At 48.0% G+C, this 72,089-nt stretch overlaps 2 protein-coding genes across 2 annotated transcripts in view; both read left to right on the top strand.

Moving 5' to 3' along the window:
* Positions 1–12,997, top strand: part of HSD3B1 (hydroxy-delta-5-steroid dehydrogenase, 3 beta- and steroid delta-isomerase 1) — a 19,716-nt gene extending 6,719 nt beyond the window's left edge. Inside the window, exons 2-3 of the mRNA XM_073617519.1 lie at positions 1,168–1,332; positions 11,713–12,997. Coding sequence (XP_073473620.1) covers positions 1,168–1,332; positions 11,713–12,524 — 977 coding nt within the window. The 3' untranslated portion in view covers positions 12,525–12,997. The remainder of the gene's footprint in view (positions 1–1,167; positions 1,333–11,712) is intronic.
* Positions 12,998–37,604: 24,607 nt separating this feature from the next.
* Positions 37,605–68,637, top strand: PLA1A (phospholipase A1 member A). Its single transcript, XM_073617518.1, has 11 exons — positions 37,605–37,972; positions 43,452–43,668; positions 46,488–46,665; positions 48,746–48,854; positions 50,078–50,179; positions 51,254–51,343; positions 56,127–56,294; positions 61,961–62,116; positions 65,820–65,931; positions 66,116–66,274; positions 68,247–68,637. Exons 1-11 carry the CDS (start codon positions 37,906–37,908, stop codon positions 68,341–68,343), a joined length of 1,455 nt encoding a protein of 484 aa, XP_073473619.1. The 5' UTR covers positions 37,605–37,905; the 3' UTR covers positions 68,344–68,637.
* Positions 68,638–72,089: the final 3,452 nt, after the last annotated feature.

The raw sequence follows: 72,089 nt of genomic DNA, 5'->3' as shown, positions 1-72,089 counted from the left end.
CAGTACATGTTGGCATTCATGGTCCCCTCAATGATCTGTAGCTCCCCAGTGCCGGCAGCACTCATGCAGCCCCAGACCATGACACTCCCACCACCATGCTTCACTGTAGGCAAGACACACTTGTCTCTGTACTCCTCACCTGGTTGCCCCCACACACGCTTGTCACCATCTGAACCAAATAAGTTTATCTTGGTCTCATCAGACCACAAGACATGGTTCCAGTAATCCATGTCCTTAGTCTGCTTGTCTTCAGCAAACTGTTTGCGGTCTTTCTTGTGCATCATCTTTAGAAGAGGCTTCCTTCTGGGACGACAGCCATGCAGACCAATTTGATGCAGTGTGCAGCGTATGGTCTGAGCACTGACAGGCTGACCCCCCACCCCTACAACCTCTGCAGCAATGCTGGCAGCACTCATACGTCTATTTCCTAAAGACAACCTCTGGATATGACGCTGATCATGTGACCTCAACTTCTTTGGTCCACCATGACGAGGCCTGTTCTGAGTGGAACCTGTCCTGTTATACCACTGTATGGTCTTGGCCACCGTGCTGCAGCTCAGTTTCAGGGTCTTGGCAATCTTCTTATAGCCTAGGCCATCTTTATGTAGAGCAACAATTCTTTTCTTCAGATCCTCAGAGAGTTCTTTGCCATGAGGTGCCATGTTGAACTTCCAGTGACCAGTATGAGAGAGTGAGAGCGATAACACCAAATTTAACACACCTGCTCCCTATTCACACCTGAGACCTTGTAACACTAACGAGTCACATGACACCGGGGAGGGAAAATGGCTAACTGGGCCCAATTTGGACATTTTCACTTAGGGGTGTACTCACTTTTGTTGCCAGCGGTTTAGACATTAATGGCTGTGTTGAGTTATTTTGAGGGGACAGCAAATTTACACTGTTATACAAGCTGTACACTCACTACTTTACATTGTAGACAAGTGTCATTTCTTCAGTGTTGTCACATGAAAAGATAGAAGAATATTTACAGAAATGTGAGGGGTGTACTCACTTTTGTGAGATACTGTATATATATATATATATATATGTTGCAGTTTGCAACACCCACCATTTCATTCTCTAGGGCCTCTGCTTATATTTATACAGCAATGATTCGGCATTTAAAGACACTTGAACTGAGTTCCCTTTGTGATTCCTCCGCAGGGTTCCGGGATAGGACGTTGGTGAAGACGTTGCAAGGTGACATCCGAGACACCGACTTCCTGCACGGATCCTGCCGGGGGGTCAATCTGGTCTTTCACACGGCGGCCATTATCGACACGGTGGGCAAAGTGAGCAAAGACGTCGTCATGTCCATCAATGTGACCGGTGAGATTAGAAACCGCAGACAACATGATGTGAATAGTAAAAGGGAACTCTGACCAAAAAAAAAAAAAAGAAAGGCTCCTCCCACCATGACGAGCGCCTGCCTGTGAAATATTTTTGTATTCTGGTTGCTCTTTTTTCCCTCCAGCATGGACACGACTCCTCTACAGCGCCACCATCTGGAATCGTTTTCAGGTGAAGGCGCAGACATGCGCCGCAGGGATCTTTGCCCGGTGTAGGGGACCTGGAAGATCCTACACTGTGTTTACGCATGTGCCCGATGTACCCCTTGTGCATGCGCAGCCACACCACGAACCCCGACCGGCAGACATCCCACTCTGTTTCTGCGCATGCGCAAGATCCCGCAATCTGCCTCCTGAGAGGAGTGACATACAAGTCCCAGGAGGCAGCAAGGCCGCACACGTGCACAGAAGTGCAGCAATGGATCCCAGAGTCAGCTGTGGCATTCCTGCGCATGCGTGGGGTCCAGGTACCTCATCCTCACCTAGGTGAGACCGAGGAACCTCACCTTAAGGGGAAAAAAATATTTACTTAAAAACATTTTTTTTTTTTTTTTGCAATTATGTTATAGGGAGGGGGGAGAGCAACTTTAACCACTTGACCACTGGGCACTTAAACCCCCTTAATAACCAGACCAATTTTCAGCTTTTGGTGCTCTCACATTTTGAATGACAATTACTCAGTCATGCAACACTGTACCCATATGAAATTTTTGTCCTTTTTTTTCACACAGAGCTTTCTTTTGGTGGTATTTAATCACTGCTGGGTTCTTTATTTTTTGCGCTATAAAAGAAAAAAGACAGAAAATTCGGTAAAAAAATGCATTTTTCTTCGTTTCTGTTATAAAATTTTGCAAATTAGTAATTTTTTCTTGATATATTTTGGCCAAAATTTATACCGCTACATATCTTTGGTAAAAATAACCCAAATCGGTGTATATTATTTGGTCTTTGTGAAAGTTATAGAGTCCACAAGCTATGGTGCCAATCTCTGAAAATTGATCGCACCTGAAGTACTGACGGCCTATCTCATTTCTTGAGACCCTAACATGCCAGAAAAGTACAAATACCCCCCAAATGACCCCTTTTTGGAAAGAAGACATTCAAAGGTATTTAGAAAGATGCATGATGAGTTTTTTGAAGTTGTCATTTTTTCCCACAATTCTTTGCAAAATCAAGATTTTTTTTTCTTTTTTTTTTTCCACAAAATTGTCATATTAGCAGGTTATTTCTCACACACAGCATATGTATACCACAAATTACACCCCAAATCACATTCTGCTATTAATCCCGAGTATGGCGATACCACATGTGTGAGACTTTTACACAGTGTGGCCACATACAGAGGCCCAACATGCAGGGAGCACCTTCAGGCGTTCTGGAGCTCCCAGGCCAATTCTGACATTTCTCTCCTACATGTAAAAATCATAATTTATTTGCTAGAAAATTACATAGAACCCCAAAACATTATATATATTTTTTTAGCAAAGACCCTAGAGAATACAATGGCGGTCGTTGAAACTTTTTATCTCGTACGGTATTTGCGCAGCAATTTTTCAAACGCGTTTAAAAAAAAAAAAAAAACAGTTTTGTGCTTTAAAAAAAAAACAAAACAGTAAAGTTAGCCCAATGTTTTTGCATAACGTGAAAGATGAAGTTATGCCGAGTAAATAGATACCTAACATGTCACCCTTCAAAATTGCACACGCTCGTGGAATGGCGCCAAACTTCGCTACTTAAAAATCCTCATAGGAGACACTTTAACATTTTTTACTGGTTACATGTTGTGAGTTACAGAGGAGGTCTAGGGCCAAAATTATTGCTCTCGCTCTACCGATCGCAGCGATACCTCACATGTGTGGTTTGAACACCGTTTTCATATGTGGGCAGGACTGCATGCGAGCACACGGGGACAAAAAATATATATATTTTTTTTTATTGTTCATTTTACTTTATTTATTTTAGTTTGACGCTTTTTTCCAAAAAATACATTTTTTGATCACTTTTATTCCTATTACAAGGAATGTAAACATCCCCTGTAATAGGAATACGGCATGACAGGTCCTCTTTACAGTGAGATATGGGGTCAATAAAACCCCACATCTCACCTCTAGGCTGGGAAGCCTGGAATAAAAAAAAAGACCCTGGCTTCATACGTAGCGGTGAGTCGGTAGAAGCACCTGAGGGCGGCAGGAGGGGGGGGACGTCCCCTCTCGCCTCCCGTAAGAACGATCAAGCAGTGGAACAGCTGCTATGATCATTCTCATGGTGTAGGGAATCACCGGCTGAAAAAGTTGATATCTGATTGATGCCTGTAGCTGCACCCATCATTCAGATATCCCCGCTCAAATTCAAGGACGTCGTATGACAACCGGCGGGCAGGAAGTGGTTAAAACACATTTTTTTTTAACACAAAGTTGTCCATTTATACAATTTTTCTAACACATAGCATGTGTGTACCAAAAATGACACCCCAAAATAGATTCTCCTACTCCTCCTGAGTATGGCGATACCACATGTGTGAGACTTCCAAAGCCTGGCCACATACAGAGGCCGAGTACAGCCAAGTATGGCAGAGTATAGCCGAGTATGGCTGGGTATGGTTGAGCATGGCAAAGTATGGCTGGGTATCACCGAGTATTGCAGAGTATGGCTGGGTATGGCGGGGTATTGCGGGGTATTGCAGAGTATTGCGGGGTATTGCTGGGTATTGTGGGGTATTGCAGGGTATTGCAGGGCATTGCAGAGTATTGCGGGATATTGCAGAGTATTGCGGGGCATTGCAGAGTATTGCGGGGCATTGCAGAGTATTGCAGACTATTGCGGAGCATTGCAGAGTATTGCAGGGCATTGCAGAGTATTACGGGGTATTGCAGAGTATTGCGGGGCATTGCAGAGTATTGCGGGGCATTGCAGAGTATTTCAGACTATTGCGGAGCATTGCAGAGTATTGCAGAGTATTGCGGGGTATTGCAGAGTATTGCGGGGCATTGCAGAGTATTGTGGGGCATTGCAGAGTATTGTGGGGCATTGCAGAGTATTGCGGGGCATTGCAGAGTATTGCGGGGCATTGCAGAGTATTGCAGACTGTTGCGGAGCATTGCAGAGTATTGCAGGGCATTGCAGAGTATTGCGGGGCATTGCAGAGTATTGCAGACTATTGCGGAGCATTGCAGAGTATTGCGGGGCATTGCAGAGTATTGCAGACTATTGCGGAGCATTGCAGAGTATTGCGGGGCATTGCAGAGTATTGCAGGGCATTGCAGAGTATTGCGGGGTATTGCAGAGTATTGCGGGGCATTGCAGAGTATTGCGGGGTATTGCAGAGTATTGTGGGGCATTGCAGAGTATTGCGGGGTATTGCAGGGCATTGCAGAGTATTGCGGGGTATTGCAGAGTATTGCGGGGCATTGCAGAGTATTGCGGGGTATTGCAGGGCATTGCAGAGTATTGCGGGATATTGCAGAGTATTGCGGGGCATTGCAGAGTATTGCAGACTATTGCGGAGCATTGCAGAGTATTGCAAGGCATTGCAGAGTATTACGGGGTATTGCAGAGTATTGCGGGGCATTGCAGAGTATTGCGGGGCATTGCAGAGTATTTCAGACTATTGCGGAGCATTGCAGAGTATTGCAGAGTATTGCGGGGCATTGCAGAGTATTGTGGGGCATTTCAGAGTATTGCAGACTATTGCGGAGCATTGCAGAGTATTGTAGGGCATTGCAGAGTATTGCGGGGCATTGCAGAGTATTGCAGACTATTGCGGAGCATTGCAGAGTATTGCAGGGCATTGCAGAGTATTGCGGGGCATTGCAGAGTATTGCGGGGTATTGCAGAGTATTGCGGGGCATTGCAGAGTATTGCGGGGTATTGCAGAGTATTGCGGGGCATTGCAGAGTATTGCGGGGTATTGCGGGGCATTGCAGAGTATTGCACACGGTATTGCAGAGTATTGCACTGGGAATTGCAGAGTATTGCGGAGCATTGCAGAGTATTGCACAGGGTATTGCATAGTATTGCACAGGTTATTGCAGAGTAGTGCTGGGTATTGCTGAGCATGGGGGGGATGGCTGAGCATGGAGGGATGGATGGATGTGACTGCACATGTCACTGAGCAGCGCTGTGGGCACTACACATCCAGCCCACAGTGCGGCTCCCATCCGATCCCTCCCCCTCTGTACTGATCGGTACACAGAGGGGACGGAGGAACCAGCGTCATGACATGACGCTGGTTTGTTTACATGTGATCGCTCCGTCATTTGACAGAGCGATCGCATGGTAAACGGCCGCAATTAGCATGGTACTGGTAAACGGCCGCGGTCACGGATGTTCCCTTGTGCGCGCCCCAGGGGGCGCGTGGGAGCAGTTTTCTGGAATCACGTCATATGACGTGATCCCAGAGTTATCCAACTGCCCTGCAGCCGTCATTTGGCTATGGGCCGGTTGGCAACTGGTTAAGAAAGGGTGTAAAATTATTCATTTAGCTTTTACATTTTAGAAGGTTATGCCTCGGGATTTCAAACAATTTTAAAGAATGCCTTGACTGAAAAAAAAGGTTGAGAAACACTGTTATAAACTTTGTATTTCTCTATCTCCCATCTGATCAATGTTTATAAACAATGTTACTTTGTATCTCTCTATCTCCCGTCTGATCAATGTTTATAAACAATGTTACGTTGTATCTCTCTATCTCCCGTCTGATCAATGTTTATAAACAATGTTACTTTGTATCTCTCTATCTCCTGTCTGATCAATGTTTATAAACAATGTTACTTTGTATCTCTCTATCTCCCGTCTGATCAATGTTTATAAACAATGTTACGTTGTATCTCTCTATCTCCCGTCTGATCAATGTTTATAAACAATGTTACTTTGTATCTCTCTATCTCCTGCCTGATCAATGTTTATAAATAATGTTTCTTTGTATCTCTCTATCTCCTGCCTGATCAATGTTTAAAGTAATTTTCTAGCAAAAAAAAGCACAGATTTTTACATATATGAGAGAAGTCTCCGAATTTGTCTGGTAAGCAATAGGCAGCTGCAATGGCTTGAGGAATCGGACCCACCCACCTCACATGAAAGTAGCTCTGCAGAATTTAGCTGCAGCATTGAAAAAAAGAGTGGAGTTGGAGAGGAGTTTCTTGAAGGGAACATGTCTGGATAAAAACATTCCACCGATGTTCACTTGTATCCAGGCCTCTATAACTACTCGGTACCACACTGACCCTGAGAAAGCATGCATGGAAGATTCGGGACCGCAAATACTGAATTGTGTCAGTGACTGACCAAATAGATGATGGAAGCCGGGCCGTCTTTAACGCAGGGCAAATGGGGCATCTGCCCGGGGCCCATTCATAGTTGGAGGGCCCCAAACACTGTTAAGTCAAGTGCATTTGTTTTCTCCTTTCTATCCAGGTCGGCACGGGTTGCTGGGTGTTGTAGTGCAGAGCAGTGATTGACAGCTGTGGGCTCAACAATAACCCCCTCCCCCTTCTCCACCCTCAGCAATAACCCCCTCCCCCTTCTCCACCCTCAGCAATAACCCCCTCCCTGCTTCTCCACCCTCAGCAATAACCCCCTCCCTGCTTCTCCACCCTCAGCAATAACCCCCTCCCTGCTTCTCCACCCTCAACAATAACCCCCTCCTCACTTCTCCACCCTCAACAATAACCCCCTCCCCGCTTCTTCACCCTCAGCAAGAACCCCCCCTCCACTTCTCCACCCTCAACAATAACCCCCTCCCCGCTTCTCCACCCTCAGCAAGAACCCACCTCCCCCTTCTCCACCCTCAACATTAACCCCCTCCCCGCTTCTCCACCCTCAGCAAGAACCCCCCCCTCCGCTTCTCCACCCTCAGCAAGAACCCCCCTTTCCGCTTCTCCACCCTCAACAATAACCCCCTCCCCGCTTCTCCACCCTCAGCAAGAACCCACCTCCCTGCTTCTCCACCCTCAGCAAGAACCCCCCTCCCCACTTCTCCACCCTCAGCAAGAACCCCCCCTCCGCTTCTCCACCCTCAACATTAACCCCCTCCCCGCTTCTCCACCCTCAGCAAGAACCCCCCTCCTCGCTTCTCCACCCTCAACATTAACTCCCTCCCCCCTTCTCCACCCTCAACAATAACCCCTCCCCACTTCTCCACCCTCAGCAATAACCCCCTCCCCGCTTCTCCACCCTCAACAATAACCCCCTCTCCGCTTCTCCACCCTCAACAATAACCCCCTCTCCGCTTCTCCACCCTCAACAATAACCCCCTCCCCGATTCTCCACCCTCAACAATAACCCCCTCTCCGCTTCTCCACCCTCAACAATAACCCACCTCCCCCTTCTCCACCCTCAACAATAACCCCTCCCCGCTTCTCCACCCTCAACAATAACCCCCTTCCCGATTCTCCACCCTCAACAATAACCCCCTCCCCGCTTCTCCACTCTCAACAATAACCCCTCCCCGCTTCTCCACCCTCAACAATAACCGGCTCCCCGCTTCTCCACCCTCAACAATAACCTCCTCCCCGCTTCTCCACCCTCAGCAATAACCCCTCCCCACTTCTCCACCCTCAACAATAACCCCCTCCCCGCTTCTCCACCCTCAGCAATAACCCACCTCCCCCTTCTCCACCATCAACAAAAACCCCCTCCCCGCTTCTCCACCCTCAACAATAACCCCCTCCCCGCTTCTCCACTCTCAACAATAACCCCCTCCCCGCTTCTCCACCCTCAACAATAACCCCCTCCCTGCTTCTCCACCCTCAACAATAACCCCCTCCCCGCTTCTCCACCCTCAACAATAACCCCTCCCCACTTCTCCACCCTCAACAATAACCCCCTCCCCGCTTCTCCACCCTCAGCAATAACCCACCCCCCCCCTTCTCCACCATCAACAATAACCCCCTCCCCGCTTCTCCACCCTCAACAATAACCCCCTCCCCGCTTCTCCACCCTCAACAATAACCGGCTCCCCGCTTCTCCACCCTCAACAATAACCCCCTCCCCGCTTCTCCACCCTCAGCAATAACCCACCTCCCCGCTTCTCCACCCTCAGCAATAACTGGCTTCCCGCTTCTCCACTCTCAACAATAACACCCTCCCCGCTTCTCCACCCTCAACAATGACCCCCTCCCCGCTTCTCCACCCACAGCAATAACCCCCCCGCTTCTCCACCCTAAACAACAACCTCCCTCTCCGCTTCTCCACCCTCAACAATAACCCCCTCCCCGCTTCTCCACTCTCAACAATAACCCCCTCCCTCTTCTCCACCCTCAACAATAACCCCCTCCCCGCTTCTCCACCCTCAACAATAACCCCCTCCCCGCTTCTCCACCCTCAGCAATAACCCCCTCCCCGCTTCTCCACCCTCAGCAATAACACACCTCCCCGCTTCTCCACCCTCAGCAATAACCCCCTCCCCGTTTCTCCACCCTAAACAACAATCTCCCTCTCTGCTTCTCCACCCTAAACAATAATCCCCCTCTCCTCTTCTCTACCCTCAGCAATAAACCCACCTCCCCAGTTCTACACCCTCAACAATAACCCCCTCCCCGCTTCTCCACCCTCAGTAAGAACCCCCCCGCTTCTCCACCCTCAGCAATAACCCCCTCCCCGCTTCTCCACCCTAAACAATAACCCCCCTCTCCACTTCTCCACCCTAAACAATAACCCCCTCTCCGCTTCTCCACCTTAAACAATAACCCAACTCCCCACATCTCCACCCTCAGCAATAACCTCTCCCCGCTTCTTCACCCTAAATAATAACCCCCTCACCGCTTCTCCACCCTCAACAATAACCCCCTCCCCGCTTCTCCACCTTAAACAATAACCCCCCTCTCCACTTCTCCACCCTAAACAATAACCCCCTCTCCGCTTCTCCACCTTACACAATAACCCAACTCCCCACATCTCCACCCTCAGCAATAACCTCTCCCCGCTTCTTCACCCTAAATAATAACCCCCTCACCGCTTCTCCACCCTCAGCAATAACCCCCCTCCCCGCTTCTCCACCCTAAATAATAACCCCCCTCTCCGCTTCTCCACCCTAAACAATAACCCCCCTCCCCGCTTCTCCAACCTAAACAATAACCCCCTCCCTGCTTCCCCACCCTCAGCAATAACCCCCCTCTCCGCTTCTCCACCCTTAACAATAACCCCCCTCTCCACTTCTCCACCCTCAGCAATAACTCCCCTTCCCCTTCTCCACCCTCAACAATAACTCCTCCCACTTCTTCACCCTCAACAATAACCCCCCTCCCCACTTCCCCACCCTCAATAATAACCCCCCTCCCACTTCTCCACCCTCAACAATAACCCCCCTCCCTGCTTCTCCACCCTCAATAATAACCCCCCTCCCCGCTTCTCTACCCTCAGCAATAACCCCCCTCCCTGCTTCTCCACTCTCAGCAATAACCCCCCTCCCCGCTTCTCCACCCTCAATAATAACCCCCCTCCCACTTCTCCACCCTCAACAATAACCCCCCTCCCTGCTTCTCCACCCTCAATAATAACCCCCCTCCCCGCTTCTCTACCCTCAGCAATAACCCCCTCCCCGCTTCTCCACCCTCAGCAATAACCCCCCTCCCCGCTTCTCCACCCTCAACAATAACCTCCCTCTCCGCTTCTCCACCCTCAGCAAAAACCCCTCCCCACTTCTCCACCCTCAACAATAACCCCCCTCCCTGCTTCTCCACCCTCAATAATAACCCCCCTCCCCGCTTCTCTACCCTCAGCAATAACCCCCTCCCCGCTTCTCCACCCTCAGCAATAACCCCCCTCCCCGCTTCTCCACCCTCAACAATAACCTCCCTCTCCGCTTCTCCACCCTCAGCAAAAACCCCCTCCCTCTTCTCCACCCTCAACAATAACCCACCTCCCTGCTTCTCCACCCTCAACAATAAACCCAATCCCTTCCTCTCCACCACCAACAATAGCCCCTCCCCCTGCCTCCCCACCCTCAGCAATACCCCTTCTTTCTGGAGAAACAGCAGCACGCTGATGGTTAATGAGTGGCAATGTAGTATGCTACTGTGTAATGATGGAGGTATTATGGGGGAGGGATCCGGTGACAGACTCACCCGGGACAGAGTCTTTTGGAGGGGACTGAATGCCAGCCTCTTGCCTACCGATTATGGGCCCTGGCATTTGGGGGAACAGTGCGCTTTGTGAGCTGCATGCCTGGGGACCCTTGAGGTGGTGTTACTTTGGATTCGGGTCCATGTCCCCCAGGACACACAGACTCTGGGAACCCTGTGTATGCCATATGGGAAATGGTGACTGGGAGGGTATAGCTTGGATTGCTTAAAATGGGACAATAATATGGGACAGTAATATTTATCCACAATATCTCCCAGGATATATGTAAAGACTATTCTTGGTTTGTTTGATTCTGAACTCCACATGTTAGTTGAGAGAGCTGATCACATTGGCCTCTAGAACTGGGTAGGAGCTAGACAGTCTACTCCTACTATAGTTTGTTGCCTACTAGGCTGAGGAGGGGGGGGGGGGGAGATCACGGTTTGTATTGTTAATTGTAATTAGCTCCTGCTATTGTGTTTATACTACTGTGTGAAGCTCAGTGACCACAAGTCTGCCCCAAAGGTCATGTCTCTGAGTCACCTAGTCTGGGTAAATGATTTAGTAAACTAGCTCATGTTAATTAGGTTAATTAGGTTACAGTTGTATTGTTAGAGTAATATGAACAGGAGGGGGGAACCTCCTCTTTAACGGTATATAAAGACTTGTAATTTTGGTTTCTAATAAATGAGTCCATGTTAGCAGCTAAGCAAGTCTCATCTTGTTTTGTGCTTGTGAGCGGTTGGAATATCTGATATCTGTATTCAGACTGGGAGGAAGTGGTATATGATGAAAGCATTTAAGAGGAGTGTGGGATAGGATCCGTTACAGATCCTGTGTAATAATGGGGGGGTAGTATGGGGGAGGGGGCCTGTGTAGTGATGGGCGTAGTATGGGGAGGGGGTCCTGTGTAATAATGTGGGAGGAGGGTCCTGTAAGGCTGTAATTATGGGGGTAGTATAAGGAATGATGATCCTATGTAGTGATTTGGTTAGTATGGGGGAGGGAGTCCTGTGTAAAGATGGGGGGGGGGCAAAATTGCATGGGGGGGCCCCAAGAAAATGTTTTTCCAGGGTCCAATCAATATTAAAGACGGCCCTGGATGGAAGGCCATGGACGACAGTCCTGGAGCCCAAAAACAAGTCAGCACTGGCAGCTCCCGTGATCCTTTAACATGGCTGCAGGATTTCAGTTCCCCTTAACATGACTATAGGATTTCATGCATAGCATTTGCCATTCGCTTGTTGGTTTCCCTTTTTATCTGGAATTGGCCTTTAATGCTTTGTGCTTGGTTTTGCAGGGACAGAGCAGCTGTTGGCGGCGTGCCTACAGAACAATGTGCAGTACTTCATCTACACCAGCAGTATAGAGGTGTATGGACCAAACGCCCAAGGGGACCCTATTATTAATGGCACAGAGGAAACGGTGTACGACAAAAAGTCGGCCTTCTGCTATGGAGAGAGCAAGAGCTTGGCGGAAAAAAAGGTCTTGAGGGCTAACGGTCAGGAGCTCCAGAATGGAGGAACTCTAATCACCTGTTCGCTCCGTCCTGCATACATCTTCGGTGAAGGGTCTCAGTTCCTCCAAATTCATTTAGACCAAGCTCTACTGAACGGTGATGTCTTTCATAGGCTCTCCAGGAAAGAGGCCTTGGTCAACCCAGTGTATGTCGGTAACGTTGCCTGGGCCCATCTATTGGCGGCTCGGGCCATAAGGGACCCAGAAGGAACCAAGAAGATAGCCGGGAACTTTTACTTCATTACCGATGACACCCCCCACATGAGCTACTCAGACATGAACCATGCTCTGGGAAAGGAGCTGGGCCTAAAGGTGGAGAGCAAGTTGGCCATGCCTCTCCCCATCCTCTATATCGTGGCTTCCTTAATGGAGATGGTCAGCTTTGTTCTTCGGCCGTTTGTAAGGTTTGTGCCGCCCTTTACCAGGCACCTGCTGACTATCCTGAACACCCCCTTCACCTTCACTTACAGGAAGCTGCAGAGCGACACGGGGTACAAGCCGCGATACAGCTGGGAGGAGGCCAGGCAGATGACAAGTGATTGGATGGTGTCGGTGATACCCCAACGTAGGGAGCACCTCAGAAAGAACAAATAAGAATTTAGGGTCAACTCCAACCAAAACATTGTGCCTCATTTTTGATATAGTGGAAGGGTTATAGCGCTGGTGGTCACCTAAACCACATCAAGACTGCAATACGTATATATACGTTGTGGCTTTGACGTGGTTTACCGGGGTTATTGCTTAAGCTATCAGCCATGACCCCGCTATCATTTTTATTTCAGCCGGGGGTTGGCTTTTTCATGAAAGCCTTCTGAGCGGCTCATGAGCCGCTGGAACGCCTTCAGAAGCAGAGGGAGGGGACGTTTCCCCACCCACCCGCCGCTCGCCGGTATTCCTCGGGCTGGCCGTTTTTTTACCGACGTGCCAGGCAAAAGATCCGAAGGTGTGGCCGGCTGGTCCCAGAAGCGATTGAAGACTAGATCATCTTTAAACGCCTCTATGGCCTTGGAGGACCAACTCCAGGGTGGAAGGTTGGAAGGTCCAGGGTGGAAGGTTGGAAGGTCCAGGGAGGAAGGTTGGAAGGTCCAGGGTGGAAGTAAACTTTTTTTTCTTTTTTTTTTTTTAAAGCAAAAGATAATTATTTTTACTTTTTATTTATTTATTTATTTTTTTGATCTTTTGCTTTTAAAGGTAAAGGAGAGATTTTGGGTCCTTTTGACCCCAGATCTCTCCATAAAGAGGACCTGTCATCCTTATTTCTATTACAAGGGATGTTTACATCCTTTGTAATAGGAATAAAAGTGATAAAAAAAATAGATTAAAAAGGGACAGTGTAAAAATAAATAAATAAATAAATAGGAAAAATGTTTTTTTAAAGTGCCCCCATCCCCCCATGTTCACGCCCAGGAGCGTACGTATACGTAAGTCCCACCCACATATGTAAACGGTGGTCGCACCACACATGTGAGGTATCGCCACGAACGTTAGAGCGAGAGCAATAATTCTAGCGCTAGACCTCTTCTGTAACTCTCTAATGATAACCTGTAGAAAATGTTAAAGCGTCGCCTGTGGAGATTTTTAAGTATTGTAGTTTGTTGCCATTCCACGAGTGTGTGCAATTTTAAAGTGTGGCATGTTAGGTATCTATTTACTCGGCGTAACATCGTCTTTCACATTGGCATTTCCTCAGTCTTCCCTCCCTCAGTGATCACACTGCAAGATGGTAAACCTTGGTGAGAGGCTGCAGCAGGGGCTGATCTGTGTCAGTCATTTGTGAGCACAGCCAAGAACTGCACAGAAGTCAGGATTTACAATGTATCACTGTGTCATCTCAGCATCTCGCTGCAGAAAGTAGATGGTGACCCTGGTTAATGCCTAAACAAAGATGGTGCTGTACTTCTGGAGAAAAAAAAAAGTGGATGAAGGCATTATCAGTACTTTGGTCTCCGTGAGAGTAAATAAATGCCTGGAAGTGTTATTTGGAATGCTGCGCTTAATATGAAAATAATTCTGATGAGAGGTCCACTCTAATTATATATTGTTACATTAAAAATCTTTTGTCAGTAGATAATAAAAGGAATAAAACAAAGAGTCAGCTTTGGATTTCAGTGTGTAGATAACATTGTATGTCACCAAGAGGAACAAGAAAATAAAACACCCAATTATATCCAATCCCATATTTATATATTATATATGTTCTATTTCACTTTGTCACTTTAAACCACAGCCCTGTCCTCCAGTACATACTCCGCCCATCCTACCTCCAACACATACCCCACCCATCCTACCTCCGACACATACCCCGCCCATCCTACCTCCGAAACATACTCCGCCCATCCTACCTCCGAAACATACTCCGCCCATCCTACCTCCGGCACATACCCCACCCATCCTACCTCCAGCACATACTCCGCCCATCCTGCACATTCCTTGTCCATCCTACCTCTGACACATACTCCGCCCATCCTACCTCCCACACATACTCCTCCCATCCTACCTCCAACACATACTGCGCCCATCCTACCTCCAGTACATACTCCGCCCATCCTGCACATTCCTTGCCCATCCTACCTCTGGCACATACTCTGGCCATCTCAACTCCGGCACATACTCCGCCCATCCTACCTCCAGCACATACTCCGCCCATCCTACCTCCAGCACATACTCCGCCCATCCTACCTCTGACACATACTCCGCCCATCCTACCTCCGGAACATACTCCGCCCATCCTACCTCCGGAACATACCCCGCCCATCCTACCTCCAGCACATATCCCGACCATCCTACCTCTGGAACATACTCCGCCCATCCTACCTCCAGAACATTCCCCGCCCATCCTACCTCCGGAACATACTCTGTCCATCCTACCTCCAGAACATACTCCGCCCATCCTGTCTCCAGGAAATACCCCGCCCATCCTACCTCCAGCACATACCCCGCCCATCCTGCACATTCCTTGCCCATCCTACCTCCGACACATACCCCGCCCATCCTGCACATTCCTTGCCCATCCTACCTCCGGCACATACTCTGGCCATCTCAACACTGGCACATACTCCGCCCATCCTACCTCCGGCACATACTCCGCCCATCCTACCTCCAGCACATATCCCGCCCATCCTACCTCTGGAACATACTCCGCCCATCCTACCTCCAGAACATACTCTGCCCATCCTACCTCCAGCACATTCCCCGCCCATCCTACCTCCGGAACATACCCCGCCCATCCTACCTCCAGCACATATCCCACCCATCCTACCTCTGGAACATACTCCGCCCATCCTACCTCCAGAACATTCCCCGCCCATCCTACCTCCGGAACATACTCTGTCCATCCTACCTCCAGAACATACTCCGCCCATCCTGTCTCCAGGAAATACCCCGCCCATCCTACCTCCAGCACATACCCCGCCCATCCTGCACATTCCTTGCCCATCCTACCTCCGACACATACCCCGCCCATCCTGCACATTCCTTGCCCATCCTACCTCCGGCACATACTCTGGCCATCTCAACTCTGGCACATACTCCGCCCATCCTACCTCCGGCACATACTCCGCCCATCCTACCTCCAGCACATATCCCGCCCATCCTACCTCTGGAACATACTCCGCCCATCCTACCTCCAGAACATACTCTGCCCATCCTACCTCCAGCACATTCCCCGCCCATCCTACCTCCGGAACATACTCTGCCCATCCTGTCTCCAGGAAATACCCCACCCATCCTACCTCCAGCACATACCCCGCCCATCCTACTCCTGACACATACTCCGCCCATCATACCCCGCCCGTCCTACCTCCAGCACATACATCCTACCTCTGGAACATATTCTGCCCATCCTACCTACGGAACATACTCCGCCCATCCTACCCCTGACACATACCCTGCCCATCCTACCTCCAGCACATACTCCGCCCATCCTGCACATTCCTTGCCCATCCTACCTCCGGCACATACTCTGGCCATCTCAACTCCGGTACATACTCCGCCCATCCTACCTCCGGTACATACTCCGCCCATCCTACCTCCGGCACATACTCCGCCCATCCTACCTCCGACACATACTCCGCCCATCCTACCTCCGGCACATACTCCGCCCATCTTACCTCCATCACATACGCCGCCCATCCTACCTCCAGAACATACTCCGCCCATCCTACCTCCAGCACATACTCTGCCCATCCTACCTCCAGAACATACTCCGCCCATCCTACCTCCAGCACATTCTCCGCCCATCCTACCTCCGGAACATACTCTGTCCATCCTACCTCCAGAACATACTCTGCCCATCCTGTCTCCAGGAAATACCCCACCCATCCTACCTCCAGCACATACCCCGCCCATCCTACTCCTGACACATACTCCGCCCATCATACCCCGCCCGTCCTACCTCCAGCACATACATCCTACCTCTGGAACATATTCTGCCCATCCTACCTACGGAACATACTCCGCCCATCCTACCCCTGACACATACCCTGCCCATCCTACCTCCAGCACATACTCCGCCCATCCTGCACATTCCTTGCCCATCCTACCTCCGGCACATACTCTGGCCATCTCAACTCCGGTACATACTCCGCCCATCCTACCTCCGGTACATACTCCGCCCATCCTACCTCCGGCACATACTCCGCCCATCCTACCTCCGACACATACTCCGCCCATCCTACCTCCGGCACATACTCCGCCCATCTTACCTCCATCACTTACGCCGCCCATCCTACCTCCAGAACATACTCCGCCCATCCTACCTCCAGCACATACTCTGCCCATCCTACCTCCAGAACATACTCCGCCCATCCTACCTCCAGCACATTTTCCGCCCATCCTACCTCCGGCACATACTCTGCCCATCCTACCTCCAGCACATAATCCGCCCATCCTACCTCCGGCACATTCTCCGCCCATCCTACCTCCGGCACATTCTCCGCCCATCCAGGGCAAGTGTAACTCATCATCCTGATTTCTGCCCCACTCCTGCTGACCTTGGACTTGCTGCCAATTCTCAAATGTAAAGATTACAGCCTGGAGTCTCCATGTAAATATACAGTATATCTGTAGCAGCTGCTGCTGTCAAAAATGAACCATTTGATACAGTGTTTATAAATGTTTAGACTGCGGGGCAGATACTAAAGTCACATTATTTATAAGCATCGATCAGACGGGAGATAGAGCAATATAAAGTAACAATGTTTATAAACATTGATCAGACAGGAGATATAGAGATACAAAGTAGCATTGTTTATAAACATTGATCAGACAGGAGATATAGAGATACAAAGTAGCATTGTTTATAAACATTGATCAGACAGGAGATAGAGAGATACAAAGTAACATTGTTTATAAACATTGATCAGAAATACAAACCATAAACATCACAATAAACATAATACATAACACATACCATTCCTAAAGTATATAAATCATACAGTATTGCCATTTCCTATAGATGAACATATCATTCTTATTCCGAGGTTCCCCCTTCTGTATTATGAGATTTTTGATTGTTATATACTAAGTTTGTCTACTTTTTTTTTTTTTTTTTTTTTATTAATAAAAAATATTGTAAACAATAAACATTGATCAGATAGGAGATAGAGATACAAAGTAACATTGTTTATAAACATTGATCAGATGGGAGATAGAGAGATACAAAGTAACATTGTTTATAATCATTGATCAAATAGGAGATAGAGATACAAAGTAGCATTGTTTATAAACATTGATCAAATAGGAGATAAAGAGATACAAAGTAACATTATTACTTTTATAAAAGGATAACCTACCATGCAAACCAACCTGATGAACTTAATTGGTAAATGACTGGATAGATGCTGACATTGACATGTGTCCCCACACCTAATTAACCACTTCCCGCCCGCCGGCCGTCAAATGACAGCTGGGCGGCACGGCTCTCGTTCTGGGTGGACGTCATATGACGGCCCTCCAGAATGACCGCTCTTGTGCACCCGTGGGGGCGCGCATCGTGGCGATCGTTGGTGTGTCAGTCTGACACACCACTACACTGATCTCGGTAAAGAGTCTCTGACGGAGGCTCTTTACCACGTGATCAGCCTTGTCCAATCACGGCTGACTACGATTTAAAGCGGAAGAACTGTTGATCGGCTTTTCCTCACTCGTGTCTGACAGACGCGAGTAGAGGAGAGCCAATCGGCTGCTCTCCTGACAGGGGGGGGGGTCTGTGCTGATTGTTTATCAGCACAGCCCCCCCTCAAATGCCCACGCAGGACCACCAGGGATGGCCACCATACTGGACCACCAGGTATGTTAGCCTAGACAACCAGGGAAATGCCAATCAGTGTCCAGGCAGCTGCCAATTAGTGCCCATCCCCAATGCATGCCAGTGCCATCAGTGATGCCTATCAATGCCATCTATTAGTACCACATATCAGTGCCACGTATCAGTTCCCATCAGTGCCCAGCAGTGCCGCCTATCAGTGCCCATCAGTACCCAGCAGTGCTGCCTATCAGTGCCACCCATAAGTACCCATTAGTGCAGCCTTTCCGTGTCCATCAGTGTGGCCTATCAGTTCCCACCAGTGCCACCCATCAGTGCCGCCTACCAGCGCCCATCAGTGCCACCTATCATTGACCATCGTCAGTGCCCATCAGTGCCACCTCATCTGTGCCACCTTATCAGTGCCCGTCAGTGAAGGAGAAAACTTACTTATTTACAAAATTTTATAACAGAAATACAAGAAGAATTTTTTTTTTTTCAAAATTTTAAGTCTTTTTTTATTTGTTTAGCAAAAAATAAAAAATGCAGAGGTGATCAAATACCACCAAAAGAAAGCTCTATTTGTGAGAAAAAAATGATAAAAATTCTGTTTGGGTACAGTATAGCATGACCGCGCAATTGTCATTGAAACAGCGACAGCGCTGAAAGCTGAAAATTGGCCTGGGCAGGAAGGGGGTGTAAGTGCCCCCTGGTATTGAAGTAGTTAAAGAAAAAAAAAATGCAGCACTACCTGTACTATAATAATACAAAAATAGAAGAGCGATGGTGACACCCTCCCTGCCAAAATGTCTACAATTATCTCCAGTGGTGTACTATTAAACAATTAACAAAAAATAAATAAAAATTCAATGAAATTATATTAAAACTTATATTCAACAAAAGTGGTGTCACACCCTGGAGAAAGTCACATGACACTGGTGAAACGGGTCGAGGCAGAGACAATAGCGCTACCCACTATTTCGAAAAGTGAAGCCGATATTATGTGCTCCTTAAGGGGCCAGTGTCTACTTACACTCACCAGCCACTTTTATTAGGTACACCTTGCTAGTGCCGGAGTTCCTTCATTCTTGGTGGCATAGATACAACAAGGCATTGGAAACGTTCCTCGGAGATTTTGCTCCATAGTGACATGATAACATCCACCACAGTTCCACCACAACCCAAAGGTTGAGATGTGGTGAGTGGGAAGGCCATTGGAGTACAGTGACCTCATTGTCCAGTGGTGAGATGATTGGAGCTTTGTGACATGGTGCATTATCCTGCTGGAAGGAGCCATCAGAAGATGGGGACACTGTAGTCATAAAGGGATGGACATGGTCAGCAACAATACTCAGGGAGGCTCTGGGGTTTAAACCATGCTCAATTGGTACCAAGGGGCCCAAGTGTGCCAAGAAAATATCCCCTACACCATTACACCCCCACCACCAGCCTGAACCGGTGATACCCCATCCCCCACGCCATTACACCCCCACCACCAGCCTGAACTGGTGATACAAGGCAGGATGGATCCATGCGCCAAATTCGAGGTTGGATGTGTTGTGTGTTCGGAGATGGTATTCTGCATACCTTGGGTGTAACGAGTGGGTGTTTGAGTTACTGTTGCCTTTCTATGTTCCTTTGAGCAACCTGCACCCGCAATACAAGGAAAGGATCCAGGATTAAATAGAATGGGTTACTATAACGTAACCCTTTATTAACCCTTAGGTGTGTATTTATAAAATGTAAGTATAAAATTGTGCCAGTCTTACTGTGAAACTGCATCTACATTTGTTTTTTTTAAACATACCGATTGTTATGCCGCGTACACACAATTGGATTTTCCGACAACAAAATGTTCGTTGGGAGCTTGTTGTCGGAAATTCCGACCGTGTGTAGGCTCCATCGGACATTTGTTGTTGGAATTTCCGACAACAAAAGTTTGAGAGCTGGTTCTCAAATTTTCCGACAGCAAAATTCGTTAGCGCAAATTCCAATCGTGTGTAGACAATTCTGACGCGCAAAGTTCCACGCATGCTCGGAATCCAGCGCAAGAGTCGCACTGGCTATTGAACTTCATTTTTCTCGGCTCGTCGTGCGTGTTGTACGTCACCGCGTTGTTGACGTTCGGAATTTCCGACATTTGTGCGACCGTGTGTATGCAAGGCAAGTTTGAGCCAACCTCCGTCGGAAATAATCCAAGGATTTTGTTGTCGGAATGTGCGATCGTGTGTACAGGGCATTAGAGTCAGGGGAAAAAAAAACACATTATGGCCACTGGATGGAGCTGATGATTATGGCAAATAGGTATTTATTCCATAGGATCGTCATCTCCAGCTAGTGGCTGTAATGTTGTATCTGTAATGTTGTTTCCTAAATCACAAATTTAGCCTGTAAAGAAAATACCCGAATAAAATTCCACATTTCCCACATAAGGAATGTACACGCAGTTTCACATGATGAAAACCTCTGCAATTTCTTTTTTTTTATATAAATACACCTAAATAATTCTTCCCTTTGTCCACTCAAATATTATTTTCCTGATTTTTTTTTTTTTATTTCTATTTTTGTAACCATTTTTTTAAGTATTGCATTAAAAAAATGCAAAATTGGAAAGAAAATAGAGCCTTTGTTTCATTTGTGAGTTGTCTTTGCAATACTTTGTACCAGAATACATATTGTTTCCCAATAAACAGGCGCATGGTAGAAATGTAAAAACGACTCTGGGTTGCTGGTGTGAGAGCTGAATTTTTTTTTTTTTTTTTTTACAGGGGGTAACTTTATTGTACACAAAAGAAAGAGTAGAGAAATCAATTTGGTCAAGAGGGAGTGAAGAAGAATCCACAATAGATCCTTATCCCTGGGCAGTAAGTTAGGTAGCAGGTTGTATAGTGCGATCCAAACTCACCCATAGGTCCCAGATTTTATGGAATCTACAAGGGAAACCTCATACGTTAATTTGTATAGTGGAAGTGCCCAGTGGCGTCACTAGCGTTGGTGTCAACTGGTGTGGTGAAACCGCCCCCCCCCCCACCCCCCACACACACACACACACACTAAGTAGGCTAGTGCATCAGTGTGGCTCTCCCCCTTAACCTGGCATAAGGTTAATGGTTAGGATGAAGCCGGGATGGGATCGGGGTGGTGGATGGATGGAGCCGAGATGGGATCGGGGTGGTGGATGGATGGAGCCGAGATGGGATCGGGGTGGTGGATGGATGGAGCCGAGATGGGATCGAGGTGGTGGATGGATGGAGCCAGGATGGGATTGGGGTGGTGGATGGAGCTGGGATGGGAATGGAGTGGTCAATGGAGCTGGCATGGGATCAGGGTGGTGGATGGAGCCCGGATGGGATCAAGGTAGTGGATGGAGCCCTATGGGAATTGGGGTGGTGGATGGAGCCCGGATGGGATGGTGTGCTGGATGGAGCCCGGATGGGATGGGGTGCACGCCTGGGCTGCATGCTCATATAAAGGTCTGTTATGGATCTTGGGGGGGACCCCACGCCGTTTTTTTTTTACATTTTCCTATTGCATTCTTTTCTTTGCATTCATCTGTCAGTGGGGAAGCCCGTTGACAGCTGATGAGTCATCGGGTGTTCAGGACGCGGGAGGCCAGCCTCTTGGCCCGCTGCTTAACAACCAGCTGCTCTTTACACAGAACTCGAATCGGTTGATTGTTTTTTGACCAATCCGAATTCCAATCGTTCTGAAAACATGGAATTCATTAGAAAGCGAAATTTAACGGAATTCAACTAATCTCCAAATAAGCAAAATGTGTACGCGGGATAGAAGGGGGCTCCCCTGGTGCCTGGCGCCGCGGCTTCTGTGTTGACCTGATCTTCGGCCTTCTGTCCTGATTGGCTGGGGCAGAAAGCCGGAAGCGGATTCGCTGGTATCGCAGCAGGGTGGGAGGGCTCAGGGATGCAGCGCTCTGCGCCCCGAGGACAACATAAAACTGGCCAATTGGGGCCTCGGGCTGTGGTCATGTGCTTGTGAGGGGGTGACGGACCAGGTAGAGGCCTGTTGGTCCAGCGCCCTGCACAGTGCACGGCCACACAGATGGTGCGGAGCTGGGAGGGTGCGGTGCCCCTGCGCCCCTTGTGGTCCGGCCGCCACTGATTTTGAATATATTTATTCTACCTACAGTAGAAGGGTTATGGGGAGAAAAGACCGAATCTTTAAGGTGCGTTTAAGTTTACTAATGAGAGGGTCTAAATTATTCCTAATATATAAGGAAATGGGCTGCTGAACTAGAATACCCAGATAGCGGAAACCCGTAACGATGTTTAATGGGCGGTAGGGAGATTAAGAGCTGAACTGGTTAATAAGGTTGGATTTCATTGGCTGAGAATTGGCGGTTTTCCAGCACGCTTCCGCACTGGATTTGGATTCCCGCTACTATGAGTGGTTTCTTACAATGAAATAATTGGAAGCTGTTGCACTGCACTCAGCCCGCTGCTCCCATCTTCGGCGGTCATGCAATACGCTATTAGCCGTAATTTGTTATAAAGAGGCCGGCAGATTATTCCATCGGCATGGTAAGTGGCCGCGGCTTTTAAAGGGATTCAATGTTCCAAAGTGTGCAGGCACTGGAGCTGAAGTGCTTGAACTAAATGGCTTGAAAACTGCTCAGCAATTAGGTTACATTAAGGCGACTGGGGGGACACCGGAGGGGGGATGCAGGAGGGGGGGACACTGGAGGGGGGACACAGGAGGGGGGACACAGGAGGGGGGGCACAGGTGGACACAGGAGGGGGGGCACAGGGGGACACAGGAGGAGGGGACACGGGGGTATCTTCTTTATTAAATCTGAATTCAAGCATAATTGACAAGCAAATAGGGCAGTTGTCTTACCCGACGAAGGATTTTCACATCCGTCCATCCAGTCCTGAGATTTTACACAGCTCTGGCACACAGTACATCCAGATTGATGACCTGACTTTTTCCTTACTGTAGTAAAGCAACACAGCGAGGTCACCTCCCCACCCCCTGCCTGTGATTGGACAATGACGAGTTCCTCTCTTTGCTCACTCTGATTTGTCCTCTTGTTGTCATATTCCTTGTCAGCATGTGACCACTGCAGCATACCTGATGCCGGTGCTCCCTCTCCCAGTCTGAGAGCTGCTGTACAGGGATTACAGTGGCTGGTATCAAATCAAACTGAGGCACACCACCAAATATACTTCATAATCAGCACAGCGTAATGCCAATCAGCAATTAGGTGATATGTACAAAATGAACAGCCTGCTCTTAATTAGGCCACCCAACACCCCAACCTGCGACCGGAGCCTGGAAAAAATGTCATGAAAGAATGGGAATTCTGTTGCCAGTATTCTGAAAATGCTATTTGTCTGGCTGTGTCTGCGCAGGAGAGGAAATCCCAGACACACCCACAGGAGAGGAAATCCAAGACACACCCTCATGGGAGGGATTCCCAGACACACCCACAGGAGAGGAAATCCAAGACACACCCTCATGGGAGGGATTCCCAGACACACCCACAGGAGAGGAAATCCAAGACACACCCTCATGGGAGGGATTCCCAGACACACCCACAGGAGAGGAAATCCAAGACACACCCTCATGGGAGGGATTCCCAGACACACCCACAGGACAGGAAATCCAAGACACACCCACATGGGAGGAAATCCAAGACACACCCACAGGAGAGGAAATCCAAGACACACCCACAGGAGAGGAAATCCAAGACACACCCACAGGAGAGGAAATTCAAGACACACCCACAGTAGAGGAAATCCAAGACACACCCACATGGGAGGGATTCCCAGATACACCCACATAGGAGGGATTCCCAGACACACCCATATGGGAGGGATTCCCAGTAACACCCACAGGAGAGGGACTCCAAGACACACCCACAGGAGAGGAACTCCCAGACACACCCACAGATGAGGAAATCCAAGACACACCCACATGGGAGGGATTCCCAGACACAACCACATGAGAGGAATTCAAAGACACACCCACAGGAGAGGAACTCCCAGACACACCCACAGGAGAGAAAATTCAAGACACACCCACAGGGAAGGAAATCTGAGACACACCCACAGGGGAGGGACTCCAAGACACACCCACAGGGGAGGGATTCCCAGACACACCCACAGGAAAGAAACTCTCAGACACACCCACAGGAGAGGGATTCCCAGACACACCCACAAGAGAGGGATTCTCAGACACACCCACAGGAGAGGAAATCCAACACACACCCACAGGAGAGGAAATCCAAGACACACCCACAGGAGAGGAAATCCGAGACACACCCACAAGAGAGGAAATCCCAGACCTACCCACAGGGGAGGAAATCCGAGACACACCCACAGGAGGGTAAATCCCAGACACACCCACAGGAGAGGAAATCCGAGACACACCCACAAGAGAGGAAATCCCAGACACACCCACAGGGGAGGGATTGCCAGACACACCTACAGGAGAGGGATTCCCAGACACACCCACAGGGGAGGAAATCCGAGACACACCCACAGGGGAGGAAATCTGAAACACACCCACAGGAGAGGAAATCCCAGACACACCCACAGGGCAGGAAATGCGAGACACACCCACAGGAGAGGGATTCCCAGACACACCCACAGGAGAGGAAATCCAAGACACACCCACATGGGAGGGATACCCAGACACACCCACAGGAGAGGGATTCCCAGACACACCCACAGGAGAGGAAATCCAAGACACACCCACAGGAGAGGGTATCCAAGACACACCCACAGGGGAGAAACTCCCAGACACACCCACAGGAGAGGAAATCCAAGACACACCCACAGGGGAGGGACTCCAAGACACACCCACAGGGGAGGAACTCCCAGACACACCCACAGGAGAGGGACTCCAAGACACACCCACAGGAGAGGAACTCCCAGACACACCCACAGGAGAGGAAATCCAAGCCACACCCACATGGGAGGGATTCCCAGACACACCCACAGGAAAGAAACTCTCAGACACACCCACAGGAGAGGGATTCCCAGACACACCCACAGGAGAGGAAATCCAAGACACACCCACATGGGAGGGATTCCCAGACACACCCACAGGAAAGGAACTCTCAGACACACCCACAGGAGAGGGATTCCCAGACACACCCACAGGAGAGGAACTCCCAGACACACCCACAAGAGAGGGATTCTCAGACACACCCACAGGAGAGGAAATCCAACACACACCCACAGGAGAGGAAATCCAAGACACACCCACAGGGGAAGAAACCCGAGACACACCCACAGGAGAGGAAATCCCAGACTTACCCACAGGGGAGGAAATCCGAGACACACCCACAGGAGGGTAAATCCCAGACACACCCACAGGAGAGGAAATCCGAGACACACCCACAAGAGAGGAAATCCCAGACACACCCACAGGGGAGGGATTGCCAGACACACCTACAGGAGAGGGATTCCCAGACACACCCACAGGGGAGGAAATCCGAGACACACCCACAGGGGAGGAAATCTGAAACACACCTACAGGAGAGGGATTCCCAGACACACCCACAGGAGAGGAAATCCAAGACACACCCACATGGAAGGGATTCCCAGACACACCCACAGGAGGGGGATTCCCAGACACACCCACAGGAGAGGAAATCCAAGACACACCCACATGGGAGAGATTCCCAGACACACCCACAGGAGATGGTATCCAAGACACACCCACAGGGGAGGAACTCCCAGACACATCCACAGGAGAGGAAATCCAAGACACACCCACATGGGAGGGATCCCAGACACACCCACAGGAGAGGAACTCCCAGACACACCTACAGGAGAGGGATTCCCAGACACACCCACAGGAGAGGAACTCCCAGACACACCCACAGGAGAGGGATTCCCAGACACACCCACAGGAGAGGAAATCCGAGACACACCCACAGGAGAGGAAATCCCAGACACACCCACATGGGAGGGATTCCCAGACACACCCACAGGGGAGGAAATCTGAGACACATCCACAGGAGAGGAAATCCCAGACACACCCACAGGGGAGGAAATCTGAGACACATCCACAGGAGAGGGATTCCCAGACACACCCACAGGAGAGGGACTCCAAGACACACCCACAGGGGAGGAACTCCCAGACACACCCACAGGGGAGGAAATCCAAGACACACCCACATGGGAGGGATTCTCAGACACACCCACAGGAAAGGAACTCTCAGACACACCCACAGGAGAGGGATTCCCAGACACACTCACAGGAGAGGAACTCTCAGACACACCCACAGGAGAGGGATTCCCAGACACACTCACAGGAGAGGGATCCCCAGACACACCCACATGGGAGGGATTCCCAGACACACCCACAGGAGAGGAAATCTGAGACATACCCACAGGAGAGGAAATCCAAGACACACCCACAGGAGAGGAAATCCAAGACACACCCACAGGAGAGGAAATCTGAGACACACCCACAGGAGAGGAAATCCCAGACACACCCACAGGGGAGGAAATCCGAGACACACCCACAGGAGGGTAAATCCGAGACACACCCACAGGAGAGGAAATCCAAGACACACCCACATGGGAGGGATTCCCAGACACACCCACAGGAGAGGGATTCCCAGACACACCCACAGGAGAGGAAATCCAAGACACACCCACATGGGAGAGATTCCCAGACACACCCACAGGAGAGGGTATCCAAGACACACCCACAGGGGAGAAACTCCCAGACACACCCACAGGAGAGGAAATCCAAGACACACCCACAGGGGAGGGACTCCAAGACACACCCACAGGGGAGGAACTCCCAGACACACCCACAGGAGAGGGACTCCAAGACACACCCACAGGAGAGGAACTCCCAGACACACCCACAGGAGAGGAAATCCAAGCCACACCCACATGGGAGGGATTCCCAGACACACCCACAGGAAAGAAACTCTCAGACACACCCACAGGAGAGGGATTCCCAGACACACCCACAGGAGAGGAAATCCAAGACACACCCACATGGGAGGGATTCCCAGACACACCCACAGGAAAGGAACTCTCAGACACACCCACAGGAGAGGGATTCCCAGACACACCCACAGGAGAGGAACTCCCAGACACACCCACAAGAGAGGGATTCTCAGACACACCCACAGGAGAGGAAATCCAACACACACCCACAGGAGAGGAAATCCAAGACACACCCACAGGGGAAGAAACCCGAGACACACCCACAGGAGAGGAAATCCCAGACACACCAACAGGAGAGGAAATCCAAGACACACCCACATGAGAGGGATTCCCAGACACACCCACAGGAGAGGGACTCCAAGACACACCCACAGGGGAGGAACTCCCAGACACACCCACAGGGGAGGAAATCCAAGACACACCCACATGGGAGGGATTCTCAGACACACCCACAGGAAAAGAATTCTCAGACACACCCACAGGAGAGGGATTCCCAGACACACCCACAGGAGAGGAACTCCCAGACACACCCACAGGAGAGGGATTCCCAGACACACCCACATGGGAGGGATTCCCAGACACACCCACAGGAGAGGAAATCTGAGACATACCCACAGGAGAGGAAATCCAAGACACACCCACAGGAGAGGAAATCCAAGACACACCCACAGGAGAGGAAATCCCAGACACACCCACAGGAGAGGAAATCCCAGACACACCCACAGGGGAGGAAATCCGAGACACACCCACAGGAGGGTAAATCCCAGACACACCCACAGGAGAGGGATTCCCAGACCCACCACAGGAGAGGGATTCCCAGACACACCCACAAGAGAGGGATTCCCAGACACACCCACAGGAGAGGAAATCCAAGACACACCCACAGGAGAGGGATTCCCAGACACACCCACAAGAGAGGGATTCCCAGACACACCCGCAGGAGAGGAAATCCAAGACACACCCACAGGAGAGGAAATCCCAGACATACCCACATTGGAGGGATTCCCAGACACACCCACAGGAGAGTTAATCACAACCACAGGGGAGGGATTCCCAGACACACCCACAGGGGAGGGAAAGAGTACAGAGTAGATATTCCCAGACATTTTAACAGGGCAGAGATTCCTAGACACACCCATAGGAGGGACATGTCCACAGGTGATGGATTCTCAGACACACCCACATGGGAGGTATTCCCAGACACACCCCCTGCAGGCTGCCTACTATCTCTCATATACAGAGAACATTGTGAATCTCAGTAGTGTCAGGACTAAGGAGTGCCTTACACCCAATAATCACATTTACCCACCTGAGGACCCATTCAGACCAGCTTGTGGTAGCACAAAACACTGCACTAAATGAACCCATCTCCAATGCAAGTGGTAGAGGGCCTCACAATGACACCGTACAGTGCTTGTGGTGCACTGAATGAGAAAAAAAGGTACTGGTGTGATTTAAGGTCCCTTGTGGTGTGTTGGCAGCCCATTCAGATGAATGTCACAATAATGTGCAACAAACATGTTCACAGGTATGTGGTAATGTACTGCATCAGACAGGACAGGTGTACAGGGACTGATAGAAGTTTAAAAAAGACACAATTTATCAAGCAGAGAGAGTTACACAGCAAAAGGTTCAAGAGGTAGAATTATCCTTCAGCACAGGGATTGTGGGAACCCCTCATAATGGGCACAGCAGGTGTACAGACCCTGGAACTCAGCACGGAGATGGTGGGAACCCCTCATACTGGGCACAGCAGGTGTACAGACCCGGGAACTCAGCACAGGGATGGTGGGAACCCCTCATAATGGGCACAGTAGGTGTACAGACCCTGGAACTCAGCACAGGGATGGTGGGAAACTGCCATTCCGCTCCTTGACAGCGAGGTGTGAGGTTGCTGGTTCCTTTGCTCCTGTGCTTCCAGAGACCAGGGGCTAGAGTTGCTCCTCTGCCCCAGGAGTGATGCAGGATCCTGGGGAGGACCCTGGTGGAGGCCCCCTGGATAGGCCTCAGCCTGTGGACGACACTGGGCCTGGCCCAAGGAAAGATGAGTCCCTGTCTGCCTTTAGAAGGAGGGTTGTTGAAACACTGAAGCGGATTGAGAAGGAAGAGGAGAAATTGGTAGCTTTAAAAAATGAATTTAAAAAGAAAAAACAGATTTGTGCCAAAGTGTTCAGCAAGAAAAGACCGGCTCTGAGGCCTAAATTGATAGACCTGGAACAAGCTCTGCGGAAACAGAAAGAACTGGTGAGTTCTCTGAAGGAGAATAGTGGAGCATTTAAAGAAAAATATAAGAATGAAGAAAGATTCAGCCAAATGAGAAGAGGAGCCGCTTCCTGCATGGAGGGTGAGGAGACCAGTGAGGAGATGCAGGTACATACAGCAGTGAGTGAGAAAGTGGGCCCGGAGGATGAGCCCAGCTCTTCAACACCTCAGACATCTGCTGAGTCCTCAATGGTGGAGGCCTCTGTCCCCTTCACTCCCCAGCAATGTGAAACATCTGAGCAGGAGGTTGAAGGTTCTGGCATGCTGGATTTTATCAATAAGCTTGAATCACCTCCGGATGTGGCTTCCCAGGATGATGAGGAGAAGATGGACACCGTTCCTAGCCCTGTGGAAGAAAGACCTGTGGAGAGAGCAAGTGCAGGTACAGTCTGTGTGCAGGATGGTGTGAACTTTAATGATAATGTGCTTGCTGAGGGTTGTAGTGCTGCAGGCAGTCAGCCCAGACCCATAGACAATACACAGCATGCAATAACATTTGCTAATAACTGTCAGCTTCAGTCTGTAGAGAGGTCCATGGACAATACAGAGACTTTGCCTGGACCAGGCACAGCGGCTGTTCCTGTGAATGGTGGAGGAGATGCTGGGTGAAGTAGTGTTACAACTTTCCAGGAGTCTGCAGCAGCCATGACTGTGATTGATCCCAGAAAAGAAGCTGTGTGTTTAGAGCTGGCTGATTCAGACTCTCTGCCAGCAGGTTTGATTGTGTCTAAGGACAAGACTGCAAATGCTGCTGGTGTAAAAAAAAACATATGCTGGTGTTGCTGTTACAGGATCTGGGAAGGGGCAGCAAGCAGGGAAGGAGCATAAAAATGTTTTATCTTCCTCCCTGTTTAAAAGGAGGAATGTTGTTCAGTTAAAATGGGAAGGCGGTGGAATCCCCCCACATAGGAGGACAGTGGTGGATAAAATCCTGCAGATGGGGTTTACACCCACAGATATCTTCGCCCTGATCAGTCCGGCAGGTTTCTATGAATATGATTTGTCCTTTATCCGTCCGGAGTCTTTGGACATATTTTGGGAGAAGTATGAACACGTGTGTAGGGGCCTGCCGGACTGGAAAGGGCTCATCCCCAACTTGTATCACGCCAACCCCTCATTAAAATGGTGACAATTCTTGTCCGCAATGAGTCCATACCGCAAGGAGATTTAACTGTTTGATTGAGGAGGTATGGAGAAGTCCTGAGCCCCCTAAAAAAGATTGTGGACGATCGAGGAATATGGACGGGGGGATGGTCTGTGCAGCTAAAATTAAAGGTTGTTAACAATGTCATCCAGCATCTGCCATCCTCAGCTTTCCTGGGGAGGGACAGGCTGACCATCTTCTATCCAGGCCAGCCAAAGCTCTGCAATAAGTGTGGTGATAAGGGGCTTGCATCCTCCTGTCCAGTGATGAAGTGCTTTCTGTGTCAGGGTATAGAACATTTGGCGAAGGATTGTAATATTATCAGGTGCAATCTGTGCAATGCGGTGGGACATCCTTATAGTCAGTGTCCTGAGGCAATGCACAACAATCCTGAGCTCATGAGAGTGTTCTTCCGCCTGGACATGAAGGATGCTCAGAGCTCAGCCTGTGAGTCCATCTGAGTCTGTGCCAATACCCAATGTGTCTCCCCAGTCTGTGGTGCCCCAGTCTGTGCCAATACCCAATATGTCTGTGTCTCCCCAGTCTGTGCATTTACCTAGTGTGCCCGTGTCTTCTGTAGGTAAGGTATCAGTTGCCGAAAATGTATCCAATCCTTCTGTGTCTTCTAAAATTGCAGAGGCAGCAAGAGGTGCTGAGGCAGGTGCATCAGGTGTGGTGCCAATCCCCCTCCCCCGACGCTGCAGGGTTTCTATTGAGGATCGTGGGGTGCAGAGGAGTGGGGAAAATGGTGGAGAGGCTGGTCTGGTGGTAGATAAGGGAAGGGGGAGTGGGGGGGAGGGGGGTAATGGGGAGGATAGGTGTGGGGAGGCTGTTGAGTCTGGTTTATCTAAGGATGATATGGAGTGGTTGGAAGATAGGGGGAGGAAGGGCAAAAGAAAGAAAAAAAGGGGTTCAGTTACCTTAAATCCTAAAGTTTTTCCTTTGGAAAATAAGTTTAAGGTCCTGTCTGATGATGATGATGAGTGGGACTCGTTCAGTTCAGCATCCTCTATGGATGATGAGTGCCAGGGTGCAACGAAGCGCGCTGGTTCTCCAGGGAGAGGGAGTAGTCAGGCTAAGAAACGGCTGCCTCAACTACCCTAATGGCAGTTCCCACTCCGTTAAAAGTGGCAACCATTAATGTTGCCAGCTTAAGATCAGTAAGTGCTCGTCATATGGCCTTATTTTTGTTCAGCGAGTTTGATGCTGACATTTTGTTTTTGCAAGAGACCCATCTGAGTAGTCTGGCTGATATACATCTGGCAAAGAAGGAGTGGAGACGCGGTCCCTCATTTTGGTCTCTTGCGGCTGAGCCTTACAGCGGAGTTGCAGTCCTTTTTTCTGGTATGGTAACGTGCCGGCGGGTAATTGAGGTAGAGATAGGGAGATGCATGGTCTTGGTCGTCTCTGTGAAGGGGCAGGACTTGCGCCTGATTACCATCTATGGTTCCCAGATGAAGTGGGACAGGAAATGCCTCTTTACAAAGATTAAGCCTTTTCTTTGTATGGCTCAGCAGGTTATCTTTGGAGGTGATTTCAACACCATTACTAGGTCTAAAGACAGGAGAGGTTTCAGAGATAAGCTGGGCTATGACACCCTTTTTCTTAATGCGATAGTTAAGGAAGCAGGTCTGGTAGATGTGCACATTAAGCGGTGCCCAGACAGCACAGGGTTCACTTTTCAGCAAGGTAATAGTCAGAGTAGGATAGAAAGGTTTCTTTTTTATATGGAGACTCTGCTTTTTCGGCACCTGTATGTCGGGCAGTAGAGTTTTCTGATCACTGTATTCTATCTGTGGCTCTGAATGCCCCAGACATGCCACCTAGGGGAAGGGGTATCTGGAGATTGAATTCGGCCCTCCTGGAAGACGCAAGAGTAAGACAATCCTTTGAGGATTTTGTATAAACACAGGTAACGATCTTAGACTTTTGCAACAGCAAGTCAGAATGATGGGAGCTTGTTAACCACTTCCCGCCCGGCCCATAGCAGATGATGGCCGGGCGGTGGTTCAGTTATCCTGACTGGGCGTCATATGAGGTCCAGCAGGATAACATGCCGCTGCGCGCCCGCATCGCGGTGATCGGTGGAGCGGTGTGTCAGTCTGACACACCGCTACACTGATCTTGGTAAAGAGCCTCCGGCGGAGACTCTTTACCACGTGATCAGCCGTGTCCAATCACGGCTGATCACGATGTCAATAGGAAGAGCCGTTGATCGGCTTTTCCTCACTCGCGTCTGTCAGACGACCTCAGATGACCACACTGGACCACCAGGGATCGCCACTAGGACCACCAGAGAGAGGGGCAACATGTGGATGGCCAGGTATGTACCCCATGACCATCCACATGTGCCCAGTCAGTGCCCAATCTGTGCCAATCAGTGCCCACAAATGGGCACTGATTGGCACCAGTATATTGCAGTGATGCCCAGCAATGCCATCCTTAGGGGCATCAGTGCCACCAATCAGTGTAATCAGTGCCACCCATCAGTGTCCATCGGTGCCCATCTGTGCCACCCATCAGTGCCACCCATGAGTACCCATCAGTGCCACCTATCAGTGCCGCCTATCAGTGCCCATCATCAGTGCCCGTCAGTGCCACCTCATCAGTGCCACCTCATTGGTGCCACCTCATCAGTGCCCATCAGTGCCCCCGTATCAGTGCCCATCATTGAAGAAGAAAACGTACTTATTTACAAAAAATTTCAACAGAAACAAATAAAAACGTGTTTTTTTTTTTCAAAATTTTCAGTCTTTTTTTATTTGTTGCGCAAAAAATAACGCAGAGGTGATCAAATACCACCAAAAGAAAGCTCTATTTGTGGGGAACAAAATAATAAAAAAATTGTTTGAGTACAGTGTAGCATGAGCACAATTGTCATTCAAAATGCGACAGAGCTGAAAGCTGAAAATTGGTCTGAAGGTGTCTACCCTGTTTCCCCGAAAATAAGACCTAGCGTGATTGTCAGTGATGGCTGCAATATAAGCTCTACCCCCTCCAAATAAGTCCTACCCTGTTTCCCCGAAAATAAGCCCTACCCTGAAAATAAGACCTACAAGGACTTTAACTAGGGCTTATTTGGGGGGTAGGGCTTATATTGCAGCCATCACCGACAGTCACGCTAGGTCTTGTTTTCGGGGAAACAGGGTAAGTGCCTGGTATTGAAGTGATTAAACAGCAGACTGTTGGGCTTTTCAAGGCCAAAGGAAGAAAGAAGCAGCAAGATAAGTATATCACCTACCAGCGTTTGCGGAGGAAACTTGACCGCCCTGTTTCGAATGGAGGAGATTTTGGGGCGATCTCTGAGGTGAAGCTCCTCCTTAGGAGACATCAATATGACCGGAGCTTCCTGATCACGCAATTACTATTGCGAAACGCATAGAGGCCGCTGGGAATTCACACGTGGCGCCACAACGTCATCTCCCATCAGGCGAAAGCAAGGCTTGTGGACCGCAAGCCGGAACACGAGCGGAAACGAGGAGTATTCTGCAAGCCGGTGAACGAGATAGACGGCGACCCTTACCATCCATACAAACTGCTGGATAAGCTTGGTGCCGGCACATGGGCACCGGCAACATGTGAGTTGTATAGCCTTTTGTTTTTACTTAATCTTTAATAAATGGTTTTAGCATATTGTACTATGTATGGCATTTGTTTCCTATGAGGACGGATTGACGTGTTAAACGGCATCGGTGACAGCTTAAAGCGGATTGGTTATCCCTTAATGAACCGAGGGCTTGTATGTATTTGTATCTGGTGAGTGGCCAATCTATATGCGGTGGTGGTGTTGGCACTGAAAAGCACTTTAAGCACTAGGGAGAAAATAGAGCACCACAACAACACAACGGCAGTGGAGAACCAACGTTTTTATTACCACAAGTGTATTTAAGTTGGACTTTACACAATTTAATTTATATATGTTTTATAGAATGATAAATTTGAGTGCTGATATTAAAACCACTGATGTATACGTAGATTGGTTTAGATGGTAGCGCAGTCAACACCAGATATACAAATATGACCGGCACGCCTCTTTGGTTCAGGAGAGGGATTACGGGAAAGACCATTCGCTTGACCCTTACCAGAATTGTAAACAGAGCGTAGCAGTTAAGACGGTCAATAGCCTGAGGGACAGTACGGGCTCTCTGACGAAGTCTAGGCCAGGGATCCTGGAGGTTGTCAGGTCATACTATGCCGATCTCTTGGGAGGAAGGAACCTTGATCGGACAAGGATGTTGGCTTTTTTGGACTCTACACCAGGACTGGAAAGTAATGTTCCTTTGATGAATTTGACAGATGAAATCACTGCAGATGAGGTAATTCAGGCTATTGATAAACTAACCATCAAGAAAACTCCATGGCCAGATGGTTTGAAAGCCGAGTTCTATAAATGTTTTAAGACGATCCTGGCTCCCTACCTTGCGTAGGTTTTTAATGGCTGTTTGAATGAGGGTTCTCTCCCTCCCTCCATGAGGCAATCTGCAATGATCCTTCTGTCAAAGGGTAAAGATCCTTCGATGATTGGGAATTGGCGCCCCATTAGCCTTCTTAATGTCGATAGAAAGATACTGGCAAAGATTTTCTTCTGCCGATTATCACCAGTTGCAGGCAGTTTGTTATCCCACCACCAGCACTGTTCGATCCAAGGTAGAAGCACTTTCTCAGCGGTGTTAGCTGTCCAGGAGGCCTTGGAGCGTTGTAGGGCTGCTGGTTGGGGTAAATTTTTGCTGACATTGGATCAGGCTAAGGCCTTTGATAGGGTTAATCATGAGTACTTGTGGCTCCTTCTTGACAAATATGGCCTGGAGGGGGGTTTCAATGATTGGCTCAAAATTTTGTACAAAGGGGCTGAAAGCTTTCCTCTGGTTAATGGTTGGGTCGGGCAGCCCTTTGCGGTCGGCTCGGGTGTGCATCAGGGGTGTCCATTGAGTCCTCTGCTATATGTGTTTGCAATCGACCCCTTCATTAGAAGGCTAGAGAGTGGACCATTGTGTGGGGTACCTTTGGGCATCGCTGGTGAGCCTCCTTTGAAGGTTGTGGCCTATGCTGATGATGTTTCTGTTTTTATCTCTGGGACTGCGGAGGCGCAGGAGGTGGTCTCAGTGATAAGGCAGTATGCAGAGGCATCAGGTTCAAAGGTCAACCAGGAAGTGAAGAGCTTTCTGGATGGGCATGGAAGGTGAGAGCTTTGTTCTCCCGGATGACTTTCTGGAGCCCCAACAAAAAATTTGAGTTCTAGGCATTGATTTCAGCCCAGGTGACTATGATCATGCAAACTGGGTGAACAGGCTGGAGAATGCCGATGCCAAGGTGGCAAGCTGGAAAGGTTGGCAGCTTTCCTTGAGGGAAAAGGTTGATCTGATCAAGACTTACCTGATTCCGATTTTTCTGTTTGTCATTTTTGCTTGAGTTTTGCCAGTTTCTCTCTATACCAGGATCTATAGTTGTTTCTTCCAGCTGTTGGGGGAATAGAATAAACCTTGTCAAAAGGAATGTGACTTACCTTCCTAGGGATCGTCAACCCTGTAGTCTTTTTCTCTCTGATGTTTGTGAAGTACAATCTTGGTAACATGTTGGCAGAGAGACCGCCTGGGTGGGTTGGTATTTTCCAGTCCTGGTTTAGGCCCTTTCTGCGAGACTGGGAAAATGGTGGGCCAGTGAAAAGCCTGAGGGTCAAGCATGAACAGCTCCCGGCTTATGTTGCCCCGTGTTTGAAAATGCTTCAGCAGTGGCAAGTAACAGCAGGAGAAGTCAAATCTCTTCCAAGGAAACTTCTTGAGAAGCGGATCATGAGCTCTGCTTTTTGTGAGCCACTGGCCTCGAGGGATTGGCCAAGCCTGGTTTTGGGGGTGGGTTTGCGATTGATTAATTTGGAGCGAATCCCAATGAAGTTTAGGGATCAGGCTTGGCTTGCCTTTCATGGAAACTATATGTGAAGGGCAACTTGAAGTTTCTTTCCATGAGTGATGGGGGCTGCCCGAGAGTGGAGTGTGGAGGAGTGGTGGAGTCCATGGATCACTTTCTACTTCAGTGCCCTTTTAATATAGAGGTGTACAAGAGGGTGGGGAGGGCTCTGAGTATACCCTTCCTCCTCCATATGAGTTATGCAGAGTGGGTGTATGGGTCATTCCAGACTCGTTGGGATTATGATTTGGAAACACTTTTTTTAGTTAGTCTAGTAGTCCGTTATTTCACGTGGAGTGCACGGTGTCAGGTATCCTTACGGAGTAAAATCCTCCCTGTGGAAGTGGTGGTGCAGGACATTCTGGGTGAGGTTGGGAAGATTCGGGGTCTTGAGAAAGGCAGGTGGCAGCGGGAGGCCTGGATAAGGGCGTGGAGGAATATCAGGACTCTGTAGCTGCTGCCTGTTGATCTCGGGATGTGCGGCTTTTCTTTGTATTCTTGATTCACTCCCCTAGATTTTCAAGATGAAATCTATTTTTGATAAAAGGCTACATGCATGGTGACGGTGATGTTCCTTAGTCTGGCTCTCCCGTAGGGATTGTGTTGTGCGCAATTTGGTTTGTACCATTTATTATGTTCTTGTTTTGTATAATCATATTAAATTATTTTGTAAATATGTTTTATTTATTTATTATGGTTTTATTGTATATAAGTTGTTGTTTGTAAGATTTTCAATAAACAAAATTAACCCCTCATAATGGGCTTAGCGGGTGTACAGACCTGAGTACTCAGTACAGGGATCTATACAGTCCCTAAGAAATAGAAGAAACAGGGAGATAGGAATGTAACTCTCCAGCATCCACTAAACACTGAATTAGCAGTTCTGAACGGACTGACCCTTTATGTTTCTATACCCTCATGTAGCACATTATTATAGAAGATAATGAAAGCTGAAAAATCAGATTTTGGTGGGTTGTCTCCGCTGTGCGCTGACCGCGTTGCGTCATCTTTCAGGTTGATTTTGATACATTTTGTGGATTTCTCTCTGTTCCTCAAACTGGCACATTTGGTCCAAGCCGCAGAGAACAGGCGGGCATTGTATCTGGCCGTGCCATTCCAGCATAGGCAGCCAATTGTTGGGGGGGGGCATCAGACTGGCAAAACAAGACATCCGCCCCCCCCCCCCCTCAAAGCACTGAAAGGACAGCGAACGTCCTGCAACCGGGTGACACAGCGCCTAGAGGACAACACTCGCCCTTTGTCAGGAGGGCAGAGCTCAGGCTTGCTAAACAACGCCAGGGTCCAAACACACACACGGGGTCCTAGCTAATCATTCATCGCATTAACCTTGCCAGCGCCGGAGCCAGGCGTGCAGGACCTGACCCCGCTCACCCACAGCCTCTGCGCCTGCAAACCTTAATACCGGCTCACCTCCTATAATCTGTTTATCTCCACGTGAGAGGGTCACCAGGAGAACCTCGGGACATGAGCATGGCCGGGCGAAGGATGGCGGTCCTCATCGCCAGCCTACTTACCTCCGTCACATCGACAGGTGAGTTGTTTGTTTATTACAGGTATTAATACAGCATCATCGCTTTACATAGCACTTTCAGTTCTGCACATTGACGTCAGTCCCTGCACCCAAGGAGCTTACAATCTAAAGTCCCTATCTCACATACATACACACACATACCAGGACAGGAGGCAGTAAACCTACCAACATGTATTTAGAGTGTTGGAGGAAACTGGAGTATTTAGAGGGAAACCCATGCAAGCAAGATGCAAACTCCATGCAGACAGTGCCCTTGGTGGGATTCAAACCAAGGACCCCAGTGCTGCAAGGCAGAAGTGCTAAGCCACTGTGCTGCCCGTATTTTACTAGACACACCCCCTTTTTACAGTTCCATATATATCCTAAACAGAAGCACTTTACAAATGACCTCTAATAGTCGTGTGACTCCCCCCCACCCTGGGGACCGGGTGTACCTAGTTAATGCAAAAATAACAAAACTCAGGGGGTCTAGATAAGGTGCGATTGAGGATTCTGATGTTCTATAGTAATACTGGAAGCAGAATGGATGCACAGAACTGGTTGGACCCAAGCTGTACTTTGAGGAAAGGCTGAACAGGCTCCAGCCTAGGGCTGCAAAGTTTCCGGGGCATATTGACTAGAGCATAGCAAAGTGCAAAGGGCAGTAACCCAGGACTTGGGCACTACAGTCATATAAGCGCAAAGGCTAAATGTTCAGTTCAGAAAGCTTTAACACCAGCCGAAGGCGCTCGATTATCATACATGCACCTGTCGTTTTCAGATTTCATTGGATGCGACTGAAAATAGCTGTCACTTTTGCTTTATTTTTCCAAAATAAGGAGAATGTATCCTGAAGGGTTTGCTTTGTAAAACTGAGACTCAGTTGAGGTCACTATGCTGTTAAAGATTTGCTAAATTGATTTATGAATTAAACGGATTAGGCGAATCGCGCCTTTTTTTGGAGAATTGCAAATTTTCGATAACCTGCATATGTGAGCAGAGATTCATCTGACCTTATTCATAATTCAAGGAGACATTCATTGAGTACAGCAGATGATCAGAGACTGCAGACATGATACAGGAGATGGTCAGAGACTGCAGACATAATACAGGAGATGATCAGAGACTGCAGACATGATACAGGAGATGATCAGAGACTGCAGACATAATACAGGAGATGATCAGAGACTGCAGACATAGTACAGGAGATGATCAGAGACTGCAGACATAGTACAGGAGATGATCAGAGACTGCAGACATAGTACAGGAGATGATCAAAGACTGCAGACATGATACAGGAGATGATCAGAGACTGCAGACATAATACAGGAGATGATCAGAGACTGCAGACATAGTACAGGAGATGATCAGAGACTGCAGACATAGTACAGGAGATGATCAAAGACTGCAGACATGATACAGGAGATGATCAGAGACTGCAGACATGATACAGGAGATGGTCAGAGACTGCAGACATAGTACAGGAGATGGTCAGAGACTGCAGACATAATACAGGAGATGATCAGAGACTGCAGACATAGTACAGGAGATGATCAGAGACTGCAGACATAGTACAGGAGATGATCAGAGACTGCAGACATGATACAGGAGATGATCAGAGACTGCAGACATGATACAGGAGATGATCAGAGACTGCAGACATAGTACAGGAGATGATCAGAGACTGCAGACATAGTACAGGAGATGATCAGAGACTGCAGACATGATACAGGAGATGATCAGAGACTGCAATCATAGTACAGGAGATGGTCAGAGACTGCAGACATAGTACAGGAGATGATCAGAGACTGCAGACATAGTACAGGAGATGATCAGAGACTGCAGACATGATACAGGAGATGATCAGAGACTGCAGACATAGTACAGGAGATGATCAGAGACTGCAGACATAGTACAGGAGATGATCAGAGACTGCAGACATGATACAGGAGATGATCAGAGACTGCAGACATGATACAGGAGATGATCAGAGACTGCAGACATAGTACAGGAGATGATCAGAGACTGCAGACATAGTACAGGAGATGATCAGAGACTGCAGACATGATACAGGAGATGATCAGAGACTGCAGACATGATACAGGAGATGATCAGAGACTGCAGACACAGGCCCGGATTTACTCCCTTTGCCGCCCCAAGGCCGGGCCCTTCAATGCCGCGCCCCCCCACACACACACACACACACACACACACACACCACCAGAAAGAGCCCCCAGACATGATACGGTCAAAGACTACAGACATGATACAAGAGATGGTCAGAGACTGCAATCATAGTACAGGAGATGGTCAGAGATTGCAGACATGATACAGGAGACGGTCAGAGACTGCAGTTCCTATGGACATTAGTAGATAATGGCCGATAGGCCCTCTCACCTGACCCAGCGATACAGCAACGGTTCCCTCTGATCAGGAGTCAGCTCACTCTGAATTGCCCGTGGCGACTCCGTTGGGTAGCACCCAGATCTGTATTCCTGCAATGACTCCATTCCTTTCTCCACCAGGGATGGCGCCAGGCTGTGTGGCTTTCCCTCTGGTGGCGCAGGGCAGCGGGGTTCTCTCTCTGATGGTGTTCCCTCAGCACTGCCCTCTCCCTCTAGAGTCCTGGGTGTACTTTCCTGGGTGTAGACCCCCCCAGGACAAACCACCCCCCTCCATTAGTACAGACCCCCCCCAGGACAAACCCCCATCCATTAGTATAGACCCCCACCAGGACAAACCCCCCTCCCTTCATTAGTACAGATCCCCCCAGGACAAACCCCCCTCCCTTAGTACAGACCCCCCTAGGACAAACCCCCCTCCCTTCATTAGTACAGACCCCCCCCAGGACAAACCCCCCTCCCTTTATTAGTACAGATCCCCCCCAGGACAAACCCCCCTCCCTTAGTACAGACCCCCCTAGGACAAACCCCCCTCCCTTCATTAGTACAGACCCCCCAGGACAAACGCCCCTCCATTAGTACAAACCCCCCAGGACAACCCCCCTCCATTAGTACATACCCCCCAGGACAACCCCCCCTCCATTAGTACATACCCCCCAGGACAACCCCCCAGGACAACCCCCCTCCATTAGTACATACCCCCCAGGACAACCCCCCCTCTATTAGTACAAACCCCCCCCAGGACAACCCCCTCTCCATTAGTACAAACCCCCCCAGGTCAACCCCCACCCCCTCCATTAGCACAGACCCCCCCAGGACAAACCCCCCTCCCTTCATTAGTACAGACCCCCCCAGGACAAACCCCCCTCCCTTCATTAGTACAGACCCCCCAGGACAAACGCCCCTCCATTAGTACAAACCCCCCAGGACAACCCCCCTCCATTAGTACAAACCCCCCTCAGGACAACCCCCCCCGAGGTCAACCCCCACCCCCTCCATTAGCACAGACCCCCCCAGGACAAACCACCCCTCCCTTCATTAGTACAGACCCCCCCAGGACAAACCCCCCCCTCCATTAGTACAGACCCCCAGGACAACCCCCCCCCTTCATTAGTACAACCCCCCCCAGACAAACCCCCCCTTCACTAGTACAGAGCCCCAGGACAACCCCCCCCCTTCACTAGTACAGAGCCCCAGGACAACCCCCCCTCCCAGGACAACTCCCCCTCCATAAGTGAACAGATGGAACAGATGGAGACAGGCTTGGGCGGGAGTGAGAGACACAAGAGAACACGCGCCCCCCCGCCCCCCGCACAGAGACCAGCCGCTCCGATCTCCGGCGGCTGCTCTCCTTCTCTGACAGGAGGAGGGAGGGGGGACAGGCTGAAGCCTCGAAAAAAACAGCAGCGGCGGCGGTGGGAGCGGAGGGAGCCGCGTCTGGACACAGAGAGTAGGAGGAGGGAGAGGAGCACTCTAGCGCTTCAGCGCCCCCACCTCTCTGGTGCCCAGGTGCGCTGCATGCTGCTAGGTTAGTGTAGGGGGCGGCCGAGAAGTCATTGCAGGAGCGGCGCCGGGCCGCCCCTGTACCACTGCTGCCCCGAGGCCTGGCCTCGGTGGCCTTGTGGGAAATCCGGCCCTGTGCAGACATAGTACAGGAGATGATCAGAGACTGCAGACATAATACAGGAGATGGTCAGAGACTGCAGACATAGTACAGGAGGTGATTAGAGACTGCAGACATAGTACAGGAGATGATCAGAGACTGCAGACATAGTACAGGAGATGATCAGAGACTGCAGACATGGTACAGGAGATGGTCAGAGACTGCAGACATAGTACAGGAGGTGATTAGAGACTGCAGACATAGTACAGGAGATGATCAGAGACTGCAGACATAGTACAGGAGATGATCAGAGACTGCAGACATAGTACAGGAGATGGTCACAGACTGCAGACATAGTACAGGAGATGATCAGAGACTGCAGACATGGTACAGGAGATGGTCAGAGACTGCAGACATAGTACAGGAGATGATCAGAGACTGCAGACATAATACAGGAGATGATCAGAGACTGCAGACATAGTACAGGAGATGATCAGAGACTGCAGACATAGTACAGGAGATGGTCAGAGACTGCAGACATAGTACAGGAGATGATCAGAGACTGCAGATATAGTACAGGAGATGGTCAGGGACTGCAGACATAGTACAGGAGATGATCAGAGACTGCAGACATAGTACAGGAGATGATCAGAGACTGCAGACATAGTACAGGAGATGGTCAGAGACTGCAGACATAGTACAGGAGATGATGAGAGACTGCAGACATAGTACAGGAGATGATCAGAGACTGCAGACATAATACAGGAGATGATCAGAGACTGCAGACATAGTACAGGAGGTGATTAGAGACTGCAGACATAGTACAGGAGATGGTCAGAGACTGCAGACATAGTACACTAGATGATCAGAGACCGCAGACATAGTACAGGAGATGATCAGAGACTGCAGACATAGTACAGGAGATGGTCAGAGACTGCAGACATAGTACACTAGATGATCAGAGACTGCAGACATAATACAGGAGATGATCAGAGACTGCAGACATAGTACAGGAGATGATCAGAGACTGCAGACATAGTACAGGAGATGATCAGAGACTGCAGACATAACACAGGAGATGGTCAGAGACTGCAGACATAGTACAGGAGATGATCAGAGACTGCAGACATAGTACAGGAGATGGTCAGAGACTGCAGATATATTACATGGAAAAAATCATTGCTATAACAGGAAAACACAGATTAGTTTCTGTAGGGGCCCTACAATAAGTGCCAAAAGGGCCACAGACTGGGAACCAGGGATTTAATGGGACACAACAGTTTTGTTCCTTGCGGGAAAATTCCCGGAATTATCGCTGCTCTTCCAATGAATCCACTAGGTAACAGCAGGGGCCAAGAGGACTAGAACATAAATGGATGAGGTAGACCATGACGCTGCATTGTGGTTGGTCTTCCTCTTGTCTGTGCTCGCTCTAAGTCACCTTAAAGATGTATTGCAGTCATATGAAAAGTGATCATAATACTTCTTTTCTCAGCGTTGTCGCAGCAGGTGGAGCCTCCCACTCTCGCTCCCTGTGGAGCTTTCCAGACGTCAGGATTTTTCCAGGACCACAGACTCGAGGTCCAGTTCCTGCTTTACACCCCCCGCAACCCCACCTGCGCACAGTCCATCCATATCAACCAATCTGGCAGCATCGAGAGCTCCATGTTCAACGCCTCTCTGGATACCAAAATCATCATACATGGATTCAGGTGAGACCAGAGATCGAGACTCTAAGGGGTCTATATATAAAAAGTCACAGCAGGGATGTCTTAAACGTTCACAGTCAGACAACAAAGTTAACAAACCCCCTCCCCCCAAAAAAATGGGCAGACTCGATGGACTACTCTGTCTTTTTCTGCCATCACTCTTCTATGGTTGTAGCCAGAGGGGTTTCTTTTCTAGCTTTCTAACCTTGAAGGACCAAGCCTTGGCCAGTTGACAGATTCATAAACAAGTCCAAAAGGACCACCACTGGTTTTCTGATGGATCTCTTTCTCATGCATAGTAGCCAATATTGTCAATGGTTAGCAGAGGAATTTCATCCCTGGGTTCTTTTTGTACTTGCGCTTGTTCCCTTGTTAGCTGTGGAGAGGAAAGAGATCCATCAGAAAATCAGTGGTTGGTCCCTTCTTACCTGTTTATGAATCTATCAGCCGGTCAAGGCTTGGTCCTTCAAGTATAAAAGGCCAGAGGGGCTTCTTTTCTGGCTTTCTAACTTTGAAGGACCAAGTCTTGGTCAGTTGAAAGATTTATAAATAAGTTCAAAGATTCCACCATTGGTTTTCTGATAGATCTTTCTCAGTCATAATACCCAATATTGCTAATGGCTAGCAGAGGAATTTCATCCCTAGGTTTTTTTGGTACTTGCGCTTGTTCCCTTGTCAGCTGTGATGGAGAATGAGATCCATCAGAAAACCAATGGTTGGTCCCTTCTTACCTGTTTATAAATCTATCAGCCGGCCCAGGCTTGGTCTTTCAAAGATAAATGGCCAAAGGGGTTTCTTTTCTGGTGTTTTAACCTTCAAACACCAAGCCTTGGCCAATTGAAAGATTCATAAATAAGTTTAAAGAGACCACCATTGGTATTCTGATGGATCTCTTTCTCTTCCATAGTAGCTGATATTGTTGATGGTTAGCAGAGGAATTGTATCCATGGGTTCTTTTGGTACTTGGGCTTGTTCCTTTGTCAGCTGTGGAAGAGAAGGAGATAAATCAGAAAATCAATGGGTGGTCCCTTCTTACTGCTTCATGAATCTATCACCCGGTCAAGGATTGGTTCTTCAAAGCTAAAAGGCCAAAGGGTTTTCTTTTCTGGCCTTTTAACCTTGAAGGACTAAAGCTTTAAACAGTTGATAGATTCATAAATAAGTCCAAAGTGACCACCATTGGTTTTCTGATAGATCTCTTTCTCCTCCATAGTAGCCGATATTGCCAATGGTTAGCAGAGGAAATTTTATCCATGAGTTCATTTGGTACTTGGCATTGTTCCTTTGTCAGCTGTGGAAGAGAATGAGATAAATCAGAAAATCAATGGGTGGTCCCTTCTTACCGCTTTATGAATCTATCACCCAGTCAAGGATTGGTTCTTCAAAGATAAAAAGGCCAAAGGGTTTTCTTTTCTGGCCTTTTAACCTTGAAGGATCAAGCTTTGACCAGTGAACAGATTCATAAATAAGTCCAAAGAGACCATCATTGGTTTTCTGATAGATCTCTTTCTCCTCTATAGTAGTTGATATTGCTGATGGGTTCTTTTGGTACTTGGGCTTGTTCCCTCAAGACAATAAGGTTTAAAAAACAAGGACCTGCCAAGCTAGGAATTCCATCCACCAGGCTTTAGTAGCTAGGAGGTTAGACCTGCTGAGTTCGTCAGGGCTTGGTCCCTAAAATTCATAATTCCAAAAATATAATTGTGTCCTGGTTGGTTTAGGCTCTGAGGAGTCAAAACCTGCCGGACCAAGAGACTTACGGTAGGTAATAATTCCCAAAGTACTGCCTCTTGGTCTGTACTTTGGGACTTAAATGCATTGGCCAGCTAATATAGTAAGATCTGAGACAGACATGGTAAGCCACTTGATAAATTTATGAATTGAGAGATGGAGAATGGCCAAATTGGAGCTGGGGAAGAGGGATACAGGCCTGAGCTTGATGGATACACTGGTAAGTCCACTAGGTGGACCTCAAGATGGAGTTTTAAGGAGAACTGAGACGGGAAGAGAGATACAGAATGAGTGGTCACCATATTTTCCTTACTGCAGAATCCTATTAGTAACATTTAGAGGGGGCCATAGAGTTCCTTTACCTTCTTTTATAAAATATTGTTTAGGCTGAAACAGTCCCACACCACATCAAGACCGAAGGAAGGCAGTGCTGCCAAAATGATACTAGAATGTCAGTCTTACCCATTATATGATGATAGATGACCCCCAACGAACAAAGATGGTGTCCTGTCAAAAACTACTCAATTTTGTATGGTCAATAGGTATGATTTCACTTCCTCAGAAGTTTTAACAATCTTACCATTAGATGGCAGCAAAGTCCCACTAATGGACAATCCCAGCAAGCACACACTATAATCTAATTGGTGGGTCTCGGGTATGGTAAAGCCCAAATTCAGCCAAAAATGTTTTATATTTTCATCTTCGGACGGCAGAGGCAAAGCTTTCATTTTGTCAGGTTTTTTTTATGTTCTGTAAAAAAAAACATAAAATAACAAAATGCCTTGTTTTGGCACAATAACACGTCCAGGATTGATGAAAAGATCTTATGTAACCTTAGGGGCCATTGAAAGGCCTCTGCACCCCTAAACTCCGTCCCTTCCCTTCCAATGCAGTTTGGACGAAAATGGCAAGATATCACCCAAATCTTCCAATCTTCACCGAAATTTCCAAAAAATGAAAAACGCTCTATTTCGTTTGTTTGTAACAATTATATGAGTAATGCGACTAAATGAAATATTAGATTATTGTGTGTATTCTGCAGCCCTCTATAACAAAACAGGATGTGTTGTTTGCCAATTTTTTTTTAACAGGGTTTTGGGCACAAAGCCATCCTGGACTGAAAACTTGGTGGAGGCGCTGCTATACGCTGGGGAGGCGAATGTGGTGGTGATAGACTGGGTGACCGGCTCTACCGCTAAGTATCACCAGGCCGTGGAGAATGTGCCAAAGCTCACCATGCTTTTAGTGGCGCTTGTAAACCGCTTTTTGGTGAGTAATGATGATAAAGTCCCATTGGTTTGAAAATGTTCACAAAGATAGAATTACTGTGGAAATTCATACAATAACTTACAAAAGTAAGTACACCCCTCACATTTTGTAAATATTTTATTCTATCTTTTCATGTGACAACACTGAAGAAATGACACTTTGCTACAATGTAAAGTAGTGAGTGTACAGCTTGTATAACAGTGTAAATTTGCTGTCCCCTCAAAATAACTCAACACACAGCCATTAATGTCTAAACCGCTGGCAACAAAAGTCAGTACACCCCTAAGTGAAAATGTCCAAATTGGCCCCAATTAGCCATTTTCCCTCCCCCGGTGTCAATTGACTCGTTAGTGTTACAAGGTCTCAGGTGTGAATGGGGAGCCGGTGTGTTAAATTTGGTGTTATCGCTCTCACTCTCTCATACTGGTCATTGGAAGTTCAACATGGCACCTCATGGCAAAGAACTCTCTGAATGGCTTAGGATATAAGAAGATTGCCAAGACCCTGAAACTGAGCGGCATCATGGTGGCCAAGACCATACAGCGGTATAACAGGACAGGTTCCACTCAGAACAGGCCTCGTCATGGTTGACTAAAGAAGTTGAGGTCACGTGCTCAGCGTCATATCCAGGGGTTGTCTTTGGGAAATAGACGTATGAGTGCTGCCAGCATTGCTGCAGAGGTTGTAGGGGTGGGGGGTCAGCCTGTCAGTGCTCAGACCATACGCCGCACACTGCATCAAATTGGTCTGCATGGCTGTCATCCCAGAAGGAAGCCTCTTCTAAAGATGATGCACAAAAAAGCCCACAAACAGTTTGCTGAAGACAAGCAGACTAAGGACATGGATTACTGGAACCATATCCTGTGGTCTGATTATTATTATTATCATTATACAGGTTTTATATAGCGCCAACAGTTTGCGCAGCGCTTTACAACATGAGGGCAGACATTACAGTTACATTACAATTTGGTACAAGAGGAATCAGAGGGCCCTGCTCGTTAGAACTTACAATCTAAAAAGATGAGACCAAGATAAACTTTTTTGGTTTAGATGGTGACAAGCGTGTGTGGCGGCAACCAGGATAGGAGTACAAAGACAAGTGTGTCTTGCCTACAGTCAAGCATGGTGGTGGGAGTGTCATGGTCTGGGGCTGCATGAGTGCTGCCGGCACTGGGGAGCTACAGTTCATTGAGGGGACCATGAATGTCAACATGTACTGTGACATACTGAAGCAGAGCATGATCCCCTCCCTTCAGAGACTGGACCGCAGGGCAGTATTCCAACATGATAACAACCCCAAACACACCTCCATGACGACCACTGCCTTGCTAAAGAAGCTGAGGGTAAAGGTGATGGACTGGCCAAGCATGTCTCCAGACCTAAACCCTATTGATCATCTGTGGGACATCCTCAAATGGAAGGTGGAGGAGCGCAAGGTCTCTAACATCCACCAGCTCTGTGATGTCATCATGGAGGAGGGGAATAGGACTCCATTGGCAACCTGTGAAGCTCTGGTGACCTCCATGCCCAAGAGGGTTAAGGCAGTGCTGGAAAATAATGGTGGCCATACAAAATATTGACACTTCTTTGGACCCACTTAGGGGTGTACTCACTTTTGTTGCCAGCGGTTTAAACATGAATGGCTGTGTGTTGAGTTATTTTGAGGGGACAGCAAATTTACACTGTTATACAAGCTGTACACTCACTACTTTACATTGTAGCAAAGTGTCATTTCCTTAGTGTTGTCATATGAAAAGATAGAGTAAAATATTTACAAAAACGTGAGGGGTGTACTCACTTTTGTGAGATACTGTATTTACTCACAATGTTCAGCATTTTCTGTTGCCTTTACCCCACCAGTCCCACCAGTACCGAGACAGGTTTTTCTAGTGCCCAGGGCAAAGATGCAGAACTGCACCTCCACTGTTAATGCATGCCATATAATGGGCTTACTGCTCTGTGTCCATTCTCTGCCTCCTTGCTCAGCTGTGCCCAGGGCAGCTGACCCTCCTGCCCACCCCTTGTCCTGCCTCCTGCCCACCAGCTTTCACCTAATTGTGGCACTGTGCCTGTTTTGTAGGAGCTCGGATCCACCTTGGAGTCTCTCCACCTGATCGGGGTGTCTCTGGGGGCCCATGTGGCTGGATACATCGGCAGTCACTTTGGTGGCCGCATTGGATGGATCACAGGTAGGATACTATATAAAGCAATTCTGTGGAAAAATATGGCAGGGCGAAGAACTCAAGACAGGATGTGTCTGTTAAAAAATGTAGTCACAAACTGAAGGTGAAAAAGCATAAGGAGCTCCTGATGAGATAACTAGGATGCTCTATATTACAATTTGGAAATTATATTTTTAAACTCAGCTAAGAACAGAAAGATGTGAAGGACTTGAGTTGTCTGTAAGGCTTCAATGCTCAGAAATGTCAAACAATCAGAAATGACTGGCAATATCCACATGACAACCTGTCCAACCAAAATGGTTGTCTGTCTCTGTCCTGTGGAAGGCTTCCAAGGTCTAAATGTGTCAATATAGCAGCAGGACTTGGTCACAAATCTACCATCACCACAAAGCCATCCAGACCATACATCCGCCATGACCACACATCCACTATGACCACAAACCTACCATGGCCATACACTAACCAAGGCCACACATCTACCATGACTGTACATCCACCATGGCCAGACAACCATCATGACCAAACACCTATTCTGACTACACACCTGCCATGACCATACTCCTACCATGACTACACATCAACCATGACCACACATCTGTCATGACCCTACTCCTACCATGACCACCTACCTGCCGTGACCATACTCCTACCATGACTACACATCAACCATGACCACACATCTGTCATGACCATACCCCTACCATGACCACACACCTGCCGTGACCATACTCCTGCCATGACTAAACATCTATCATGACTACACACCAACCATGATCAAACACCTATTGTGACTACACACCAACCATGACCACACACCTACCATGACCATAGTCCTACCATGTCCATATACCTGCCATTACCATTCTCTTATCATGTCCACTCACCTGCCATGACCATACTCCTTCCATGACCATACACCTACCATGACTACACACCCAGCATGGTCACACATCTACCATGACCACACACCAACCATGACCACACTCCCACCATAACCATCATGGTATCCACCACACTCTTAAACAACTGGCTGCATGCAGAGATCCTTAAAACATCTAAAAAGTAAGCAATGCACTACTACACTTCACTACACTTCACTACACTGCTCTACACTACACTACTTGTTAAGTATAAAATTGTGTACTTTTTTTTGTGGCATATTCTTTGGTTGCCTCATAATGAAAATACCCCAAAGGCTTCTTAGATTGATAAAATGTTCTCTCTCTCAGGTCTGGACCCAGCAGCATACAAGTACACAAATACCCACCCGGAGGGCAGGCTGGACCCTGGAGATGCTCTGTTCGTGGATGCCGTTCACACCGATACAGACAGTAATTTTCCATTTATTCATCATTACGAGGACATACATACAGCATGAGGGGAGGCAAGAGCAAGCTGCTTAAACTTTAAGGCAAAAGTAAATTGAAGGTTTAGATAGATAGATAGATAGATAGATAGATAGATAGACAGATAGATAGATAGATAGATAGATAGATAGATAGATAGATAGATAGATAGATAGATAGATAGATAGATAGATAGATAGATAGATAGATAGATAGATAGATAGATAGATAGATAGATAGATAGATAGATAGATAGACAAGGGAAATCCTCATCAAGGTCTCCTGGAGATATCTAACTGCCATTCCCTCCTACCTTAGCAATGCAAAATTGCTACAACATCTAACCAGCACTGACATGAACCATGTACAGTGGAAACTTGGTTAACGAGTAATGCAGTTAACAAGCGTTTTGAAAGACGGGCAACTTTTTTTTAAAAAATCCTGACTCGGTTTGAAAGTGTTGTCTCGTAAAACGAGCAGAATTCAAGCTAATGGGGTGTGCAGTACCACATTTGGCCAGAGGTGCCGGGGGCGCCGGTGACACTCGGAACAGTTCGGAGCCATTTGGAGCTGTTTGGAAATACTTGAAATAACTCGGAAACACTCGGAAAAAAAATCGGAAATACTCTGTTCCCGAGTGTTTCCGAGCCTTTCCGAGAGTTTCCGAGTTCAGCCGAGCTGTCCCCGAGTATTTCAGCCCGTCCTTGCATTAGGTTTTCTCTGGGGTGTATTGTAAAATTTCGCAGAGCATCCTGTTCCAGGATCCAGGAGAAGCTGTCCAGCTTCATGTACCTGAATTTTGATCGAATCCGGGGAAAATCAAATTTTATTGGGCTATTTTCTCTTCAAGTCAAATCTTATTCATTCATTTAAAAAAGAGTGGTTTGGGAAAATACCACTTTATGGCCACTAGATGGAAAAAATAAGTCTCTATTTCCTACGATCATTATCCCCATCTAGTGGCCACCATGCAGTATTTTACCTCCCCCCTTCATTATGTAGTAATCTCCTTCTTTGGCTTTCAAACAAACCGTTTCCCTGTTCATTCTTCTTTTTTAGACTTCGGTATTCGCATACCTGTGGGTCACATTGATTACTTCATTAATGGAGGCCGAGACCAGCCAGGCTGTCCACATATCACCTCCAACCGTGAGTAATCCTCAACTCATCTAATCTGTAAATTTATTACAGCATCTCCAGGGGCCCTGTCCGTAATATGTCATGCACTTGTGCCTGATCACGGCCTTATGACCTTGGTTATGATAACAGTTGGGCATGCACATGTTGGTGTGTGTTCTGTTGCAAATGCAGCTTTATGCATTGACATGCATCCTTAGAACCAGCATGTCTGGACAGTATGGTCGCCTGCTGACTCGACAGCATCCACAGGCAGCTTAACTCTTCATAAGAAGGCAAGGATAGTCAATTTTTACTTCCCACAAGTGTAGTACGAAGGATGTTTTTCCAGTTTTTTAAAGTGAAAGAAGACAATGACTTTCCTGAGCCCTGTCTCTGAGAGTTTAGCTAGCACTGAACAAACTAGCAGTAAACAGGAGGGGGGGACAGATGGAGATACCAAATGGCATAAGTAAACAAGTTGTAGTGGCCCTAAACCACCACTAAATGTCAGTGTTAGGGATGAGCCGAACACCCCCCTGTTCGGTTCGCACCAGAACATGCGAACAGGAAAAAAGTTCGCTCGAACAAGCGAACACCGTTAAAGTCTATGGGACACGAACATGAATAATCAAAAGTGCTAATTTTAAAGGCTTATATGCAAGTTATTGTCATAAAAAGTGTTTGGGGACCTGGGTCCTGTCCCAGGGGACATGGATCAATGTAAAAAAAAGTTTTAAAAACGGACGTTTTTTCAGGAGCAGTGATTTTAATAATGCTTAAAGTCAAACAATAAAAGTGTAATATCCCTTTAAATTTCGTACCTGGGGGGTGTCTATAGTATGCCTGTAAAGGGGCGCATGTTTCCTGTGTTTAGAACAGTCTGACAGCAAAATGACATTTGGAAGGAAAAAACACATTTAAAACTACCCGCCGACAATACACAATACCCGCCGACAATACACATAGAAGTTCATTGATAAAAACGGCATGGGAATTCCCCCCAGGGAAACCCCGAACCAAAATTAAAAAAAAAAAAAATGACGTGGGGGGGTCCCCCTAAATTCCATACCAGGCCCTTCAGGTCTGGTATGGATATTAAGGGGAACCCCGGCCAAAATTTTTAAAAAAAAATGATGTGGGGTTCCCCCTAAATTCCATACCAGACCCTTCAGGTCTGGTATGGATTTTAAGGGAAACCCCGCGCCAAAAAAAAAAAAAAAAACGGCGTGGGGTTCCCCCAAAAATCCATACCAGACCCTTATCCGAGCACGCAACCTGGCAGGCCGCAGGAAAAGAGGGGGGGACGAGAGTGCGCCCCCCCCCCTCCTGAACCGTACCAGGCCACATGCCCTCAACATTGGGAGGGTGCTTTGGGGTAGCCCCCCAAAACACCTTGTCCCCATGTTGATGAGGACAAGGGCCTCATCCCCACAACCGTGGCCGGTGGTTGTGGGGGTCTGCGGGCGGGGGGCTTATCGGAATCTGGAAGCCCCCTTTAACAAGGGGACCCCCAGATCCCGGCCCCCCCCCTGTGTGAAATGGTAAGGGGGTACTTACCCCTACCATTTCACTAAAAAACTGTCAAAATAGTTAAAAATGACAAGAGACAGTTTTTGACAATTCCTTTATTTAAATGCTTCTTCTATCTTCCTTCATCTTCTTCTTCTTCTGGTTCTTCTGGCTCTTCTGGTTCTTCCTCCGGCGTTCTCGTCCAGCATCTTCTCCGCGGCGTCTTCTATCTTCTTCTCCTCGGGCCGCTCCGCACCCATGGCATGAGGGGAGGCTCCCGCTCTTCTCTTCATCTTCTTCTTCATCCTCTTCTCTTCTTCATCTTCTTCATCTTCTTCTTCTCTTCTTTTCTTCTCCGGGCCGCTCCGCATCCATGCATGAAGGGAGGCTCCCGCTGTGTGACGGCGTCTCCTCGTCTGACGGTCCTTAAATAACGGGGGGCGGGGCCACCCGGTGACCCCGCCCCCCTCTGACGCACGGTGACTTGCGGGACTTCCCTGTGACGTCACGGGGAATGCCACAGGGAAGTCCCGTCATGTCCCGTGCGTCACCCGGTGACCCCGCCCCCCGTTATTTAAGAACCGTCAGACGAGGAGACGCCGTCACACAGCGGGAGCCTCCCTCCATGCATGGATGCGGAGCGGCCCGCAGAAGAAAAGAAGAGAAGATGAAGATGAAGAAGATGAAGAAGAGAAGAGGATGAAGAAGAAGATGAAGAGAAGAGCGGGAGCCTCCCCTCATGCCATGGGTGCGGAGCGGCCCGAGGAGAAGAAGATAGAAGACGCCGCGGAGAAGATGCTGGACGAGAACGCCGGAGGAAGAACCAGAAGAACCAGAAGAAGAAGAAGATGAAGGAAGATAGAAGAAGCATTTAAATAAAGGAATTGTCAAAAACTGTCTCTTGTCATTTTTAACTATTTTGACAGTTTTTTAGTGAAATGGTAGGGGTAAGTACCCCCTTACCATTTCACACAGGGGGGGGGCCGGGATCTGGGGGTCCCCTTGTTAAAGGGGGCTTCCAGATTCCGATAAGCCCCCCGCCCGCAGACCCCCACAACCACCGGCCACGGTTGTGGGGATGAGGCCCTTGTCCTCATCAACATGGGGACAAGGTGTTTTGGGGGGCTACCCCAAAGCACCCTCCCAATGTTGAGGGCATGTGGCCTGGTACAGTTCAGGAGGGGGGGGGGCCGCACTCTCGTCCCCCCCTCTTTTCCTGCGGCCTGCCAGGTTGCGTGCTCGGATAAGGGTCTGGTATGGATTTTTGGGGGAACCCCACGCCGTTTTTTTTTTTTTTTTGGCGCGGGGTTCCCCTTAAAATCCATACCAGACCTGAAGGGCCTGGTATGGAATTTAGGGGGACCCCCCCACGTCATTTTTTTTTTTTTTTAATTTTGGTTCGGGGTTTCCCTGGGGGGAATTCCCATGCCGTTTTTATCAATGAACTTCTATGTGAATTGTCGGCAATGCAATAGCCGCGGGTAGTTTTAAATGTGTTTTTTCCTTCCAAATGTCATTTTGCTGTCAGACTGTTCTAAACACGGGAAACATGTGCCCCTTTACAGGCATACTATAGACACCCCCCAGGTACGAAATTTAAAGGGATATTACACTTTTATTGTTTGACTTTAAGCATTATTAAAATCACTGCTCCCGAAAAAACGTCCGTTTTTAAAACTTTTTTTTGCATTGATCCATGTCCCCTGGGGCAGGACCCGGGTCCCCAAACACTTTTTATGACAATAACTTGCATATAAGCCTTTAAAATTAGCACTTTTGATTTCTCCCATAGACTTTTAAAGGGTGTTCCGCGGCATTCGAATTTGCCGCGAACACCCCAAATTGTTCGGTGTTCGGCGAACTTGCGAACAGCTAATGTTCGAGTCGAACATGAGTTCGACTCGAACTCGAAGCTCATCCCTAGTCAGTGTACAACAAACCAATAGTAACTTGATCAAGATCAATAAAACAACAAAAAAGGGGGGTATTTAAACTTTTTCCCTTATGGCAGCCATTGTTCTGACTTCTTGAATGCTACCTTGACTATCTTTACCTGCAGCCTGCCTTGACCTCTGCCTAGAAACATGACTATCCTTGTCTAATGCCTGCCCTGACCTCCACCTGGAAACATGACTATCCTTGTCTACTGCCAGCCTTGCCCCCGCCTATTAACTTGACTATCCTTTTCTACTGCCTGCCTTGACCTCTGCCTATAAACATGACTATCCTTGTCTAATGCCTGCCTTGACCTCTGCCTAGAAACCTGACAATCCTTGTCTACTGCCAGCCTTGACCTCTGCCTATAAACATGACTATCCTTGTCTAATGCCTGCCTTGACCTCTGCCTAGAAACCTGACAATCCTTGTCTACTGCCAGCCTTGACCTCTGCCTATAAACATGACTATCCTTGTCTAATGCCTGCCTTGACCTCTGCCTAGAAACCTGACAATCCTTGTCTACTGCCAGCCTTGCCCATGCCTATTAACTTGACTATGCTTGTCTACTGCCTGCCTTGACCTCTGCCTAGAAACTTGACTATCCTTGTCTATTGCCTGCCTTGACCTCTGCCTAGATTCATGACTATCCTTGTCTCCTGCCTGCCTTGACCCCTGCCTAGAAACTTGACTATCCTTGTCTAATGCCTGCCTTTACCTCTGCCTAGAAACCTGACTATCCTTGTCTACTGCCATCCTTGACCTCTGCCTAGAAACTTGACTATCCTTGTCTACAGCCTGCCTTGAACTCTGTCTAGAAACTTGACTATTCTTCTCTACTGCCTGCCTTGACCTCCGCCTAGAAACTTAACTGTCCTTGTCTACTGCCTGCCTTGACCTCTGCCTAGCAACTTGACTATCCTTGTCTGCTACCTGCCTCGACCTTTGCCTGAAAACCAACTAAGCTTATCTGCTGCCTGTCTCGACCTCCATCTGGACCTAACCAATCTGTTCGCTGTCATTATGTGGCCTTCTTGTTGCCTCTCTATTGGTGCTAGTCATTGGTGGGTCAACCCTGAGGGCTATGACCTAGTGGCATCTCACAGCAAAGCAGAGCGGTGGCCACTTGGTTTACCAGCCTATTTCCCCTTACAGAGCAATGAATACTAGGGCTCCATGCCTTGGGTGGGCCTGTGTCATCTACCAATGGTTAATATGTATCAATATTGTACCTTTTATATAAGTTGGAGATACTTCCTGTAAGGACCAATCAGAATCCAGCTGTGTGGTTTGGGAAATGACATCTGATGACTGTTGGGGACACCACACTTCTCCAGTTTTTCTAAACTATCTATTTTATCTTTATCAGCATACAAATATTTCATCTGTGACCACATGAGGTCGGTTGCCGTGTACATCAATGCGGTGCGTGGAAGGTGCTCCTTCATTGGTTTCCCATGCTCCACCTATAAGGAGTTCCAGGAAGGACTTTGCGTGGATTGTGAGACCACAAAACTTTCATCTTGTCCCCGTTTAGGTACGTCATTCACACCGCTGTGCTTCTCTTGTCTCTGGTCTTAGGACTCCCGGCTAATCGGGACTCAGGACCCGCTTCCTGATTAGCCAGGGGGAGCGGTCCCAGTGGTTACATTGAGCTCCAGCTCTGCTGCTTGCTGCTATCGCTGCTGATCCCTCCTTACTCGGGTAGATGGTGTAGGAAGGAGCCGGGCTGTTGTCTCTCCTCCTGGCCGAAGCAAGGGAGTCAATGCGTCCGGCGCCCTGCATGTAGATTAAGGGGCGGGCGCATGGATTAGGGGACCGCCACTGGTCCTAACAGTAACCCTGAACCTAACAGGATCCTTAAGCATTTCTTTATTAACAAAGTCATGTGATCACCACATACAGTATCTCACAAAAGTGAGTACACCCCTCACATTTTTGTAAATATTTTCTTCTATCTTTTCATGTGACAACACTGAAGAAATGACACTTTGCTACAATGTAAAGTAGTGAGTGTACAGCTTGTATAACAGTGTAAATTTGCTGTCCCCTCAAAATAACTCAACACACAGCCATTAATGTCTAAACCGCTGGCAACAAATGTCAGTACACCCCTAAGTGAAAATGTCCAAATTGGGCCCAATTAACCATTTTCCCTCCCCGGTGTCATGTGACTCGTTAGTGTTACAAGGTCTCAGGTGGGAATGGGGAGCAGGTGTGTTAAATTTGGTGTTGTCGCTCTCACTCTCTCATACTGGTCACTGGAAGTTCAACATGGCACCTCATGGCAAAGAACTCTCTAAAGATCTGAAAAAAATTAATTTTTCTCTACATAAAGATGGCCTAGGCTATAAGAAGATTGCCAAGACCCTGAAACTGAGCTGCAGCATGGTGGCCAAGACCATACAGCGGTTTAACAGGACAGGTTCCCCTCAGAACAGGCCTCACCATGGTCCACCAAAGAAGTTGAGTGCACGTGCTCAGCGTCATATCCAGAGGTTGTCTTTGGGAAATAGACGTATGAGTGCTGCCAGCATTGCTGCAGAGGTTGTAGGGGTGGGGGGTCAGCCTGTCAGTGCTCAGACCATACGCCGCACACTGCATCAAATTGGTCTGCATGGCTGTCGTCCCAGAAGGAAGCCTCTTCTAAAGATGATGCACAAGAAAGCCTGCAAACAGTTTGCTGAAGACAAGCAGACTAAGGACATGGATTACTGGAACCATGTCCTGTGGTCTGATGAGACCAAGATAAACTTATTTGGTTCAGATGGTGACAAGCGTGTGTGGCGGCAACCAGGTGAGGAGGACAAAGACAAGTGTGTCTTGTCTACAGTCAAGCATGGTGGTGGGAGTTTCATGGTCTGGGGCTGCATGAGTGCTGCCGGCACTGGGGGGCTACAGATCATTGAGGGAACCATGAATGCCAACATGTAGTGTGACATACTGAAGCAGAGCATGATCCCCTCCCTTCAGAGACTGGACCGCAGGGCAGTATTCCAACATGATAACGACCCCAAACACACCTCTGAGACGACCACTGCCTTGCTAAAGAAGCTGAGGGTAAAGGTGATGGACTGGCCAAGCATGTCTCCAGACCTAAACCCTATTGATCATCTGTGGGACATCCTCAAATGGAAGGTGGAGGAGCGCAAGGTCTCCAACATCCACCAGCTTCGTGATGTCGTCATGGAGGAGGGGAAGAGGACTCCAGTGACAACCTGTGAAGCTCTGGTGACCTCCATGCCCAAGAGGGTTAAGGCAGTGCTGGAAAATAATGGTGGCCACACAAAATATTGACACTTTGGGCCCAATTTGGACATTTTCACTTAGGGGTGTACTCACTTTTGTTGCCAGCGGTTTAGACATTAATGACTGTGTGTTGAGTTATTTTGAGGGGACAGCAAATTTACACTGTTATACAAGCTGTACACTCACTACTTTACATTGTAGACAAGTGTCATTTCTTCAGTGTTGTCACATGAAAAGATAGAAGAAAATATTTACAAAAATGTGAGGGATGTACTTACTTTTGTGAGATACTGTAGGTCATGAGGTCTGCCATGGCTCTGTTTATCATTATGAGCCAATGCTGCATGCTGAAATTAAAGGCTAATTTTAATGGAAATGTGGGGTAGGCAAAATTTGTAATTTCACTATGAAATTAAGCTCATCCCTGAAAGGGGATTTTGTAATTCTGTAATAGACACAATAATGCAAAGAAGATAAACACAATACTTGTGGATGAGTTGTGGACACTGGACGTTCTCAACACGACCAAAAAACATTTTCAAGGTACACAGTGTTTCCTGTCCCTCTTCTGCTCCCTCCCTTGCACTTGCTGGCAATTCACACCCCCCAAAATGACAGGCAGGAGGTAAGTTGGGAGGTATAAATAGAAGCTGCTGCTGTCGCAAAATAGACTGTCTGACACAGTGTTTGTAAACATTGATCAGACATAAACCAGAGAGATACAAGTAACCAGGGCCATCTCTAATATAACCCTGAACAAACATTTTCTTGGGCCCTCCTGAATCCACTTATCAACTATTTGCGGGCAGTGGGGGCTCAAGGGGCAGCTGCTTTGGGACCCACAACAATGACTGGGCCCCGGGCAGCTGCCCCTTTTGCCCTGCGCTAAAGACGGCCCCGAAGGTAACATTATTTATAAACATTGATCAGACGGGAGATAGAGAGATACATAGCAACATTGTTAATAAACATTGATCAGACAGGAGACAGAGAGATACAAAGTAACATTTTTTTTTATAAACATTGATCTGACCGGAGATAGAGAGATACAAAGTAACATTTTTTTTTATAAACATTGATCTGACAGGAGATAGAGAGATACAAAATAACATTGTTAATAAATATTGTTCAGACAGGAGATAGAGAGATACAAAGTAACATTTCGTTCATCCACAGATCAAAAGGACTAGCTTTTGTCTGCATATGGTGTCAGTTAAAGCAATCTGACAAGTAGAAAAAAGTCTTCATTTTTAACCCCTAAGGCCCCTTTCACACTTGTGCAACTTGTCCTGCGACTTCAAAGTCGCATGACAAATCATACCCCTTGATTTCCAATGAGTACCGTTCATATCTTGCGACTTCAAAGTAGACTCAGCACTTTGATGTGACTTGAGGTCCTCAAACCTCCAGAATACACAGGCATTGTATCAGAACCAGTGGCGGCTGGTGTTTTTGGTTGGTCTGGTCGGTCGGGTCCAGAGCACTTACCCCATCTATGGCGGGCAGCGCTTCAACTGGGCGACAGGCGGCGGCCATCACTGCGGCTTCCCCTTCCCCTGCACTCCGTGGGCATCATGGCGGCTTCCCCTTCCCCTGCACTCCAAAGGCATCACGGCGGCTTCCCCTTTCCCTGCTCTCAGCGGGCATCACAGTGGCTTCCCCTTCCCCTGCACTCCAAAGGCATCACGGCGGCTTCCCCTTTCCCTGCTCTCAGCGGGCATCACAGTGGCTTCCCCTTCCCCTGCACTCCGTGGGCATCATGGCGGCTTTCCCTTCCCCTGCACTCCACAGGCATCACGGCGGCTTCCTCTTCCCCTGCATGCCGTGGGCATCACGGCGGCTTCCCCTGCTCTCCACGGGCATCACAGAGGCTTCCCCTGCTCTCCACGGGCATCACGGCGGCTTCCTCTTCCCCTGCATGCTGCGGGCATCATGACGGCTTCTCCTTCCCCTGCTCTCCACAGGCATCACAGTGGCTTCCCCCTCCCCTGCTCTCCACGGGCATCACGGCGGCTTCCTCTTCCCCTGCATGCTGCGGGCATCACGACGGCTTCCCCTTCCCCTGCTCTCCACGGGCATCACGGCGGCTTCCCCTTCCCCTGCTCTCCACGGGCATCACGGCGGCTTCCCCTTCCCCTGCTCTCCACGGGCATCACGGTGGCTTCCCCTTCCCCTGCACTCTGCAGACATCATGGCGGCTTCCCCTTCCCTCCGCAGGCATCATGGCGGCTTCCCCTTCTCCTGCACACCACAGGCATCACGGCGGCTTCCCCTGCTCTCCATGGGCATCACGGCAACTTCCCCTTCCCCTGTACTCCACGGGGATCACGGCAGCTTCCCCTTCCTCTGCTCTCCACGGGCATCACGGCAGCTTCCCCTTCCTCTGCACTCCACGGGCATCATGGAGGCTTCCCCTTCCTCTGCTCTCCACAGGCATCACGGAGGCTTCCCCTTCCTCTGCACTCCACGGGCATCATGGAGGCTTCCCCTTCCTCTGCTCTCCACAGGCATCACAGTGGCTTCCCCTTCCTCTGCTCTCCACAGGCATCACGGAGGCTTCCCCTTCCCCTGCTCTCCACGGGCATCACGCCTGCTTCCTCTTTCCCTGCACTCCACGGGCATCACGACGGCTTCCCCTTCTCCTGCATTTCACAGGCATCACGCCGGCTTCCTCTTCCCCTGCACTCCACGGGCATCACGCCTGCTTCCTCTTTCCCTGCACTCCACGGGCATCACGGCGACTTCCCCTTCCCTCCGCAGGCATCACGGCGGCTTCCCCTTCTCCTGCTCTCTATGGGCATTCCGCTGCTTCCCCTTCCCCTGCACTCCATGGGCATCACGGTGGCTTCTATTTCTCCTGCAATCCGCAGGCATCATAGCAGCTTCCCCTGCACTCCACAGGCATCATGGAGGCTTCCCCTTCCCCTGCACTCTGTGGGCATCACAGCAGCTTCGCCTTATATATCCCCGAATATTCGCTATTGTAACACACCTGGGTGGGCTTGTAGTACAATGCTCGGAGCCCCAAGCCCACCCTATTTTGAAGCCTATTAGAGCCTCTGGCTCTAATCAGGTGATTCAAAAAAACACCCCAACCCCATTGGAATTCATGCATCCGGCGTCCTGCATGGGGGCCGGACGCATGGATAGGCGGGGGGGGGGGGGGGCTCCTGGGTGCCCCTAATGGATGGGCCACCCCTAATCAGAACCATCATTTTGGTGACATTTTAAAAAGGAGCAAATAATAGAATAACATTTATATTTTTTTACAGTAAGACATTTTTTTTTGTAAGCTAACCACTGGACAAAGTTGAAATAAAGTGTGTTTCTTATTAGTTTCAATTACATTTTTTGTCTATAGATTGCCTAAAAAAATAAAATCATACCTGCCAGACAATGACTGCTGGACAGTGTGGGCAGGATCAAAACACCTATTAGGTTTGTATTGCTGTCTGTGCCCCCGTTAGGGAGATTCCCCCTCTATTTGTCCTGTTTACCATTATCATTGAATGTTAAAGTAAAAGAAAACCTCAAATTATGGGTTTTCCAGATAAGTAATAGAGGGGAAATCTTCCAATGGAGACGCCAGTCCTGGTGACCTTGAGAACCACAAGGGATTCCCCTAATTTGCAGGAATTTCCTTTGACTTCCTGTTTTGGCAGTGGGACAGGAAGTGAAGGTAAATCTCCCTAATGGAACACAAATGGACAAAAAAAAAATTGACAGGGGTTATAACCCTCCCTTACTATATCCAAAATGAAAAAAATAAAAAAAAGTTTTGCCTTTAGTTCTACTTTAAGTCATTACAAAGTTATCACCAAATAAACAGGCCCATAGCAGAAATGTAACAATCGCTCTCTGGTTAATGTTTCAGTATATTTTTCATGTCAGGATTTCTCAGTGAAAGTGATATTGATCCATCTTGATAAAGATATTTTTATTTTCCTGGTGTAGGGAGGAGGGACGCTCTAATTATCCCAGGAGAATTTGTAATTCATGACACGTCATCTGAATCACAAAACGACACCAGTTCAGTCAGCTACAAGACCCAGGAACCACCCAAAGATATTCTGCTTTTCCTGCTCACTACCCCGACGGAGCCATACTGCGGTAAGTGTCAGCGACTACCAAACCCCCTGGACCCCTAAATACCTGAAGGATTAGTAGAGGGACTACTGTTAAAGGGGACTGGCAGAAATCTTCATGTGACCTTAATGAGGATTACCCTTGACTATTTATTCAATCTTGTTCTGTCTGTTTTATATAAAGTAAAATATTGTTTTTACTTTTTACAATATATTCTGGGTTAAAAAATATTGTTTTTACTTTTTACATTATGTTCTGGGTTAATGTGGGCTGAGGACTGTATGGGGAGATTAATGAGCTGTGGATGAAGTATGTGACACATAAAAGTTCTGCTGTTGATTATAATGACACGTGTGTTGTCCCCTCTCTGCATTGTTTGCTAAATTATTATTATTATTATTTTTTAAAAAAGCGCAATATGTTTTATATGTGCTTCTTCTATACACTGAGCTGACATCATGCCTTGTGTTCTATCTATACATTGAGCAGTAATCGTGGCTTATCTTCTCTCCAAACATTGAGCTTAGATCATGGCTTGTCTTCTCTCCAAACATTGAGCTTAGATCATGGCTTGTCTTCTCCATACATTGAGCTGAGATCATCGCTTGTCTTCTCCATACATTGAGCTGAGATCATCGCTTGTCTTCTCCATACATTGAGCTGAGATCATGGCTTGTCTTCTCCATACATTGAGCTGAGATCATCGCTTGTCTTCTCCATACATTGAGCTGAGATCATCGCTTGTCTTCTCCATACATTGAGCTGAGATCATCGCTTGTCTTCTCCATACATTGAGCTGAGATCATCGCTTGTCTTCTCCATACATTGAGCTGAGATCATCGCTTGTCTTCTCCATACATTGAGCTGAGATCATCGCTTGTCTTCTCCATACATTGAGCTGAGATCATCGCTTGTCTTCTCCATACATTGGGCTGAGATCATGGCTTGTCTTCTCCATACATTGAGCTGAGATCATCGCTTGTCTTCTCCATACATTGAGCTGAGATCATCGCTTGTCTTCTCCATACATTGAGCTGAGATCATCGCTTGTCTTCTCCATACATTGAGCTGAGATCATGGCTTGTCTTCTATCTATACATTAAGCTGAGATCATGGCTGGTCTTCTACCCTGTTTCCCCGAAAATAAGACCTAGCGTGATTGTCAGTGATGGCTGCAATATAAGCCCTACCCCCCAAATAAGCCCTACCCTGTTTCCCCGAAAATAAGCCCTACCCTGAAAATAAGACCTACAAAGGCTTTAACTAGGGCTTATTTGGGGGGTAGGGCTTATATTGCAGCCATCACCGACAATCATGCTAGGTCTTATTTTCGGGGAAACAGGGTATCTATATATTGAGCTGAGATCATGGCTTATCTTCTATCTATACATTGAGCAGTAATCGTGGCTTGTCTTCTCTCCAAACATTGAGCTGAGATAATGGCTTGTCTTCTAGCTATACACTGAACTGAGATCATGGCTTGTCTTATAGCTATACTTTGAACTGAGATCATGACTTGTCTTCTCTCCAAACATTGAGCTTAGTTCATGGTTGTCTTCTCCATACATTGAGCTGAGATCATCGCTTGTCTTCTCCATACATTGAGCTGAGATCATCGCTTGTCTTCTCCATACATTGAGCTGAGATCATCGCTTGTCTTCTATCTATACATTAAGCTGAGATCATGGCTGGTCTTCTACCCTGTTTCCCCGAAAATAAGACCTAGCGTGATTGTCAGTGATGGCTGCAATATAAGCCCTACCCCCCAAATAAGCCCTACCCTGTTTCTCCGAAAATAAGCCCTACCCTGAAAATAAGACCTACAAAGGCTTTAACTAGGGCTTATTTGGGGGGTAGGGCTTATATTGCAGCCATCACCGACAATCATGCTAGGTCTTATTTTCGGGGAAACAGGGTATCTATATATTGAGCTGAGATCATGGCTTATCTTCTATCTATACATTGAGCAGTAATCGTGGCTTGTCTTCTCTCCAAACATTGAGCTGAGATCATGGCTTGTCTTCTAGCTATACACTGAACTGAGATCATGGCTTGTCTTATAGCTATACTTTGAACTGAGATCATGACTTGTCTTCTCTCCAAACATTGAGCTTAGTTCATGGTTGTCTTCTCCATACATTGAGCTGAGATCATCGCTTGTCTTCTCCATACATTGAGCTGAGTTCATCGCTTGTCTTCTCCATACATTGAGCTGAGATCATGGCTGGTCTTCTATCTATATATTGAGCTGAGATCATGGTTGGTCTTCTATCTATATATTGAGCTGAGATCATGGCTTATCTTCTGTCTATACATTGAGTAGAAATCTTGGCTTGTCTTCTCTCCATACATTGAGCCGAGATCATGATTTATCTTCTATCTACCGTATGCACTGAGCTGAGATCATGACTTGTCCTCTCTCTCTACATGGAGCTGAGATTGTGGCTCGCCTTCTCTCCATACATGGCGCTGAGATTGTGGCTTGTCTGTTATCCATATTTTGAGCTAAGATCATGGCTAAGATCATTGTCTTTATCTATACATTGAACTGAGAACATGGTTTGTCTTCTCTCTATTCATTGAGCTGAGATGATGGCTTATCTTCTGTCTATACATTGAACTGAGATCATAGGTTGTCTTCTCTCCATATATTGAGCTGAGATCATGACTTATCTTCTATCTATGCACTGAACTGAGATCATGGCTTGTATTCTATCTATACATTGAGCAAAGATCACGGCTTGTCTTCTATCTATACATTGAGCTGAGATCATGGCTTGTCTATTATCTATACATTGAGCTGAGATCATGGCTTGTCTTCTATCTATACATTGAGTAGAAATCATGGCTTGTCTTCTATCTACATATTGAGCTGAGATCATGGCTTGTCTATTATCTATACATTGAGCTGAGATCATGGCTTAACTTCTATCTATACATTGAGTAGAAATTGTGGCTTGTCTTCTATCTACATATTGAGCTGAGATCATGGCTTGTCTTCTATCTACATATTGAGCTGAGATCATGGCTTGTCTTTTATCTATACATTGAGCTGAGATCATGGCTTGTCTTCTACCTATACATTGAGTAGAAATCATGGCTTGTCTTCTATCTACATATTGAGCTGAGATCATGGCTTGTCTTTTATCTATACATTGAGCTGAGATCATGGCTTGTCTTCTATCTATACATTGAGTAGAAATCGTGGCTTGTCTTCTATCTACATATTGAGCTGAGATCATGGCTTGTCTATTATCTATACATTAGAAATTGTGGCTTGTCTTCTATCTACATATTGAGCTCAGATCATGGCTTGTCTTTTATCTATACATTGAGTAGAAATCATGGCTTGTCTTCTATCTATACATTGAGCTGAGATCATGGCTTGTCTTCTATCTATACATTGAGCTGAGATCATGGCTTGTTATCTGTCTATACATTGAGCTGAGATCCTGACTTGTCTTCCATCTACATATTGAGCTGAGATCATGGCTTGTCTTTTATATATACATTGAGTAGAGATCATGCCTTGTCCTCTCTATACATTGAGCTTGGACCATGGCTTGCTTTGTGTCTATACATTGGGCTGAGATAATGCCTTGTCTTCTATCTATACATTGAGTAGAAATCATGGCTTGTCTTCTCTCCATACATTGAGCCGAGATCATGCCTTGTCTTCTCTCTATACAATGAATTGAGATCATGGCTTCTCTTGTATTTCTGACAGCTCATCAAATCTTGCTGAAGTTCACCTTGTTTGAGCTGAAAGACATCAGCATCACCATGGAGGTTGTCCTGAACAGCGGAAATTCCAGCAGCGCCAAAACCAAAATCACCATGTGAGCATTTCACCTTTCTTTCTTTTTTTTTTTTTTCTTTTCCATTCTTTCCTCTCCTTTGTTTCCTGTCCTCTCCTTTTTTTTCTTTCCTTTCCTCTCCTTCCTTTCTCTCTCCATTTTTGCCCTGTACACCCCCAGATGTCTTGTATCATTGACTCACCTGATTCGTCTTTCCTGCCACCAGTCCAAAGCAGACACCGGAGGGCCAAGGCCTGGCTGCCCACGAGACCCATCTTTGCCGCTTAAAACAGGTTGAGATTCGAGTGACCGGCAGAGGATTTTGGAGAAGAGGGCCAGAATTTAGCGGGACGCTGTGTATGACTGAACTGCCCATGAACAGAAGGTAAAGAGATAACGGTAGACCACTGGACCTAGGCCACAACAACCAATCAGTACAGCCGATGACTTTCATTAAAAGAGAACAGGTGCTGAAATTGCTTATCTGAGCTGCCATTTGTGGTTCAGGAAAGCTGACCGGTGGTATTGGACAGTATGTACTCCCCCCCCCCCCCCCCCAAATATCTTTAGCTCCTCTGAACATTTGAAAGTTAAATGAAAGTTAAATATATTTGTCCATCTGGATTATTCAAGGAAAAATGTCGCAATTTGGAGGAATGGAGGAATTTTTACTTTCCCAGGAGTTGGGATTTAAGGAATCCCCACTCATTTCCTGTTCTGTCTTATGCCATAAAAAATGGGTAATGGGCAGCCCCCCACCCATTACAGGTTACCTGTAGAAAGCTACAGGAAGGGGGTGGAGACAAGACCGGTCACCCTGTACAAGGAGAGAGAGCAGAGCTGTGGGAGGGGCCCAGCAGGCCCCACCCACTACAGGATGCCTGCAGAAAACTACAGGAAGGGGGCGGAGACGAGACCAGTTACTGAGCGGTCTTTACATGGCAGCCATTGGAAATCATGGGCAGGGCCGGGACAAGGGGGTGGGCAGGAGGGGAGGCTGCCCTGGGCACTGTGGTATCATGTGAGGTGGGGGGCACCACAAGGAGATTGGTTGGGGGAGGGGATTTGTATTGAGAAGGGGAATTTAGGGAGAAGCAGGGGGTAAGAATTGTTCAAGGAGGACAAATTTGGGCAGGTGTGCTAGGAGTGGTGATTCGGGGGGATTTGTGTTCGGAAGGGGAATGAGGGAGGAGGATTTGTGCTATTAAGGTAATATGGTGGAGGGGAAAAAAACATTTTCGGGAGGGGGCTGGGGGGATTTGTGCTGGTAGGGATGATTTGGGGGTATTTGTACAAGGAGGGGAAATTTGCGGGCTGAATTTGTGCCAGGATGGGGGATTGTGGAATTTGTGCTGAAGGGGTGTGGGGGTTGGAGTGGGGGGGAGAGGATATGTGCTTGGAGGGGGAACATTTTTTGGGGGGGAGGGTTTAGAGGGGGAGATTTACCTTTGGGGGGGGGGCATCATGGGAAATGTAGTTCTAAAACATCTGGGGTGCCAAGGTTCACCATCACTGTACTAAACCATTCTGTGTGGTCAGTGTGGGGGTGGGTATCTGTGCTAGGGGTAGCTGGACAGTCGGCATTACTTAAAAGGGCAGACATCTGCTTTGATAACAGGAGGTGACCCCAAGACATTTTAAGTCCAGCTCAGCTGAACAGGAGGAGACCTCAATACACCCTGCGAGACCTGCTCAATCAGAGGGACACAGAAGGCATAATTAAAAAAAATGAATTATTTTTGCCCTTCGTCACCTGTGGGCATGATCTTTAGGGCTGAGGTCAGTCACAGTACTGCTGTTCCTGAGCATTGATCACATCCCCAGCATCTCATTAGACATGCATGCTCCAGTCCTCGCTGCTAGCTACTGGGTGCTGCAGGCTTTAGCTGTGCAATCTGTGTATCAGTCGCTTTATTACAGTCTGTTAGAGTGATCACCAGATTGCACAACTAAAGTCTGCAGCACCCAGTAGCTAGCAGCGAGGAGCATGCATGTCTAATGGGATGCTGGGGATGTGATCATCCCTTTAGATGTGCATGCTCCTCCCAGCGGGGAGGAGCATGCATATCTAAAGGGATGCCTGGGATTTGTTCTCTCACATGATATATGGCAATGTGATGTTTACAGGAGCCTGCCAGCCCCTCCCACCAAACTTGATCTTCTAATGCAGAAAACACCAGCAAATGATGAGGTCACTGGGTCTCAAAAGAGGCATTTATCAAAAATGAAATTATTTGATTAAAAAAACGTAATTGCATATTGATGGGGGGGGGGGGGTGCCAAAAGGGTATTGTATGTGCACATTAAACTTCAGCTTTAACCCTTTGCTGACTCGTCCTCCTGTGTTCTCCTTGCAGAAAATCTATGGCCTGTTTGCCCCACATCATCTCCTTCTCGGGGAACACCCGCCAGACCTTCGACATATCTGAGGACAGAAGCTTCGCCTGCCCCTAGGAGGACTGCAGACTCTGCATTATGTAGTCGGACAGTCGCAGTATATATTTATCATCCATTAAAGGGGATTGCAGAAACATGAGCGGATATTTCCGGGTGTGTCCACGCCATCTGATCCTCACACATCCTCGTGCCACTTACATAAAACCAGCAGGGCTGCAAGACTGTATCAGTATTTAAAGTAGAACTCTTCCAAGCATTGCTAGCATCTTCCATAGCCGGATAACACAAAGTCATTCTCATTTGTACATTAAAAAAAATGCTTTTCTATTAAAGGAAAATGCTTTTGGTGTGCTTTTGCCTTTAACTGCCAGATACTTGTGCTTAAGTTTTAATTTTAGCCGCTGTGTGCGACCACTCCTCCTTCCAAGCGTGTCACAGCTGGCTATCGCAATAGTCTTCCCTTCTGCTTGTTTTTTACCTTTGCGCATTGTATGCATGCAGCCCCCCCCATTACTTACCTGAGCCCAGTCTCGACCCAGCGATGTGCACAAGAGAAGCAGCTCTTTCGGCTCTCTCTCTTTTCATTGGATAGAGAGGCAGCAGGCTTCCACTGCTGTCAATCACAACCAGTCAGGAGGGAGCAGGGGGTGGGACCAAGCCACACACTGTGTGTCTATAGACAAACAGAGCTAGCTTACAAGTGAGCACACACAAATGGATTGCTATGGGGGCACTCAGCAGGGGGGGAGGAGCCCAGAGTGCCGGTGGGGGACCCGAGAAGAGGAGGATCAGGGCTGCTCTGTGCAAAGCCATTACACAGAGCAGCAGTGACAGTCCGTTTATTAGGGGCGCACGGGCGTCGCTCCCCCTCCTATCCATGTGTCCGGCCCCCTAATCTACATACAGGGCGCCAGATGCATGGATTCCAGTGAGGAGGGGGGGGTTGGAGGACGTGATACGTGATTAGAGCCAGAGGCTCTAATAGGCTTCAAAAAAGGGTGGGCTCGGGGGGGCAGAGCACTGCACTCCGAGCCCACCCAGGTGCGTAACATTAGCGAATCACACTGATTCTCCTCCTGGCCAATCAGGAAGTGGGTCCAAGCCCGACCAGTTGTGTGAGAATAGCGAATGATTATTTACACAGCCTGGCCACATACAGAGGCCCAACGTGCAGGGAGCACCTTCAGGTGTTCTAGGGCAGTGTTCATCAACTCCTGTCCTCAGGGCCCACTAAGAGGCCAGGTTTGCAAAATAACTGAAATACAACACAGGTGATATCATTTGCTGCTCAGTGATTGCAGTATTCTAGTCTGTATCTCCCCCAAGGTAATACATAAAACCTGGCCTGTTAGTGGGCCCTGAAGACAGGGTTGATGGCCACTGTTCTAGGGGCATAAATTACACATATAATTTCTTGACTACCTCTTACACGTTTGAAGGCCCTGGAGCACCAGGACAATAGAAACACCCCAAAAAATGACCCCATTTTGGAAAGCAAGCACCCAAAGGTATATTCTATGAGGCATAAGGAGTCTTTTGAACATGTCATTTTTTTCCACAAGTTTTTGGAAAATGTGGAAAGAAAATGAAAATGCATTTTGTTTTTTTACACAAAGTTGTCCATTTATACAATATTTCTAACACATAGCATGTACATAGCAAAAATTACACCCCAAAATATATTCTACTACTCCTCCTGAGTATAGCGATACCACATGTGTGGGACTTTTACATAGCCTGGCCACATACAGAGGTCCAACATTTCAAATCTAATTTGACTACCTATTACACTTTTGTGAGGCACTATAGTGGCACTGATGGGCACTGTAATGGCATGGATGAGAACTGATGTGGAGCCATGGATGGGGATGGCTGAGCCATGAATGTGGATGGATGAGCCATGGATGATTATGGATGGGGATGGCTGAGCGTGGATGGGGATGGCTGAGCAAGAATGGGGATAGATGAACATGGAAGGGGATAGATGAGCATGGATGGGGATGGCTAAGCATGGATGGGGATGGCTGAGCATGGATGGGGATAGATGAGCATAGATGAGGATGGCTGAGCATGGATGGGGATGGCTGAGCATGGATGGGGCTGGCTAAGAATGAATAGGGATGGATGGGGATGGCTGAGCATGGATGGATGAATGAGGCAGGAATGGGCACAGAGCAGCGCTGTGGGCACTACAGATCCAGCCCACAGCGCTGCTGCACCCGATCTCTCCCCTCCCCTCTCACACTGTACCGATCGGTACGGAGAGGGGAGAGCTAAGCCAGGCATGCGCCGGCTTGTTTACAACTGATCACTCTGTCATTGAACGGAGCGATCACGTGGTAAATGGCCGCTGTCATTAGAGCAGTCATGGTTATTCCGGGGGGGGGAGGGGGCACGGGAGCGCCATTCTGGGACAACGTCATAGTACGCCTTCCAGAGTTATTGAGCAGCGCTGCAGCTGTCATTCGGCTATGGTGCGCTTGTTAACTGGTTAAAAGGGTGTCCAGCAGACAGGTGATTGTAAAAGGGCGTTCCTTAACAAAGAAAACCCCTCCCATTTCATGCTGTCAGCTATGCGACCACATGGAAGAGAAATGTCGCAAGGCCTGAGAAAGAAAATAATTTCTTTACACAAGAAAGGTGAAGGCTACAAGAAGATCAGCAAAGCTTTACTTATCCGTCAGAATACTGGAGCAAAAGTGATACAAAAAACGTAACTGCAACCATCTCAGAGACATCCAGGCTGTCCACAGAAGTTAACACCTCGGCAGGAGCGTCTTGTGAGAAGGGTCGAAAAAAAATCGTCATGCAAGTTCAGTGCAGTTCGCTAAAAAAGTAGAAGGCCAAATTGGGGTGGTTGTTTCCCATGATACAATACGGCGTACACTGCAGAGGAATGGCATACATGGGTGTCGTCCACCAAGGAAGCCTCTCCCAAAGCCCCATGCACAAAAAAGCCCGCCTAGAATTTGCCAGGGCCCATGTTGATAAAGAAGAAGACTACTGGGACTCTGTACTCTGGAGTGATGAGACCAAGATAAATGTTTGTGGAACTGGTGGCTTCAAAACTGTATGATGTTGCAAAGGTGAAGAATACAAAGAAAAATGCATGGTGCCTACAGTGAAACCTGGCGGTGGCAGTGCTGCGGGTGTCAAGGAGCTGCACTTAATTGATGGTATCATGAATTCACAGATGTACTATATGTATATTGAAAGAGAAGTTGCTACCATAACTCCGTACCCTTGGTCATCGTGCACTTTTCCAACATGACAATGATCCAAAACACACATCTAAGGCCACTGTTGCATTTCTGAAGAAGGACCAGGTGAAAGTGATTCAGTGGCCAAGTATGTCACCTGATCTGAACCCAATCGGGGAACACCTATGGTGAATTCTGAAGAGGCGACCATCACTCTCCATCCAGCATCCAGGCTCTAAAAGAGGTCCTTCTTGAAGAACGGAAAAAGATAAAATGTTGCAATATGTTGCCAACAATTCCATGCCTAGAAGACTTGGTGCTGTCCTTACAAATCATGGAGGTCACACAAAATACTTGATGGAGGAGTTTCTGTTGCTAGGTGTATTCATTTTTGCATCGTTTAATTTGAGTAAAACTGAAGATTTTGTAATCTAACTGGTATTATTAACCTTACTTTCATGTAATGAGCTAAACAAATGTTCTATAAAACTCAGTTTTAGTCAGAATGTTGGAAATTGTTCTTGTGTTCATTGAGATATTGAGTAAAATCGTACTTTTCAAAGGGGATGTACTCATTTATGCTGAGCACTGTATAAGTAATTT

Source organism: Aquarana catesbeiana, linkage group LG02 (genome assembly GCF_042186555.1).
Source record: "Aquarana catesbeiana isolate 2022-GZ linkage group LG02, ASM4218655v1, whole genome shotgun sequence".
NCBI classification, from domain to species: Eukaryota; Metazoa; Chordata; class Amphibia; order Anura; family Ranidae; genus Aquarana; species Aquarana catesbeiana.
The sequence above is the reverse complement of the archived record's forward strand: the minus strand, read 5'-3'. Positions and strand labels throughout refer to the sequence as shown.

Excerpts from the sequence above, each read along its gene's own strand:
- PLA1A (XM_073617518.1), top strand. The coding sequence starts at position 37,906 with ATGAGCATGGCCGGGCGAAGGATGGCGGTCCTCATCGCCAGCCTACTT. Across the intron at positions 51,344-56,126 it reads TCCACATATCACCTCCAACC|CATACAAATATTTCATCTGT; the intron begins GTGAGTAATCCT and ends TATCTTTATCAG. Across the intron at positions 62,117-65,819 it reads CCCGACGGAGCCATACTGCG|CTCATCAAATCTTGCTGAAG; the intron begins GTAAGTGTCAGC and ends TATTTCTGACAG.